The sequence below is a fragment of the Podarcis raffonei genome, chromosome Z (assembly GCF_027172205.1).
Source record: "Podarcis raffonei isolate rPodRaf1 chromosome Z, rPodRaf1.pri, whole genome shotgun sequence".
In the NCBI taxonomy this organism is placed as follows: domain Eukaryota; kingdom Metazoa; phylum Chordata; class Lepidosauria; order Squamata; family Lacertidae; genus Podarcis; species Podarcis raffonei.
In genome coordinates this window covers 18716996-18784392 of record NC_070621.1, presented here as the reverse complement: position 1 = coordinate 18784392, position 67397 = coordinate 18716996, and the positions used below count along the sequence as shown (strand labels likewise).

Sequence of the window (67397 nt, the reverse complement as noted above, 5' to 3'; positions counted from 1 at the left end):
GAAGGTGAGAGTTTTGGGTGGGAAGCTCGTTGGGTTGCATTTTAGCTGAGATTTGGCCCCCACTGACAGAACCTGGTGGTGTTTGCTTTGATTTATTGCCCCTGGTGGAAATATTGTCTAAGGCAGCTTATAAAGAGAAAGTGGGGGGGGGGGAGCATCAAGTTTTTGTTTTCTTCCTTTCTGTAGAATGCAATCTGCAAAGGAAAAAAGGGTAGGTCTGTGTGGGAATTCTCCATGTTCTGCACTGAGTCTATGTTGCTTTTCAAAATTAGCCCTTGTTCATAGCCTGCCAGTATAAACACCAATTCAGAAAATGCAGTACCTCTGTTGTACCGGAGCAGCTGCTTTAAATGCAGAAGGCCTCAGGTTCAATCCCTTTATTCAGAACCTTGAAGACTGGAATCTATTAATTTTTAGCAGATAGATCAGTGGTATAGCACCTGCTCTTCATGCAGAAGGTCGCAGGTTCAATTCCCACTGCATCTCCACATAGGGTTGGTAAAGAGCCCCCTGCTTAAAAGCCAGAACAGCTGCTGCCAGTCAGGGCAGGCAATATTAATCAAGATGGACTAGGGATCTGACCTGATGTCAGGCTATGGGCTCTGTGGCCAGCAGAAATGGCATGACCCAGAACGTTTCCAGAAAACACACACCTGTGATCCTTCTCCCTGACCCTTGATGTAAATGAGACTCTCAGTGGTTTCTTGGCAGGGAGGGAAATGCAGTCTGCACCTGGCTCAGGAGCACTGTTGTCTCTTCTTGCTTCACATTCCAGAGCCCAGATTTCACCCGGTAATAAGCTGATCTTAAAGAGGCTCTGCCCACCACAGGGTGCCTTCTGCTTCCCTGTACTTAAACCACCAGCAGAAACACTTTCTGGTTTCAACACAAAATTTCCCCAGCTGGGTGAAGGGTTGACAAAATCAAAAAACAAGAGCAGGGTGTGTTGGGAAAGGCAGCCAGCCAAGTTCTTTGTCTTCTGATAAAGTCAGGGGCCGGTTCTTATGCAATTATAATCATCTACAGGACAAACTTGTTATTAAAATGAGAACAATCACATAAAAGCAACCATAAAACTATGTTTTCTTGACTCCAGGGATGTCCCCCTGTAAAGATGCAAAGAGATACCTGGCTTGTGGGCTTCCTGGAGCTTCCTGGGTTCCTGTAGAGAAGAGGATTCTGGGTTTGGTGGGGTTGCCCATCTTGGCCTGATCTAGCAGGGCGACTCTTAAATAAAAAGATAAGAAGAGCCCTCATGGATCAGGCCAATGGCCCACCTAGTCCAGCATCCTATTATCACCAGTAGCCAGCGAGATGCTCCAAACAGAAACCTCCAAGCTGACCCTGAGCACAGGAGCCCTCTCCTCTCCTGCTGCTTCCATCTGCAGAGCAAGAGCATAGCCATTGTGCCTACCAGCAAGATGCTGTGCTGATAGTAGGGACAACCCCAGGGAGTGGGGAGGCCAACCAGTTGCTGAGCTTGCAAGGCTGGTCAGTGGATTTCCCCCCACGCCACTGCTCTCCAAACACCTAGTCCATGCATTTATTTAGTCATTCATTCATTCCAGTTATGGCTGCTTTTCAGGGCCAAAAACCTTTGCAAAGTCACTGAAGGATCAGACATAAGAAGTTGCATGGCACAGAGTTATAGAGCATCAGTCCACCTAGCTCAGCATAGTCTATTCTGACTGGCAGTGACGCCCCAGAGTCACAGGCAGAAAGCAGGTGGTCTACCACAGAGCTATGGCCCTCCCCCTAAAAATTAAGCAAGATTCTAGTCTTCATAGTTCTGAGTTAAATAGGAACATAGGAAGCTGCCTTCTACTGAGACCCTTGGTCCATCTACCCAGTAATGTTCACACCTGACTGGTTGTGACTTTCTAGGGTTTCAGATGGAGGACCTCTACCTGGAGAAACTAGAAGTTGAAACTGGGATCCTCCGCATGCCAAGCAGGTGCTCTGTCATTCAGCTACAGCCCTTTCCCAACTCAGCTCTCATTCAGAGTTGTTACAAAAGCTGAATGCCTCTCCGTCTCTCTGCTAAGCAGTAGCAAGAGGCCAGGGAGTTCCCAGCACTCACCCAGGGTTTGTGTTCCTTTGAAGAATTGAGACACAACGGAGACTGTCATAGTTTTAAGAAATATAGTTTATTCACCTATTTACACCTTCATTCTGCAGGGAGGGAGTCCAGATCTTACAGCATGGTCATTTCAAGAGGGGCTTGTCCACCACAGCAGAGCAGCCCTGGAATCCAAGGCATCTCTCCCAGCCAGCCCTCAGCCAGCCTGCCCAACATGGATCCCAGTCTTTCCCGCCTCCTCCTCTTTCGCAGAACACCTTGCTAAAAGCTCACTTTTCCTGTCACTTCAAACACACACACCCCATCACCTTGGCAACATCTGTCTACCCAGACCAAAGGATTCCTCTCAGATGGCTCATTTGTCATGTTAACAGATTTGCTCTTCACTAGGCCAGCCAGTGAAGAGAAAAATTGTTAGTTTATTGGGTTTAGCCCCCCCCCCCATCTATAACAAGAGTGAAAGTAGGATTGCACATTTTTGCAGGTTCAGCCAGGAACTGCTTGTGGTCAGCACCAGACTGAGCAAACCAACAGAGACCTCTGCAAAGGCATCACACTAAGTTTAGCTGGAATAGAAAAATCCTCCACCCCCCCCCCAAGCAATTGGAACAAGCCCTCTCCTCTATCTTGGGCAGAAATTCTTTCACGTAATGTTGCCGAGGCCAGCCAGCTCAGAAACAAAAATACAGAAATCTGGATCAGCTGCCTCTTCCCAATCTATCACAAGGTTTAAAGGTCTTGCCTCAGCAAAATGTGGAAACCCGTGCTTTACGGGGGGGGGGGAGGAGCCTGACTCAGCTACCATCAGGCACCCAGTTCCCTGGAGAACCAAACTCAAGCCCCTGGCAACTGCAGCAGGCTGAGGAAGGGAACAATGGCAAGACAGGTGTTCTAGGCTAATAAGAGCTGAGTTGCTAGGGCTCTAGAACTGGGGCACCCTGCTTTATCTCAAGTGACTCCTGAAAGTTTGGGACCTTTTGGTTTAGAGCTGTGGTTCCTAACGTGGGGCACATGCCCCACAGGGGGGCAATTTGATTTTTAGGGGGGGGGCAATTCGAGAACGTTTAGATCAAGTTAATGGCCTTTTAGGCTTCCTCCATGTGAATAGGAGTTCACTTTTTGAATAATAAGAATTATATATAATGGGGGGGGTCAGGATTTTAGAGATGCTTAGGTGGGGTGTGGCGAAAAAAAGGTTGGGAACCACTGGTTTAGAGGAAAGTAAAGTAAAAGAGAGTTCATAAAATTATGCATGTCATGGAGAGTGAATAGAAAGAAGTCCTTCATCCTCTTTTGTGGGCATCCAGTGGAGCTGAATGTTGAAAGATTCAGGACAGATAAAAAGAAGTCCTTCTTCACGCAGCATGTAGTTTAACTATGGAACTCACTCCCACAGGAGGAAGTGATGGCAACCAACACAGATGGCTTTTAAAGAGCCTTAGACAAATTCATGGAGGAGGAGAGGGCTATCAGTGGCTACTACATGGTGGTTATGCTCTGCCTCCACCATAGGAAGCAGTAGAACTTCTGAATACCAGTTTCTGGAAACCGCACAAAGGGAGAGGGCTCTTGTGCTCAGGTGTTGATTGTGGGTTTCCTGTTAGCCACTGTGAGAACAGGGTGCTGGACTAGATGGACCACTGGCCTGATCCAGCAAGCAGGCTCTTCTTAAGGAGGTCTATTGTGTTTGCAGAACCTCCATGCCCAGGGGCAGTCTGCATTTGAATACCCAGATAATGGAGAATAACAATGGGAGAGTTGCTGTTGCTTGCGGGCTTCCCATGGGAGCACCTGATTAGCTATTGTGAGAGCAGGCTGGACTAGGTGGGCCCCCGCTGGCCTGATCCAGCAGCCTCTTCTTATGTCATAGAGCAGGGATGTCCAACTGTTCAATCGTGATGAACTGGTCGATTGCGGGGTGTTCCTGGTCGATCCTGATCGATCACTTGATCCTGATTGATCGACCAAAAAACCAAACCAAACCAAAAAAGCTCAACAACTTTGGTCAATCGAATGGGTAGATCACTGCTAGTGTTTTTGTAGTGGGAGTAGATCGCAGTCTCTTGGAAGTTGGACATCCCTGTCATAGAGGATGAGGCTATTCATGGAGAATAAGGCTATGCTCTACCTCCACAATCAGAGGCAGTAATGCTTCTGAATCCTGGTTCCTGGGAGCCAAAGAATGGCAGAATGCTCTTGTGCTTGGGTCATTCCCTTAGGAAGGTCAGTGGCAGAACACTCACTTTGCATGCAGAAGGTCTCATGCTCAACCCCTCACATCTCCAAGTGAGATTGGGAATGTCCCCTGCCTGAAACCCTCCAAGAAACCACTTTCCCCATTGACTGGCTATGCACATATCAAGGATGCCTCCTTTGGAAGAGAGAGGGGATGTTGGAAGTGGTCCAAAACCTGCATCCATGGGGTCAGACTAGTTCCTGAGAGCTCAGGGGCTTTTCCTCCAATGGATTGTGGAGCCAGGACTTTGGCGGTGGCATCATTTTGTTCCAACCCCCTGCAATGCAGGAATCTCAACTAAAGCATCCATGACATATGGCCATCTAACCTCTGCTTAAAAACCTCAAAGGAAGTGAGAGTCTACCACCTTCTGAGGGAATCTGTTCCACAGCACTGTTGAACTGCTCTTGCCATCAGAAAGTTCTTCCTCATGTAGACTCTATGACAGGCATAGGCAAACTTGGCCCTCCAGATGTTTTGGGACTACAATTCCCACCATCCCTGACCACTGGTCCTGTTAGCTAGGGATGATGGGAGTTGTCGTCTCGAAACATCTGGAGGGCCGAGTTTGCCTATGCCTGCTGTATGATCTTTGGGGCACAGAACTGTTGGTGACCGTAGGCTGTTCTGAATGTTACACTGATAAAGATCACAATAAGGTGACTTTTAATAAACAGAATCTCAGGGGCAAAGGGAGGCTGTTTTAGATCATGTCAGACCCTTGGTCCACCTGGTTCAGCACTGCACACACTGACTGGCAGTGCCTCTCTAGGGTTTAGGGCAGGGAACATTCCCTGCCCCACCTGGAGATGCGATTGGTGAAAGTTGGGGCTGACTGCAACCAAAGCAGATGATCTGCAGTGGCTGCTGGGAGCTGGAGTCTGTCAGAAGTTCCACCAATGTTCCCCTTCTTTCCTATTAACTTTGCTTTTATTAGAGATTTTATACTTCTAAGGCATAACCATCAGAAGAAGAAACAGAAAAACATAACAACTACCAATTTTTACTCACATCTAATGCTCACCTTTTCTGGCCAAATTACATTGTGGAAATTAAGGTGCACTTTAGATTCGATGACACATTAGACTTGAGTAAATACGTTATTTCCTTTTAACTCCAAACTATCTGCAGGTGGAGACTTTATTTTTCTTCAGTTCAACATGCCACCTACTGGCTATGTCAGGTGTGCCAACCCCTCTGTGGGAGATGCGCTCCAACACAGCTGTTCTCTTGAAGGGTGGGTGGTGTTTTTGACCTGTGCACCATTTCCTGGGAGCTCCTTCAGTTTGTGGTGTGCAGAGATGAGACGCTTAAGAGGGCAAATATATTGCAAAGGAAAAGAAAACATCAGACTGAGGATTAGCTGAGGTCTTATTCCAGAGGCAACTGAGTCTACTCAGAATCCATTCTGCTCTGGATCCATCTTATTCCAGAGGCTGGGGGAGAAAGACCACTGCCTGAAACCCTGGAGAGAGCCACTGCTGCAAGCCAGTGTATACAGTACTGAGCTAGATGGACCAACGGTCTGACTCGATAGAAGGCAGATCCCCACATTCCTGTTCAATTGAACTACAAGGACTAGAATCGTATTTTATGTTGAAGGGGTAGAGTATGGTATCTCCTTTGCACATGGAAGGCTCATTCCCCAGGTTCAGTCCCCAGAGACATCTGCACACAGTACTGGCGAAAGACCCTTTGCCAAAAAGCTCTGGAAAAATCAGCCCTTCACTAAGAATCATGAGGTCTGGAATCTCAAGTTTATTTTTAGGGGAAGGGCTGTAGATACAGATACAGAGCACCTGTCCTGCATACAGAAGGTCCAAGCTTCAATCTCTGCTGGCATCTCCAGGCAAGGCTAGGAAAGAAACCCTGGCAGAAACTTTGGAGAGCCACTGCTCATCAGTGTATACAGTTTTGAGCTAGATGGACCTAGTGGCCTGACTTAGTTTAAGCCAGCTTCCTCCATTTCTACACAAGTGGGTTAGACTGAGCATCCTGTCTTAAGAGCATCCTGCAGTGGAAGTCCTGTTGCACACACACAAAACCTAACCATCAGGGCTAGTAGCTATCAGTAGCCTCCTCCTCCAATTGGTCTCACCCTCTTTCAAGCTTTGAAGATTTCTGATGCAGAAAGATTGGAAATCTAAAATATAAGCAATTGTATGGACTTCTTTTAATTTTTATTAGATGTTATTTTTATTTAATGCTTTTTTTGCTATAGTACCTCCTGTAACTATAAGTTTTGGAAAACTGTTTTTTAATGTTAAATAGTTAAACTGTGGAACTCACTCCTACAGGAGGCAGTGAAAGTCACCAAGCAAGATGACATCAAAAGAGGATTAGACAGTTTCATGGAGGCGGAGAGCGCTATCCATAGCCACTAACCACAATGGCTCTGGCCTACCTCCCCAGCTGCAGGCAGCAATGCTTCTGGAAACCATATTAGGGGAGAATGTTGCACTTGTGCTTGGGTCCTGCCTGCAGGTTTCTCACTGGGTTGGTCACTGAGAAGAAGATGCTGCTCTAGGTGGGCCACTGTCTTGATACAGAAACGCTCTTATTTTTTCCTTTTTTAAAAAATTATATTTTAAATGGTTGTAACGTGCCCTCGGACCTTAGGGTGAAGGGCGAGTAATAAGATCATCACTGCCCAGGTGGTTGGTCCTCCTAGCCTCTTGCAGGAGCGAGTTTTAAGGTTGAAGGATGCCAAGTGTGTTATGCAGAAGGTACCAACGCCACTTCATCCATTTCCAAATGTGGCAAGCCAGCTGCCCTTCCTGGGGTTGGGAGACCCCCATCTCTCCTCCAGGGATGTTTTTTGGGGGGCCTGGGCTCCCCTTCTTCCCCCAAAAACCTCCTGCCTTCTGCCTGAAGATGCCACAAAGACATAAGCGGAAGCTGGAGACCCGATTGTGGAGAAGGGGAGGGGGGAAGCTCCCCCTCGGGTCTCTTTTTTCCATCGGCGGGCAGAAATGTGCCTGGACAGACGTCCCCTTTAAGGAGCGTCTCCGCAGCATCATCCAGAGGAGGAGGAGGAAGAAGGAGGAAGATGCGGCAGAAACGGGGAGGCAGCAGGGGCCCCCACCTCGGCCAGCCTGGAAGACCCACTGCCTTGGACCCACCGAGCCCCCCAGTTCCTGCCCTGTCCAGTCTGGCGTGAGCGCAGCGCCTCCCCCTTCTTTCTAGGGGGGGCTTGGAACAAAAGAGACACCCCCCAGTGCACTGCCGGAGCCCAGCATGAGAAGGGTTGTGCAGCTGGTACTTTTTTGCCCCCTCTCCATGGGGCTGCAGGTGAGAGCGAAGGCGGGCGCGGATGGAGAGAGAGACGATGGAAGGGGAGGGCTGTGTCTCTCTGGCCTCCGAGCTGAAGCTCAGTGCCGTTTGCAGGTACTGCGTGGGGGCGGGGGCGGAGAATTGATCTCTCAAGATGGGATGAGGCTTCGGAGCAAAAAATAACGATAAAAAGGCCGCCCTTCTTGCTGGAGATTGTATACAGGGGCGCCGCGCCCCTTTGCCTCTTGCAAGTGACAAGCTTGTCAATGTCAAAGGCAGCTTCTTTCCCACCACTGGACCATTTACCGCTTAAGCGCCAAAGGGGTACTTGGGCGTTACCTGATGCAGCAGGTAAGAAAAAGGAGGAGGAACCTCCTGGGGGCGAAAGAGGACCCCCCTCTGGTTGGCCCCACAAGCAGGTGGAGAACTCCTGCACCAGTTCATCTGCTTTTCTAGTACACCCCCCTCCTTTTCTGGTTTTTGGGTTTTAGTTTCTACAAGCAGAAGCCCCTGCAAGAAGTGTGTTCACTGTCGAAGCACGTGTATTTATTATTTTTAATGCACCTGGGGGACTGGTTTGTGGGGGCGGGGAGAGATATTGAGGAAAGGCCAGAGACAGTGTGGGATGCCTCTGAGCGCTGGAGAATAATATCTGGCTCATTTGGAGGCAGCCATGCAAATCATCCAGGCCAGCTGGCAATTGCAAAAGGCCAAGAGTTTGGGGGAATTCTACACTGCAACATCTCTGGTGCCCAAATGCCAGGCAAATGCTGCAGCAGGGAAACACAAAGTGCCCTTCAAATCAAGCAAGGGTGTGTGTGTGTGTGAAGAATGAAAACTGGCTTGGAAATGGCAGTGAGATGTCTCTTGAATCCTGCCATTCTCAGGAGAGGGGCAGTAGTGTCCAGATATCCAAAGTAGTGCAAAGGAAAGAGACTTCCTGCCAGAATGGGTGGAGAGGTGCTGCCAGTCAGTGTTGAAAATATTTCCAGAGGATTTCTACTCAGTGGCAGAACAGCTGCTGGGCATGCAGAAGGTCCCAGGTTCGATCCCTAATGGCATCTCCAGGTTGGGCTGGGGAAAGATAACCTGCCTGAAGTGTGGGGAAGTGTGAATGCCAGTCAGTGTGCACAATACCGAAGCAGATGGACCAAGGGTCTGGCCCTGCAGAAGGCAGCTTCCAGTGTTCCCAACATCCATTGCAGACGGTGGTAAGAAATAGTGCATGGCTGTGGCTAGGCTGCTCTGCTCCCAGCGGGTCTGTGCATGTGTTAGAATAGGGGGCATCTCTTTCCCAAGTGCAAAGGCCAATGGACCTATGGGGGGGACACCAGTTTTGGAATAATGTGTACAGTTCTGGCCTGGGAGCTGGAAAAGGTTCAGAAAAGGGCAACTGAAAGTGGACATGGAGCAACTCTCCTAGACGAAAGGTTGGGGCTTTTTAGTTCAAGATTCAACATGATAGAAGTTTATAAAATTATGCATAGCATAATTCCTCTCTCTCTCATAGCACTAAAACTTGTGGGCATGCAACAAAGCTGGATGCTGGAAGGTTCAGGGTAGGAAAAAGAAAATCCTTCATCCAGTGCATTTAGGCTGCGGAACTCACTCCCACAGAAAGGAAGGTGACCAACTTAAATTGCTTTAAAAGAGAATTAGACAAATTAATGGAGGAAAGGGCTATCAATTATTATTATTAGGGGCAGTAATGATTCTTCGGAATATTGGTTGCTGGAATCCACAGGAGGGGAAGAGGTGCTCTTATGGTCAAATCCTGCTTGCAGGTTTCCCAGAGGAGGCATCTGGTTGCCCATTGTGAGAACCGGAGGCTGGACTAGATGCACATTGGACGATTAGCTCCATTGAATTCAAGGGGTTTTACATTTGACTAAACAAATATAGGGTTGCATTGTAAGGGACATTTTTTAAAAACTGTTTTGCAACTTTCCCCCCCACCCCCCTCACTAAATCGAGATAATCTGTCAATCAAGCGTGTTGGATTTTTTTTTAAGCTGATGAAACCGTGACAAGGCAGATGAATTAAGCTTCACATGGGGTCACGAAGAGTCAGACACGACTAAACGACTAAACAACAACAACATATTTTGCCTATTGTGAAAACCTCAAGAGTGGCTACCTTCTTGAGATGCTTTAGGAACTGCATCTGAAGAGGTACAGGTCATGGTTAAAGAGAAAGGCCAAAATCTTTTATTATACTTACCTGGGAGTAACACCCACTAAACTTGGTGGGATTCCTTTCCATTCTTCAATTAGCCAAATGGCAACATACTTTCTTTCTCACCTGAAAAGGTTAGGCTAGGGTGCCCTTTAACTCTCAGGTCGAAAGGAGAGAGGTACTTATTGAGTAAGGAAAGAAATGTTCACAGCCCCAGAGCCAAATCAGACTTATCAGTTTGCATTGGGAGCATCTCAGTAGAATATTTTGCCAGTTTAATTTCTTTGATGCCTTTTTCAGGAAAGGAATCAAGTAATCTCTGTCATTGAAATACACAAAATTTTAAAATGATACAGACAGTTAAAACCAAAGCAGCCCTCCTATTCGCTAAACACATCAGGAATAATTGTCAACACAATGCCAAGATTAAAAAACTATCCCACCAAATGTCTGGGAATAGAGGACTCCCAACCTGCTGCTGAAAATATTATAATTCGCCTTTGCTTTGCAAGACAGAGATGGCCTTTATCAGTGAGAGAGGCATGAATTTCCATCCAGTAAGCCCCCAAAGAGGCAAAATATGCATTACATAACTGCAAAGTCCACAATCCAGAGTGCTGACTCTCCACTGGGGGAGGAACCAACCAGTTCTTCCATCAGAATTTATACATCTAAGCTCAACCTTTGCCTGCCAGATGTTTGTGTGTTTCTGGCTGGTGCTGATGGGGGTTGTAGTCCAAAACAGCAGGATGGCTCCAGGTTGGTGAAGGTTGAGATAGCTTGACAACTTCCCCTGCCATCGCCAGTCCCAAAACTCACATGAAGAAATCAGCACAGTCAAGTTCCTACCTAAGAGTCACAAAGTAAAATAAAGGTAATCTGTAAAAATAAATCCAAAATCTGTATTAGGCTAACCAGAAACTTCACAACATAGTGTGCAAGCTTTCCTGATTTCAAAATGTAAATATGGTTACCTTTCCTAGGGGTGGAGATGTTAAGAGTTGTTGTTATTATTACTGAAGTTGGAGAGTTTATAAGAAAAACAGCCATTGCGTCCCTAATCTGTCTGGAAACTCAAACCTCTAGTCTCTCAGACCTTTGTTTAATTCAACACTTTGTTTAGAACCACAAGGACTAATTGTGCTACAGTCCTCTAACACAAGAACATAGGAAGCTATGGCCCTCCCTCCCTCAATCATGGCAAAATTCTCCTCCTTAAAATTCTGAAGGGAGGTGAATTGAATAAGGCTGCTGCCTTAAACCGACTCAGACCATTGGTCTATCTAGTTCAGTATCGACTACACTGACAGGCAGCAGTGGATTCCCAGGGTTTCAAGGAGTCTTCTCAAGCATGGCCTAGAGATGCCATTGGAAATTGAACATGGGACCTTCTGCAGGCAAAGCCGGTGCTCTACCACTGAGCCTTTTACCTAAAAAATAAGGCTCTAGTCCTCATGTTCTAAATAATAAGCCAATTTAAATCAGACACTGCCCTCTTATCAAGCTGGGCTCATTGTTCTATCTAACTCAGTACTGTCTACACTGACTGGCAGAAGCTCTCCAATGTTTCAGACAGGGAACCTCTTTCTCATTTGAACCCTGGTCTCTCCCAGGTACTAGCAGTCTGACACTCTAACCAATATGCCACGCTGACTGGCATACTGGCATGCGCAGGTGCCGATCCAGGCAGACTTTGAAAGAGGAAAAGCAAAAATGAAACTCTGGGTTTACTCCTGAGCTGTTGTGGTGCCAGCAGGGTTTTTTTCCTGGGCCCGGGACATTGTATGTGGGTTGGGACCTTCACCTTGCCTGTAACCCGTGGACAGATGTGGGTTTTGTGTATATATAGATGTTTCCTTCCATACCTGTTTTGGCTTTCCTTAAATTTCTTTTGCTCTCTCTTTCCAACCCTGCAGAGCCGTCTTCCTGGCATCAAGGTCAAGTACCTATTTTTTGCCTGGCTGGGCATTTTTGTGGGCAGCTGGGTGGTCTACATGCATTACTCGTCCTATTCAGAACTCTGCAGAGGACACGTCTGCCAGATGATCATTGTGAGTGTCCCCCATCCACATCTGCAAAATTATTTATTATTACTATGGTTACTATGATTAATATTACATCGGAAGGCAGTGGGGTCTCCTTTGCTGGAGGCTAGATGACCCTTGGGGTTCCTTCCAACTCTACAATTCTAGGACTGCATGAATATCAGTTGCTAGGAATTGCAGGTCCTAGGCATTCAGGTCCTACTTTTGGGCTTCCTTTCGGGACAACTGGTCAGCCCCTGTGAGAGCAGGATGGTGGGCTAGATGTGCCATCAGCCTGATGGAGCTGTAGCCAGGCTTCTCTTAAGGTCTATTGTGATAGCATTTCCATTGGAAAAAGTTCCCTGTCTGCTGGGGTGCTGCATGGACTTGGACCTATAATGGATCTGAAGCCAAGAGAGCAGAAGAGAAGCCTGGAACTCTTGGCTGCTGGATAAAGCACCTCCAGAGGAACTTTGATGGCCAGATGGCTGCTCTTTGCCATCTGCCACTTGCCCAGAGTGGTGCCTTCTAATGAAGAGTTCTCTGCGCTCTGATTTAATGATGGTTCAATGAGGAATGGTCCCCAACTGCTGGGGAAGGAGCAGGAGGGGCTTTTGGCCACAGTGAAGAAATGTGAGATTCTCCTTCCCCTGACAAATATAGCATCCTCTTTCCTGCCTGGTTCAGGAGGGAAGGAAGTAACGTGGGAACGCATTGCTTTGCTGAAGAAACTGAGCTGTATAATCATAGAACTGTAGTGTTTGAGGGGACACCAACCCCAGGGCATGAAGCTTACTGGTTGACCTTGGACCAGCCACTGTCTCTCAGCCCTACCCCAGGGTTGTTGGGAGGGTAAACAGGGGAAGCAGAGCCACAAAAACCACCTCACACTCCTTTGAGGAAAGGTGGGATATGGTAGCTAACAGTTATTGATTCCTTTGTTTTCTCCCCCTCCTCCTTTCCAGTGTGACCAATATAATAAAGGAATAATTTCCGGGTCGACGTGTAAAGACCTTTGCAAGGATCACACACTGGTTTTCCAGCACTGCCTCTCGTCCTCTCCCACCCAGCAGGTAGGTTGACCTTCCATCGTTGGCTAGAGCTATGGAAAGACTTTGAAGTTGGCACGAGTTGTTGGCAGGGAGCAGGGATGAGGTGGAGACATCACAGTGCTGGGCAGGCTGCTTAAGTCTTGCTGTCTGCTGGTGGGAAGGTGGTCATTTAAATTGGTGAATTTGTCCAATCCTCTTTTTAAAACCATGCATGTTTCTGGCTGCAACTGCCTCCTGTGGAAACAAGTTCCAAAGCTTAATTGTGTGCTGCACGAAGGACTTTTTGTCTGTCCTCAATCCTCCCAACATTCAGCGTCACTGAATGTCTGTAAGTCCATGAGGGAAGGAGAAAACCCGTTCCTCTTTCCATGCTATGTATAATTTTGTATTTTTTTTTATCTTATTGCCTATCTTTTTCTCAAAATTTAAAAGTCCTTTCCTCAGAGGGGAGTCGCTCCATCATCAACTCGATCATTTTGCTTGCCATTTTCTAAACCTTTTCCAACTCTACAATATCCTTTTTTGCAAAGTCCCTACCAGAGAAGAATGGCAAACCAAGCTGATGGACTATTCTGAGATGGCAAAACTGATTGGAAAACTCAGAAACCGAGAGGACAAAAACTTTATTAAAGAATGGGGAAAATTTATAAGTTATTTAGGAGACCACTGCAAGCAGATGGAAACAAAGGCAGGATTTTGATTTCACTTTTAGTGTAAAAATTATGATGGATAATATGATTTGATATAAAAAATAGATGTATTGATGAATATGCAGTAGTCAATATTTAAAATGAGACCCCATGGAGGGGACAAGGGGAAGTCTTGAGATTCAGAGAATCTCTTTATATAGATATACTTTTTTATTCTCTGTTTATTTGTACAGTGGTACCTCAGGTTAAGTACTTAATTCGTTCCGGAGGTCCGTTCTTAACCTGAAACTGTTCTTAACCTGAAGCACCACTTTAGCTAATGGGGCCTCCCACTGCTGCTGTGCTGCTGGAGCACGATTTCTGTTCTCATCCTGAAGCAAAGTTCTTAACCTGAGGTAATATTTCTGGGTTAGCGGAGTCTGTAACCTGAAGCATATGTAACCTGAAGCGTATGTAACCTGAGGTACCACTGTATTTTGTATTTGTAAAGCCAATAAATTTTTTTTAAAAAATGATGATATACAATATCCCTTTTTAGGCGAGGCAACCAGAATGGCACACAATATTCCAAACGCAGTTGCAACTTAGATCTGTTTAACAGCACAATGACACTGGCAGTTTATTTCCAGTTCCTTCCATGATGATCCCTAGGCCTAGTTTGTGTTTTTCATGACCACCAAACTGGTCCAACACCTTCATTAAGCTCTCTGCTATGGCACCAAGTTCTTGCTCATGGTCTGCCACTTCCAATTTAGACCCCAGGAGCGTGTGTGTTGAATAAAGATTTTTTTTTGCCCCAGCATGCATCACTTTACACATTGAGTTGCATCCACCTGATCATTCAGGTCGCCCTTTTCAGAACCTTTCTTCTGATATTGACAGGCACATCCTTCAGCTGGTCAACATAGCTGTGAAACCAGCAATGCAAGGAATTGGACTAAGTGACCCTTTGTGTGTGGGTGGGGTGGGGTGGGGTGGGGTGTCTTCCCTTCCAATGCTACATTCTGTGAACTTTGGGCACCTGTCAAATAAATCTGTGTCCTGCAGATCCAGTTTGTCTCTCTAAGTTACATTCCTCTCCTTCGGTGCAGGTATACAGCGGCCTCTGGAAAGAGAAGGAGGTGATCATCAAATGTGGCATTGAAGAGGCCCTCAAGGCCGATGGCAACCCTGACTCAGCCCCCAGGAGAGATGTGGTCCTTTTCAGCAAGCCGACACGGGGGACATCGATGGATGAGTTCAAGGAGATGCTCCTGAATTTCTTAAAAGTGAGTTTGTCACTACACCAGCGGGGTATGGGGGAAGGGTTTCTTGTTTTCAGGGTGTTGAGGATCCAGAACAACAGAGCTATCTGTTGGAAGTCCTGGAAGGAGGGCAAAGGGGTGGGGCTGTCGCAGGGGTGGGGGTAGCGGCGGGAAACCAGCGAGCTCATAACAGTATTATTTACTGTTTTTCTGCCTTGGATATGGAATGATGTAATACCCTGCTACTGCAATTTTAGGATTGTTAATAATGGTAATAAAGGCTAGAAGCAAAAGCGGGGGAAAGGATAGAAAAAAGGAATGAAGTACAGTGGTACCTCTGGTTGTGAATGGGATCCGTTCCGGAGGCCCGTTCGCAACATGAGCAGAACGCAACCCACGTCTGCGTGCGCGCATGACATTATTTTGCTCGTCTGCGCATGCGCGAGCGGCAAAACCCAGAAGTAACCCTTTCCGGTACTTCCGGGTCGTCGCGGGATGCAACCTGAAAACGCTCGACCTGAAGCAAACGCAACACAAGGTATGACTGTAAAATGAAATGAAAAACTATCTGTCTTTTGCAGTCCAATCTAGGCGACCAGGTCTCCTTCACCAATTTAGTGAACAAGATAATGGCCATGGCGGATGTCAGTCGAGATGGGAAACTGTCGCTGGCAGAGGCGAAATCCATCTGGGCGCTGCTGCAGCTGAACGACTTCTTGCTGACGCTCTCCCTGCATGAGAAGGAGCACACCTCCCAACTGCTGGGGCACTGTGGGGACCTGTACGTCACCGAGAAGATCCGCCACACCTCCCTCTATACTGTGGAGGTCCCTCGCTTCCTGCAGCCACTGCTGCCCGCGGCCATCCACAGGGTCCTCCATCGGTGGTTCTCCCCAGCCTGGCCGCAGAGAGCGAAGATTGCCATTGGCCTCTTGGAGTTTGTGGAGGAGATCTTCCACGGGATGTACGGCAACTTCTACATCTGCGAGGCGGGCTTCAAGAACATGGGCTACAACGACAGGCATGACTTCAAGATGGTGGACCTCCGTAAGGTGGCAACAGAGATGACCATCCGGGGCTTCCTCAAAGGGCGCCACTGTGAGCAGAACGTGGACTGTACCTACGGGAGGGACTGCGTGGCCCCCTGCGACAAGCTCATGAAGCAGTGCAAGAGTGACGTGGTCCAGCCCAACCTGGCCAAGGTGTGTGGGCTTCTGCAGGAGTACTTGCTCCATGGGGCGCCCTCCGATCTGAAAGATGAGCTTCAGAAGCAGCTCAAGACCTGCACAACCCTCAGCGGCTTGGCCAGCCAGATGGAGGTCCACCACTCACTGGTGCTCAGCAGCCTCAAGACACTCTTGTGGAAGAAAATCTCAAATACCAAATATTCATAGGTGTGGGATGCCGAAAACCACTGCACACAGAGGATCACAGAATAGGAAGAGGGCCAGGGAGCACTCTGCTCTCCCCCCCGCCCCCAAAAGTACGCAAGCAGGAAGATTTAGCACCGGGGGGAAAGGACAAGTGGAATAACCAATGTGTCCTCCTCCCTTTTGGATGGACAGACTGTCAGTGAAGCAAGGGAAATTGTTTTGGATGAACAGCTTCTGATGTAAATAAATAGTGCTCTCTCTATCTCTGTGGCCTCATCCTTAGGTTTATATGCCCCACCTCTCCTTCAAGAAACTCAAGGTAGTGAGTGTATTTTATCTCAACAACCAACCTACAAGGTAGGATAGGCTAAGAAGCAAGCGACTGCCCAAGGTCAGTCAGTGAGCTTCATGGCTGAGTAGGGGATTTGAATCCTGGTCTCCTTATGCAGAGTCACACCCTTGGGTTCATCTAGCTTAGTGTTGTCCAGAAGGGCTGGAAGCAGCTCCCTAGCAATTCAGACAGGGGACATTCCCAGTCTCACCTGGAGATGCTCCAAGGGATTGACCCTGGGGCCACTTATCTACCACCCATCCCCAGCTTCCAAGCAACTTGCTGGCAATACCAGGGTTTGAATCTGGGTCTTCATAACCTCCAAGAGAGCCACAAACCTCATGGCCTCTGGACAGGGTGCAGAGATCTTTTGCAAAATGCTATTCTAGCATGCTTCACTCCTAGAAACTAGAGTTTGCTAGTTTGGGCAATTCCCCAATCTTACCAGTCTTGTCACATCTTACAACATCAACACATTTTTTTCTTTTTTAATTTTACCTGGGGGTTGGGGAGCTTTGACAATCAGATCCATGCCGCACATGACACATAAACACCACCGCTGCACTCTCAAATCTTTGGGTGGCGACAACACCTCATCCTGCAAGAGAAACCCAAAAAGGGATGGCTGGCAACTGATGCAAGCAGAACAACACTGGGGGTGGTGGGTGGGAATTCTTTTGCTAGAGTCCCAGTACAAAAAACAGGGAGAAGCCAGGTCTTGGGCTAACCTATCTGAGCTCTTCTTGTCTGCTTGTGCATATGACCATATTCATACCAGACATTTAAAATGCAATGATACACTTTAAATTGTTACAGCTTCCATTAAAGAATTCTGGAAGCTGTAGTTTGTTCAGGATGCTGGGAGTTAAGAGAGTCTGCTATTCTACTCCCGAAGCTACATTTCCCAAAGTACTGTGGGATGTGGGATTGCTATACCACCCTGGGAATTGTAGCTTGGGGAGGGGAGGGAATAGGGTTCTTCTTAACAACTCTGGACAAACTCCAGCTCCCAGGACTCTTTGGGGGCTCCTAGAATTTTATGACTGCACTGGATACCACTTTTAACAGTCTTGGCTTTCACCAAAGAATCATACTTATAGTTTAAGAGTATGGGAGTACGCCCCTATTCCACACACTCTGGGAAATGCAGGTCTGTGAGGGAGACAGGTGTTCTTCTAACATCTCTCAGCACCCTTAACTATAGCTCCCAGGATTCTTTGGGTGAAGCTATGACTGTTTAAAGTGGTATCATAGCATACTAAAGTATGGTGTGAAGGTGGCCTCTGGTCTCCCCCAGAGCAACAATGGCTTTCTGGGATAAAATGATTGCTTATGCAACCCCATCCCCACCCCCCTTTTAGTAATTTTATTGTGTGCTTTTAATAGTTTACAAAAGCATCACAATTCAAAATGCTGCAAGCTGCCCACCACAATATAGGGCATGTCATTTTAAGGACTGAAAGTTAATTTTTCCAAATTTCTTCAGTGAGGGGTCTTAAAAATATGTTTTTGGGTCTGGGGAATTAAAATCTGCTATTATTTTTGTGATTGGACAACATTTAGCTTGATCAATCCACATTTCATTAAAAAGCACATAAACTGCTCTCAGAAAACCAAAGAATTTTAAGTTTAACTTCTGAAAGTGCCTGGTAATCCTATAAAACTTTTAGTTTCTCTACATAAAACATATCCTACTAAACATACAACATTACTTTCTAATGTTTTCTAATTACAAGGTAATGACATCAGCTAATAAGAAACTTAAACAAGTTTAATCAAGTCTTGCATTGGTTCATCTATCAGTTCCAACAGGGACAAAACACTTGGGCTTTGTGAAAGATATATTCCTGAGATTTACAGAAAGATCTCCCAGAGTGTCATGATCTCCACCCCTCAAGTCAATCATCTTTCGGACACCAGCCATCTTCTCACTGTCATCTGAGCACAAGAGTGTCTGAATTACCATCTTCCTGAATGCATACCATGCTGAGCGTTGGATGGGTGGCAAAACAGCACCCACTATAACCTTTTTTTGCAGCCTAACTCACTGCACCTGGAACAAGATGTGGGCATTCCATCCCAAGAGTATTTTATTTTGATGTTGAACCAGCATTGGTAGTACACACAAAAGATGTATTCCTCTATCAGTCTTAAGTTACGGAGGGTTTTGCCTTTAAGGTCATGCTTTGAAACCCATGTGCGACCAAGCCTGTTTGCTGTTCCTAACCACTTTGAATGACTCACTGGAGCAAGTTCAAGAAGGACCAAATCTGTGGGAAGTTTTCCTGTCCTTATGTGTCATCTGATACACATCAGTAGACAGATCTTTTCAAGACATTGTCACTCAGTGAACTAACAGGCTCTCCAGTTGAGAGTTTGGTGAATGAAGTTATCTTTTCAAGTTATATTTGCTGGCTTTTCATACACTGGTCACATAGCATTGATGCATGCACTCCAATGAGTTGAACTCGCTGAATGCAGTGATGTGTTGAGGACTTGCTTCAGTATTTTTCAAAGTGGTGGACTGCAAGTGAATGTATTTTGCACATAGTTGAAAAAACTTTGTTTGGATACTGGTCTGTGCATCATGACATACTGAAAAATTAAGTGCATTACAGAATTTGAAAAGAAAGCTTTGGGCACTTTCTGAACAATTTGTGCTTGAATGCCTTTATGAGCTTCAAAACATGGTTGCAACAATATCTGGCCCAGGCATGCCATCTGGAAAAGTCCATGCCCTGGACTAGCAATAGCTTCAGCAGTCTTATTGCTTCAGTCTTCCATGCACAGAAAACACTTGACAACTTCTCACTGCTCCTTGATCTTCACCACAAAATGAACCTAAAACACATGCTTCTCCTTGTGACCGCAATCAGGTATACCATCAACTATGACGCTATAGTAGTAGTAGAAATCTCCGAATCCTTTTGCAATATGCTCACCACCTTTTCCACATATGCTGCAATCAACTCATTTTGAATTCTATTTGACATATAGCTGAAAACAATAATTGTATTCTTGGTTCCTGCTGACTGCGGTCTGCAAGAAAATGCATATCTTGAAGAATACAGGTGAGAATCTCTCCAAATCGCTTTCATCGACGCACCCAAAATTACCAGAATCAGGTCTCTCAAATGGCTCCGGTTATTCAGTAGACTCTTCATGATTAGTCCCTTGTTGTGGATTGTTGTTGGGTGCAGTTGTTGAAGTTGTCCTGGTCACACTGGTCTTGCCCATGAGCACGAATCCACTGTGAGAGCAACTGACTTGCTCTCTGTGCATTTGCTTCTTTTCCCTCCTTTGCACCCCTGATGGATGTACCTGTTTTATTGTTCCAGCTGAGCTAAAATTTAAATAGAGAAAAAATGGAAGTTCAGAAACTTTGTACATTCTACACTGATTTAACAAGTATTGTGCACTTCTCAACCATGCTTGAAAACTAACTCTACACGCCTCATTCTCACCCAAGCCCTGCTGGCACAAGATGAATTAGACACATGGCTCCAACAAACATATTGCAGCACTGTTGGCTAATCTGATCTGATGCTACATGTTAGTACTGTATACAGTAATGCAGGTCCAGATTTTACTGTCGAAGCCTTGTAGTGCATACAGACAGGCAGGCATGGTGTTTTGCCCATGGCTGTTTTGCCTAGTAAGTCCCCGGTTGCCTGGGTGGCATAGGGCATTCTTGGCATGACATCATAAGTCTGGCAGGCCCCTAGTGATGCCCTCAGCCAACTTAGCCCTCCAAGGCCTGGGGCAAATGTACCTGGCTGCTTCCACTCTGCATGTATCTGGGTCACTATAAAAAAACACACACCCTAAAACCCTAAAGCAAACCCTGGTATTTTTTTAATCTTACAAGTGCAAACTCTACAAAGCTGCTGCTTGGCAGCAAAGTTCTTCAATCTGTGTCTGGAGAACCTGTTGCCAGGCTTACCTTGTGCATTAAAATATCTGCTGCAGAAATCCAGCACCACCTCTCCTTTGAATGGAAGAAAATAGGATATTAAAAAAACTAATCCACAGACCCTGAAATTATATGCTGAAATTGAAGGCTGCTGAAGGCTTGTGCTGCATTAAGCACAAGAAATCTGCATCCCCCTTCCAAATCATATGTGGTTATTTATTTGACCTGGAGCAAGCCAGATATTCCTGCTTTAGTTTGTAGTTATACAGAATGAAGCTCAAATATCCCTGGAGGATGGACTTTTAACAACTTTGGTGCCTGGGTGAAAGCAAGCTAGATCTGCAGCCTTACATTATAAAAGGTCCTTGTTGTCTGCTCATCTTATCTACTGGAACACAGTTTATAAAAACACTATTTTCTCCTCACTAACCCAGAAACTTCCCAGGTTAAACCCAACAACATGCATTTTACAAGCGTGAAGAGAGGTGAACTTGCAACTTTGTCAGGCTTTGAAAGTTGCTCTACTGGGTGGGGAAATTGCGGGAGGCACTGCCTGGAGCTCAGTGGTGGACCATCTCATTTGTGTGCAGGTGTCTGTCTCAGGTTCAATCCCTGACCACTCCAGAAAAGGCTGGGATAGACTCCCTGCCTGAAACTCTGGACAGCCCCTGCCAATCACAGCAGACAGTACTAAGCTAGGTGGACTGCAGAGGGCTGACTCAGTAGAATGCAGTTTATTGTGTTCCTATTTAATTCAGCCCTTTATTCAGAACCATGAAGACTAGAAACTTGCTAAGACCCCCTCAATTTTGGACAGACAGAACATTATTTTTGCAGGAACCTTAACATCACATTTGAGGAAGTTGGGGACACCTGTCAGGCTACTAATCATTCTGAATGCTCACCGGTTGCAGAACACTGAGCGTATACATACCGGTAGTCTGTTCCTTTCTGCCACCTACTGACACAACTGTGGCACATCAGCCACAGCTGCAACGCCTGTTGGGGCATGTGTGTCAGGAGATTCTCTCACAACTCAGGGAACGTGAGCTTATTAGCCTGGAATGCTGACCTATGCTGTTATTTCCCATCCTGCAAAGAGAAACCAGGAAAGGCGTTTTAATCAGGTCACCTCTGGCAAGGAAGGATCACCTTTGAGAAACCAGTGAGAGTAACTTTGGAACATATAATTAACTTAAGGCGTGTTATTTGTGATTGTATTTGTGTGGCTGGTTTTTGATGCACAATCAGCTCTGCTCAGCTTACCAGTTATGCATCTTACATCTGAATGAACTTTAGGCATGATAAAAGATGTGGGGATAGCACAGCTTTATCCTGATGAAGAGCGCTGAGTTGTGGATCAAAATGGGGACCCCTGAGAGCTGCGAGAGCCCAATTTTAATTCCAAGGAGTGAATCTATGTATGACAGGGGAGCAGGACAACACAACTCCCTCAAACAAAAGTTTATACGTAGGATAGGAATTCAATGGATCCCTAGCCAGATGATAAAAAATACTGCTCAGAGAGGCCACTTGTTTTTTTGAGGGTGCTGACATTAAACTCCTAATTTCTCCCTTCCTGAAGAAACTAAGGAAAACCATGAATGTTGCGAGGGAGAGGCTACTCCCCAAACTGTGAACAAGGAGACAGGTAAGGCTTCCAGGACATGCTGCAAATACGATTGGCTGATGCCATTCTAGAATCCAGCAAGGGATCAAGGGCCAGCCCTGAAAAGCCTAGTAGGATGAACCAGATCTTTTCAGCCTCCAAGTTACCAGCTGGGAAAAATCTGGCCTATCATGGAAGCCAGTTCTCCCCACCCCCCGAATTTTACAAATTTTATTTATACTTTTCAAGTTTATACATTTCACTAGTTTTATACATTTCACTAATTTTACAATCATTTTAACATTTAAAAGCTTGACTTCCTTCCCCCTCTTTCTGCGGTTCCTTAAATTTATTTTTAACATCCTCTGCATATCCAAATTAACTTAATTTGCTCATTTATTCATCTGCTTTAAATATATACTCATATAAAACTGCAGGTTATTACAATAATCCTATCTGTTATCTTATCCTGCCAATGATCTTATCTGTAAATATTCAATTTCCATTCTTTTATAAAAAGTTTGTTATCTTGATTTCTTATTCTTCCGGTAAGTTTCGCCATTTCTTGCTAACCTGCATGGACAGTTACCTGAGGGTAAGCCCCACTGAACTCAAAAGTGTTGCACTATTATTTTTACATATGTGTATATCCCTTATAAGCACTTTCACCAGCAGGAAAGAGATAAGGCAGAGAGCAGATGAAGGGATGGCCAGGTACAGTTAATGGCTCACTATCACAGGCTTTCATCCTTTTGTTAAGCAAAACATCAGAGTGGGAAGCAAACTGGATAACCAGTTTTAGCCATTTTTTCACTAGGATGGACAAAGGTGAGAAATGGGCAGGAACTGTTCATTTCAAAGCCCCTCACTTCCCTACTAGGAGGCATTAGTTCAATATTACAGTGGTACCTTGGGTTACATACACTTCAGGTTATAGACTCCGCTAACCCAGAAATATTACCTCGGGTTAAGAACTTTGCATCAGGATGAGAACAGAAATCATGCTCCGGCAGTGCGGTAGCAGCAGCAGGCCCCATTAGCTAAAGTGGTGCTTCAAGTTAAGAACGGTTACAGGTTAAGAATGGACCTCCGGAACGAATTAAGTACTTAACCCGAGGTACCATTGTATTTTAAACCCCCAATTCCCAAGTAGTCAGTTTGCTAGCTTCAACAGAACTTATGCAAGGCTCTCAAGATCAGCATACACGTGCTTAAGAACAGGTACAGTGTTCGCTTTCCATTTCTGCTTTGCTATTTAGTGTGGGTTTCAGCGGCAAAATTGCCAAGCTCACTTTTCTACAGGCTTTTTGAAAATAGGTATTTCTGTTACTCTTTAGATCAAGGTGTGTGTGTATTTATTGTGAGATGTTGCCTCACAAATTGTATATTTAGCCGCCTGAAGCAGCATTTATATACATTCTGTCACTTCTATTTCATATAACAAACCAAGCTTTTTATTCCTTTAGTGTGAAAGCTTAATTTTTGGCATAAGGTTAAAGGTAAACACATATTCATAGCAAGTGCATGTCCTAACTGACAGGATCCTAAACCTTTTGGCAGTGTGTGTATGAACACACGAGTGCTTGGACATGCAGGTGGGTTCAGACACCTACTGTAACAGGTAAAAAGGCAAAGGACCCCTGGACGGTTAAGTCCAGTCAAAGGCGATTATGGGGTTGTGGAGCTCATCTCGCTTTCAGGCCAAGGGGGCTGGCATTTGTCCACAGACAGCTTTCTGGGTCATGTGGCCAGCATGACTAAACCGCTTCTGGCACAACAGAACATTGTGACGGAAACCAGAGCGCATGGAATACTGTAACAATATCTAAATGACTCCCACCTGGAAGACAGAGCAAGCCTATTTTCTGCTGCTCCAGAGGGAAGGGCCTGAACAAACTGATCCAAATTGCAAGAATGGAGATTCCAACCAACTAAACCTTAGGAGTAACTTTCTGGTGCTAAGAGCCATTTGACACTGGAGTAGATAAACAGAAGGCAGAGTCGGAAAACAGAAAGAGGAGCACAGCAGGTACCTGGTCAGCAGGTATAAAATGAGAGAAGGAACTCCAGGTAATACACAATGTTGGAAACAAGACTGGCACATCTCCCCTGCTTGCTAAGTTCAACGCTGCCTTGAGAAAGGACAGAGTATTTAAAAAAAAAACCCCACACAAACTAATTAGATTAATTATTCCAGTTAAAACTGTGGAACTTGCTCTCGCAGGAGGCATTGATAACCAACTTGGATAGCTTTAAAACAGGACTGAACAAATTCAGGGAGGAGATGGCTGTCAGTGGCTACTAGCCATGGTAGCCATCCTTTGGCCTCCATGGTTGGAGGCAGTGATGATTCTGAATATCAGTCACTGGAAACTGCAGGAAGGGAGAGGCTGCTCTTGGGCTTGGATCCTGCTTGGGGGCTCCCCATAATAAGCATCTAAGTGGCAGCTGGGAGAACAGGATGCTGGAGTAGATGGGCCCCTTTGGCTGGATTCAGCAGCAGGGCTCTTTTTATGTTGTTAATTAAATACATAAATGCTTCTGTTTGCAAACATATCTTTATTTTTTATAAGGGAAAACATACATGAGGTTTAAAATAGGGTGCAAGAGAGAAAACTTCCTATGCAGAAGCAAAGGCATTTGACCCAGTCTACCACTGCTCTCTACCCATACTTTGGGACAGTCTGGGCTGTGTCTGGGGAAATCTGTGGCCCTCCAGATGTTGCTGGACTCTAGCTTGCAGCAGCCCCAGCCAGTGGCCAGTGGTCAGCGATGATGCAAGCTGTAGTTCAGAAGCACCTGCATGGCCCCAGATGTTTCCCACTCCTGCTGTCTTAGGAAATGCTGTAAGCTATCCTTTTCCCACAATTAACTTTTTCAGATACACGTCCTACTTCAGAGCTGTTGTTGCTTTAAAACTGATGATGCGACAGTCAAGACCAGGCTTCCTCAACGTCGGCCCTCCAGATGTTTTTGGCTTACAACTCCCATGATCCCTAGCTAGCAGGACCAGTGGTCAGGGATGATGGGAATTGTACTCTCAAAAAATCTGGAGGGCCGAGGTTGAGGAAGCCTGGTCAAGACATACAGCAAAGGCGAGGCGGAATGGCACATCTTGTGGGGTTGAAGGAAAGTTATTGCACTCTAGGTGGAAGTTTCCTGGGAAAATAGCCTCAGAGTTATACGTGGTATACATCTGTTTGCTTTCTTGCAAGCATGCTTTGAACAACCTGAGGCCATGCTTAAAACACACAATTAAAGCAATCTCTTACCACTCTGAACATTCATGGCTTCCCCCAAAAGAATCCTGAAAGCTATAGTGTGTTAAGGGTGCTGAGAGCTGTTAGCAGACACCCTCCACCCTATTCAGAACTACAATACCCAGAGTGATTTAACAATAAATCCTTGTTCACAGGGAAAGCTTGAGAATTATAGTTCTGGGAGGGGGAACAGCATGGTCTCTTTTTAACTCACAGCAATCTGAACACACTACAGTTCTCAGGATTCTTTGGGGGAAGTCGCAGCTGTTTGAAGTGGTGTGAAGAATGCTTTGAAATGTATGGACAGGACCTAACACAAGCCACATTCACACCAGATGTCTGAAGTGTTGTGATACCCCTTCAAACAGTCATGGATTTACTCAGAGCATCCTGGGAACTTTAGCTTGTTCAGGGTGCTGAGAGTTAGGAGACCCCTCTTCCCTCCCACAGAGCTATAATTTCCAGACCTCCCTGGGAAGAGGGATTGACTGTTAAACCACTCTGCAAATTGTAGCTCTGGGAGGGGAATAGGGAGCCTCCTAGCAACTCTCAGCAGTCTTAACAAACCACAGTTCCTAGGATTCTTTTGAGAAACCATGGCTCTAAAATGGTACCGTGGTGTTTTAAACACATGCTGTGAATGTGGCTCAGTTGCCTGTAGCCAAGACAGTCTGACAGATTTTGCACCTGGGACCAACTAGTGAATTTTTCAGGAGTAGGGGGAGGATGGTTTCCCACCAAGCCGCTCCGGCCTCCTTAGCAAGGCTTGTCCTGCCCTCTGCACAAGACCTCCATCTGCCTCCGCTTGTCCTTCGCTCTCATGATGGTCATCTTGAAGAGCCGGAGGTAGAGCTCGACAGCCGAGGGGGTGTCGTCATTACCCGGAATGGGGTAGGTGATCAGGGTTGGGTTGCAGTTCGTGTCTACCACGCCCACCGTGGGGATGTTCATCTTAGCTGCGTCCCGGATGGCCATGTGGGGCTCGAAGACATTGGTGAGGGTGTTGGTGAGGATGATGAGATCAGGCAGGCGGACACCCAGCCCATACTGGACATCGGCATTGGTCATCAGGCCACCCTGCCAGTAGCGAGTGTGAGCATATTCGCCGCATTCCTTGGCGGTGGCTTCTATCCGGTGGGAAAACTGACGGTTCCGGCTGATGAAGAGGATTATGCCTTTGCGGTAGGCGACGTGAGCCATGAAGTTGAGAGCCTGCTGGAGGTGTACCATCGTCTGCTCCAGGTTGATGATGTCCTGATCGAGGCGGCACCCAAAAATGTATGGCTCCATGAATCTGTAGGAGACAGAGGCCAAACATGAGCAGTGGTGGGGATTGGTTTTTGGTCTTCGTAAAGCCATGGGAGACTTGACACATCTCAAAATCTCTCTCTCTCTCGTGTATGTGTATCATCTATCTATCATCTATCTATCTATCTATCATCTATCTATCTATCTATCTATATCTATCTATCATCTATCTAGCTATCTATCTATCTATATCTATCTATCATCTATCTATCTATCTATCATCTATCTATATCTATCTATCATCTATCTATCTATCTATCATCTATCTATCTATCTATCTATCTATCTATCTATCTATCTATCTATCATCTATCTATCTATCTATCTATCTATCTATCTATCATATCTATCTATCTATCTATCTATCTATCTATCTATCTATCTATCTATCATCTTCTATCTATCTATCTATCTATCTATCTATCTATCTATCTATCTATCATCTATCTAAACATAAAGCCCTTCACAACTTGGGACCAGTCAACCTGCAGGGTGTCTTAATGCATGAGAACCAGTGTGGTGTAGTGGTTAGAGTGTAGGACAAGGGCCGCCCCCCCCCCCGTACTTGGCCATCAGGTGATCTTGGGCCAGTCACTCGCTCTCAGCCTAACCTACCTCACAGGGTTCTCGTGAGGATGAAATGCGGAGGAGCTGTTTGAGCCCATTCATTTCAGTGGTTCTAGGATGAGAAAAACTGCCACAGGCTGCAATCCATTAACTCAGTCTTTTATTGAGAATGATAAGAATCTTATTTAGTGTCTAAGAAAAAGACCATGGCTCAGTGCCATGGCATCTGCTTTGCATGCAGGAGGCCCCAGGTTCAGTCTCCAATGGCATCTTCGGGTAGGGAAGGGAATGTTCCATCTGAAAACCTGGCAAGTTACAGCTGCCAGATAGTGTAAACAATACTTAGCTAGATGGGCAACTGGCTTGCCTCGGTACAACGCAGTTCTTATATCCCTATTTCATCCAACTTTTTCTTCAGAATGATGAGGACTAGAGTTTTATTTTCTTATTAGGGGAAGGGCCACTTTTCAGCCAAGAATGTCCCCTGTCTGAAACCCTGGAGAGCTGCTGCCAGTCAGTGTAGGCAGTGTACCGTGTTGATAGTACTAAGCCAGATGGACCTTTGCTTCTGTTTGATTCAGCCCTTTCTTCAGAACCATGAGGACTAGAATCTTATTTTATTTTTGGGAGACAAGCCATAGCTATGGATCAAGGGTCTGACATGCTATTAAACCACTGTTTACAAGAAAACTGGTAGAATCACTGACCTGTGACGGCAACCCTTCTTGTGGCCCAGGTGGACTCTGGCATCAAAGAGGTCCCTTAAGGAGAAGAGCTCTCGCACGTTGAAGAAATCAGGGTTTTTCAGGGGCTCCCCTAGGAGCCTGTCATAATCAACTGAAAGAGGGGGGGGGAGCACAGGAGCAGAGGAAATCTTTGGGAATTGCATCAAAACCTTGCACAAAAACATCACAGCTCCTCTTGATTTGCCAGCTGTTTGCCCCACACCCTTTAGGGCTACCTTTCCGTGGCTTTGAAATTCATAGAAATGGCTACTAACCATTATGGCTATGCGGCTTCTGAATCCCAGTTGCTGGAAACCACAGCAGGGGAGAGGGCTCTTGTGCTTGGGTCCTGCCCATGGGCTTCCTGTTGGGGCATCTGGTTGGCCACAGAGATGCCGGGCTAGACAGGCCCCCTTGGGCCTGATTCAGCAAGACCAGTTCTCATAGGGTCACTCACCCCATTTTCCTTTCGTCAACACCTCCCCCTCCCCGCCCTTTTCTGAATGGAAGAGAGGATTGAAATGGCCTAGGATCCCTCCCCCGCCCCAATCCAGCCACAACTTGTGACTGGAGTGGCTTTGAATCTCAGGGCCAAATCCAGCACTCCCACCCTCCTCTTTCCCCAGCGATGCTCACCAGTGGGAGCTTCTTCTGGACTTGTTGCTGGAAGAGTCGTATAAATCCTCTGAAGGGTGGGAGGAGTCTTGGTCCAAGCGCCCAAGCTGCAAAGTCTGGGGAGGACTGATCCAAGCAGAGAGTAGAAAGAAACCGGGGTGGGGGGACACCACAATTTTGTAGAAGGTAAGTCACAACAAACTTCTGAAATAGGCGGGCATGGTAACTAAGTCTGTTGGAAGATTCAGGACAGATAAAAGTACTTCTTGGCGCAGCACAGAATTTATGCAGGAATCTCAACTAAAATATACATGACAGATGGTCATCCAACCTCTGCTTAAAAACCTCCAAGGAGAACCCACCACCTCTTGAGGGAGTCTGTTCCACTGTCGAACAGTTCTTACAGTCATAATGCTCTTTCTGATGTTTAGTCTTTCTTCTAAGCAAGAGAAAACAAGCTTGCTCCACCTTCCATGTGACAGCCCTTTAGATAACTAAAGATGGCTATCATATGTCCTCTCTGTCTCCTCTTTTCCAGGCTAAATATACCCAATTCCCTCAACTGTTCACCATAAGGCTTGGTTTCCAGACCCTTCATCATCCTGGTCACCCTCCTCTGTGCACACTGTCAATATCCTTCTTAAATGGTATTGCCCAGAACTGGACACAGTACACCAAGTGTGGTCTGACCAAGGCAGAATAATGCAGGACTATTACTTTCTACAGTCGGCACACTATACTTTCGTTGATGCAGCCTAGAATAGCATTAGTGCTTTTTGCTGCTGCATCACACTGTTGACTCATGTTCAGCTTGTAGTCTTATTAGTCTCCAAGATCCTTTTTGCAAATACTACTGGCAAGGCAGGTGTCCTCTATCTTATATTTGTCCAGGTCCAGAGGGAGTCTATCTAGATCCCTAGGTTTTTAGGGATGTTTGGCCACTGCCTGAAAAGGATGCTGGACTAGATGGGCCCCCCTTGGCCTAATCCAGCAGCCAGGCACTTCTTAAGTCCTCAATTCTGCATTATGGTTTGTAGCCCCGTCTCCAATTTCCTTCCCTACAGAAGAGTATGAGAACCCCCTAACCCCGATTCAGCAGTTCTGGAGCATGTACAACGTGCTTTTTTCCTTTCCGTACACGCGTGCACGCGGGGCTTGGGTTCTAAATCGCGCTTGGAGGCAGGCTATTTTGCACCTCCTCCTCCTCCTGCGTTGCAGGCGTAAAAACTGCTTTGCGCGGGGCGCCCAGCGGGGGGGAACCTTTGCCCGCCGCGTTCGCCCTTCCTTTTTCTTACCTGCCGCTGCTCCTCGGAGGAGCCTGGGCGCCGCCATCATGCCTCTCCGCAGGAAGGAAGGAAGGTCGGAGGGAGGGATGGAGGGACAGGCCGCCTGTCCCTGCGCGTAGCAGCTCCACCTGCTGTTGCAAAAGCGCAAAGCGGACTCGAACGCAATTCCCTCCCCGCCAATGCAGCTTTACAGAACTAAGTGAATCGTGCGCGGTAAATGCGGATCTCCAAGGCCTTTTTTTTTTGTCACGCCTGGCTCAGAAACCTAACTTACAAAAACAAGCATTCAAAACAACCTGAAAGGGTCATCGAATAATACATCTTATTGATAGGAACAGGGCAAGCTGCCTTATACTCAATCAAGACTTTGCTCCATCTTGTTTTGTGTTGACAACTGACTGACAGCTGCTCCCCTGGGTTTCAGGGAGAGGTTCTTCCAGCGCTACCTGGAGATGCCATTGGGGACTGAACCTGGGACCTTTTGTACTCAAAGCAGATTATCTACCACCAAACTAGAACTCTTGCCCAAATTTAATATATATATTATTAAGCAGATCTAATTCAACCCTGCCCCACTAAAAGATCAGCAGCAACCGGATATACGGCGGTATATAAATAAGTCTCTGTCAGTCAGTGCTGACAATACTAATCTAGATGGACAAATGTCCTGATTGGTTTAATGCAGCTTCCCATGCTCTTATTTAATTCAGCCTTTTATTCAGAACCATGAGGACTAGAATCTTACTTCATTTTCAGGGGAGAAGCTATACTTTAGTGGTTGAGCATCTGCTTTGCATGCAGAAGGTCTCAGGTTCAATGCCCACTGAAACATTTCCAGGTAGGGTTGGGGGATGCCTTATGTCTGAAGCCCTGAGAAGCTGCTGCCACTCAGTGCAGACAGCACCCAGCTATATGGACCCATGCTCCTGTTCTAATGCAGGCTTTTTTCAGGGCTAGGAGCTCTAGAATTTTACTTTATTTTCAGGGGAAGGGCTATAGCTCAGTGGTAGAGCACCTGCTTTGCATTCAGAAGGTCCCAGGTTCAATCCCCACTGGCATCTCAAGATAGGGCTAAGAACGTCCCATCTGAAACCTTGGAGAGCTGCTGCCAGTCAGTGTCTGCAATATGGAGCTAGATGAACCAGTGGTTTGACCCACTATCAATCCAGAGGTGGAGGTGGGTGGGACTTGGTGGTCCTGTCCTATGTATTATGAATTTGATTTACAGCTCATCTTTCTTCCAAGGAGCTCAAGGTGGTGTGCAAGAGCCCTGTGAGGTAGATTGGGCTAAGAGTCGGTGACAGGCCCAAGGTCACTGAATGAGCTTCCTGGCTGAGTGGGGATTTGAACCTTGCTCTAACTACCACACAACACTGCCTAGTATTACTGGGTGTCAAATCCATACTGATATTCTTGGAGAGGTGTCCAAATCGGACGCTGGTCCCTTTAAGAGCTGTTCCTGCTTGGTACGGTCTCCTAGCAACCCTGTGGCTTTGTTTCTACACAGAACCAACCACCATCTTTGAGGTCTGGGTTCTTTCCTGCCACTCCCCCCGCCCTCACTGCTGGCTTTCAGAAAGAGAGTTACAACCCCCCCCACACACTCTCTGCAATGTCCCAGGAACAGCATTGCCCAGACGCAACAGTCTCCCTTGAGAAAAAGGATGGGGAGGTGGGCCAGAGAACCTCTGATTACTACAGAGTGGAGCCAACCTTGCCTCGTAGATTCAACAACCCTGGATGGTTCCGGGGCTACAGGTGAGAGGGATGGATGGTGGGCACCTGCTTTGCAAACAGATGTGCCCTCCCCTCAAGGAATCACCAGGTTGGGTGGGGGGGGGAGAAGAACCTTGCCTCAAACTCTGGAGAGCAGCTGCCAGTCAGTGCCTGCTTTTTTATTTTGGTAAATATGATTAAATATCATTTTATCATGTCTATAAAACAAAGAGAACTGTTATAACAGATGCAAATTAAAACATGAAAAATGGAACTACAAAGTAGGCACATAACAAATCCAGTTGCACAGGAGTTAAAATAACGAAACTGCTAGTAAAGACTACTTCCACATTTGCCAGGCTTGTCCTGAAAATGATGGTTCTGCTGTTTAAGTCATAAAGGAATGCCAAATCATATAAAAAGTGTCTGGAAGTTCTAGTCCCTGTTGGAATCTCAAATCATATGTAATTTTCTCCATTTTAGCTCTGTTCCAGAGTGAGTGGCACCGAGTGTCCAACGCCAGTTTTGGGGGTTCCCCACCCCCACTGAATTGCAATTACTGTCCGAGCTGCCAAGATCATATATATGACCAATTCTTCTGCCAACATTGGTTGTCCTAATAGTATTAAGAAACGTGTGCTTACCTACATTCAACTGGAATCCTGTCTTTCAGATTTAAAGAGCCCAACCCACTGTTCAGGACCACCAACATGGACTACGGTGGGAAACCCCCCACGGTGCATGAAATGCCGGTATGAGCCGTTTTGCTGAATTGTTAAGTTGTGCCCCAGACAGGTTCACGGTCCTTGTGTTAATCCAGAGGCCTAGAAATCATGAGGCCAAAGTACACCTTAAGAACCACTTGATCTCTTATGCTCTACCTCAATCACTGAGGTTATGTATTTTATTTATATCCCACTTTTTTTCTTCAAGGAGCTGAAGGTGGCATACTTAGTTCTGCCTCTGCTCATTCTCCACAACAACCCTGCAATGTAGGTTTGGGTGATAGGCAGGGCCTGGCCCAATGTCATCCCAGTGTGCTTCATGGTGAGTGGGGAACTGAACCCTGGTCCTAGTCCGACAACTTTAACCACAACATTGCACTGCACTGTACATGTCCACGGTTTCTCCTCCTAACATCCCTTTGAGGTAGGCTGGCTCAAGATCACACCCAGTGCTTTTCATGACAAGTAGGGATTCAAACCCAGGCCTCCCAGGTCCTACTCCAGCACACTAACCACTACACCACACTGGTTCATTCAGCCTTTTATTAGGGAGGACCTGCCCTGTGTAACTCCCTGCCAGTAGAGGTTTGGTAGGAATCATTTTTTCCTTTTTTTAGATGTCTCCTTAAAATGGTATTATCCAGACAGGCCTTTAGAGCATGGCTTTAAAACCCCCCAATAAGTATGTATTGATGTTTTTACAAGAAGATAAGCAGAAACACCAGCAATTTTGTATTGCTTCATTTTTAATGGAAATGTGGCCTACACATATTATAATAATGAATAAAATATCATGAGTTGCTCCATGAGAAGAGCACTCAAAATGCAGCTGGAACTTTACTTCTAATTGTCCCCAAGAAAGAGGGAAATTGCCCCTTAGAAAAGGACCCGTTCTTTGAGAGAAGTTATTCTCATTATGATAGCCCTCTAGGGTGCCATAATTTTGGGTGACATGGGCAAATTTAGGGACATGGACAACTGAGTGTGCATGAAGAGGGCTATTGATAGCTACTAGCCAAGGTGGCTACGCTCTGTCTCCATAAGCTAAGAGGCAATAATGCTTCTGAATGTCTGTTGCTGGAAACCGCAGGATGGGAGTGCTGCTCATGTGCTCTGGTCCTGCTTGGGAACTTCTGATAGTGAGCATCTGCATGTGATGATAGGAAGCTGGACTAGATATGCCTTTGGCCTAATCAAGCAGAGCTCTTTTTTAGATCCTTAGGTCCTACATGCTAACTCTAGTGCTGGAGTCAGTATGCCTCTGAATACATTGCTGGGAATTGCCAACTGGCAGAAGACTTTTCCACTAGGAATTCTGCTTGTGAATTTCCCATAGTGGGCCTCTGGTAGGACACTGTGAGAACGGGAAACTGGACTGGGTGGCCCCCCTTTGTTCTGATCCAGCAGGGTCTCCTTATGTTCTTATATAGACTGCAGGGTGACCTCCCTGCCTTCTAGGCAGGAGTCAGTGTCCTTAGTGCACAGGTTCCTAAACAAAACTTTCATTTCGTTTGCCTAGAGGGGGTTGCCTGTGGTCTGAGCTACTCAAGTTAACTCACTAGCCTCAGGGTTCCAGATAATCATTCACATCCCACTTTCTTCCCAACAGACCAGCTTCCATGTTTCCCCACATGCCTTCTCAAACCACCTTGTGAAGTTTGGCCCATACCGGAATACCGGGATCAACACCAACACAGAGAAGAGCTATGTGACTGGTGCAGAAAACTTCATCACCTGCTTTGACACACTGAATTTCCACCCCAGTTACAGGACTGGGGGGCCATCCTTTTGCAAGTAGGGGACACCTGGAAGCCAAGTTGCTGCCCATTTAAGCTTTCACTCCTTCATCCTAAGGAACGACACCAAGGAATGATTATGGAAACTGACTATTTTGAAGCTCCTGAAAAAACAACTTTTTTCCTCTGGCTCCCATCCCTAGTTTCAGTGAACAATTTCTGCTTACATGCTCCTCTCTATCTGGAAAACTCTTGTAGGCTTCAACAAGTGGGGTTAAATGGCTTTGGATTGCATCCACGGCAAAGAGCTTGCAGAGAATATCATTGTTAGGTTTAATTAAGGTTACCATGTAACAATAGTATTGTGTCCCTCATTAAAATGTTGGGAATCTGCAGCAATCTGCATGTATTGTCTGCCTTCACAATTGGGGAAGGGCTGTAGCTCATTGGTGGAACATGTCGAAGGTCCCGGGTTCAATCCCTGCTGGCATCTCCAGCTAGGGCTGGGAATGCTCTGCCTGAAACCCTGGAAAGGCTTTGGAAACTGTGGGAAAACCAGTCATTGTAGACAATACTGAGCTAGGTAGGCCAACAGTCAGAGCTGGAATATGGCCACTTACGTTCCTATTTGATTCAGAACAATGAAGTCCAGAAACTTGGAATAAGTTTACCTGTGAGATTACCTTACTCCATAAATGCTCACACAACCGCATCAACCTGTGAAACTGGCACTGTTACAGGTGCCACATAATACTCATTCCCCATTTGTAAGAAATCCATCTTTTAGTATGGCAGCACCTACACTCTGGAACACCTTGGCTATTGATACCAGGCAGGTGCCTTTCCAGCAGGTTTTTCTTTTGTTCTTCCTCTGCTGTTGGGAGCTAGAATGCCTCTGAATACCAGTTGCTGGGAATCATTAGCGGAGAGAGTTGCTCTCTTGCTCTGGTCTTGCTTGTGGGCTTCTTCCCATTGGGGGTTTTGGTTGGCCACTGTAAGAACAGGATGCTGGACTAGATGGGACCCCTCTGGCCTGATCTAGTAGGCTCCATTATTGACTGGGGTACAGAATACAACTGTTCCTTTCCGCTCACACCTTAAGGGTGTGGACAAAGCCCCTTTAGAAACAGCCTGAGTAAGATAAACGACAGAGGACCAAGTGGTGGCTGTGGACCTAAATCTCTCTGAAACATCCGAGACATTAAAAAAGAAAACTTTTGGTTTCATGGTTCAAACTCTGAACCCAGTTTATTAAATCTTATAAATGTATGAATGTACACCATTTCTTATATACAAAACAAGTTCAAAAGTGCTTCTTCAGTCAGACAGAATCGAAACCACAAGCTACAAAGTACTGCAATTTGACTGATGAATACAGATGCACCCTCTCTCCCCGCCCCCCGCCCCAAGGGTCCCCATAAACTGATCTGGGGGTTTAAAGAGCAATAGAAGAATGTATAGTAAAGGTTTATAGTGAGAAGAGGCAGATTGCCATGAGGTTTCAATGTAAAATGAGATGTGAAAGCAGCATTTTTTTTTAAAAAAAATATACAGACTAGTTGGAGGGGGGGAATGCAAATTCTGAGATGCAACCACTTTCTGCTATCACGTTTACCTTCTATGAAGGAAGGCAAGAAGTAACTTCAATATACCTACTCTTGGAAAGAAACACTTGACTCTGTGGAAGCGTCTAAGACAGCCCTTGCCAACCAGGTGCCTTCCAGAAGTTCTGGAATACAACTCCCATCAGCTCCAGGAATGTCTTACTCCAGCAACATCTGGAGACCCCACAAGTTTTCCAATCCTGATGTAGTACAATGAACATGAACTACAGTTCTCTGCAGTTAGGGGTGCTCTATACACTGTTACAAAAAGACTCACTTAAAGCACTTTTAAAATAACTTAGAACAGTCTTTAAAAAGGGGGGGAGGGGAATCAAGTCCATGTAATAGGTGACAGATTCCTTCAATGGAAAGATAGACTGTCTGCATTTGTCCCAAATTCTCTTTCCATTTTGAATTCTTTGAAGACTACGACACTCTGGGCTGCTTAATAAAGATTACATTTTCTTTATCTGATAAGGATAAATCTCTTGGTCGGGGGGGGGGCATAAGTTTTCCACTGTGGATGAATCTTGAGGTGCTGAGTAGGTAAGGGGGGTGGGCTAGATGACCCTTTGGATTCCTTCAAACTCTACAATTATAAGATTCTGTTCTTGTAACTCAAGGATGATGCAGGGGAGGGTGAGGAAAAGAACATTCACCCCAGTCTTCATAATGTTGCAACAAAATCCTCACCTCTTCCAGCATGGAGATTAACCAAGATGTCAGAAAACCTAACTGTAATGCAGGCTTTTACCTTAAAAAAAAACCCACACCCGGATGCTGTAAAAATTAAAGCCCTTACAAACTGAAGTCTTTGCTTTTCACCAGCGTGCATACTCCATTGGGGTTACACCTACAAATTCTGCACAGCCTTCCTCTAAATCTTTCTGGGCTTGCTTCTCTGCTATCCTATCCTGCCCAATCAAGGATTCTCCATCTGTCGCAAGCTATAACAGCTGCTGGGAACTTTACTACACTCCTCCCAACTGGTGTGAAGCTCCTGGGTGTTCCCTTCTTCTACCCCATCAGGGAACTCAGCACGCAGGGACACTGTGCTAACTCTGACCCCTTGCTCATTAGCTGTGCTGGGTACGTGCAAAGGAAGACCATGGCTGGAGTCCCCCCTGCAGCAAGGCTCCAAAGGTTTAATATCTGCTAGGTTGACTGCTTCATTGCATAAATAAGCTTCCTCTGTTTCCCCTTGCCTCTCAGTCAAAAAGGGACAAGGCCATCTTGAAGATACATCTGCCTCTTTAAATCTTGCCTGACACCTGGATCTTAGAACTCCCTCTCTCTGCAGTCTCACCACCTGCCTCTTACCAAGCAAATCTGATACTGGGACACCTCCCTGCATCTTGAATGACAGCTCTTCACCCTGCCCTTTCCCCACAAGCACAGGTTTTTTTTTATTCTGAGTGCTTTTGAGGCCTGCTATAAACTTGCTGGAAACTTTGAACTCATACGGGCTTTTCCTTTTGAAAGAAGACAATGGCTTAAAGTAATTTTGTGATTTAAAGTTCTCAGATTTGCCCTTCCCAGGTTGAATGTTTATTTGGTCAAGCTTGCTATCATAGCCAACCTTTCTTCGAACCACTGCCTGTTTTGCAGGTAAACCGGATCGTTTTGTCTGCACAGTACCTTGACTGCACAGATCCCACTCAGATGAGACCACCTGCATGTCACAAAGAGAAGCATTTTGCATTGTCTCTTCTTCAGCCTTCAGAGAACCTCTCAGCACAACCATAAGTGGACCTGCCTTCTTTGCTTTTTTACTCCATTCCAGCAAGGCATTGCCTCCGTCTCTAAACAGCTGGTGCTTGGCTTTAGATATGGCTGTTTGGGGTTTATCAATTTGCAAGTTCTCAACAATCCCATCGGCTCTGGGTACTTCTGTGGAATCTTTAGCCTTTTCTGCCAAAAACCTCTGGATTTCTTGCTCGATGCTGTCATCACTATCCATGGAACTGCTGTTGTCTGTCAGGGATGTGGCAGCCCAAAGACACTGATTGCTTTTTGCTCCATCCCGAGTTTTGGGCCCTGCCACTGACTTAATGTGGCATTCTTTTTTAAATTCCAACACACACTGTGTGGCTTTTGGACTTTTGGACTTCATGATGCTTCGGGGCCCTTTCTTTGCAACCTCTTCCCCAAAGTTTATTCCAGGGCTCATGAGGCAACTCTTCAGCAAGGTGGGAGCTTTGGGTTTGCAGTCTGTTTCTTTATCCTCCAAAATCTGCATCTCTGTCTCACTAAACCGGACTCTCTTCTTGCACGGGATTCTTTGGTCTTTGGGTTTTTTCTTTAACTTTCGCTTGGACCTCAAGAGGTCCTTGATAGCTGTGTCCAAGTCCTCATCACTGTCCAAAGAACTGCTCTTATCCTCTATGATGTACTTCTGTTGACCCCATGCCATGCTTTTAAAAAGTTCTCTAGCACCAAGCTGTCCTTGTGACAAAGGGTTTCCAAAATCTATTAAACTGGCAATGGTTACAGCATCTTGTTGGCAGCTAGCCACTGCCCCTCCAACCTTACTGTTTTTCAGTATGCTCAGACCACCTTCCCCTTGGGGCGTATTTGACAGCATTGGTTGTGTGCTTTGGTCTCGCTTGCTTCCCGCCTTGGGTTTCCTTTTTTGACTTGGTGACAGTTTTAATGGTTGCCCAGAGAAGGGAGGAATTTGGGCAAAGTGTGAGACCCCTTCATTTTTTGCTACCAGGCCTCCTGCTTGTGCTTTGACCGCCAAAAAAGTTCTTATTTCTTGCTCAATGCTGTCATCACTGTTCACGCTGTGGCTGTCACTTTCAATTTGAAAAGGCGGCACACTCTGGGAGCAGAATGAAGGATCACTTGTGGCGAACGACTTGCTGTTGCTGCTTCCTGTAGGGAGAGGTAAAATGGTCTTGGAGATGTCCAGGATGGCTTCTGCACACATCAGCTCAGCAGCAGTGTCTGTCCTGCAAGAGGCCTGGAAGGTGAGTGCACACTTGCCAAAGTCATCTTCCAGAGTAGGGCCAACATTGCCTTTCTCTGCTGTCTTGCTGCAAATGGCATCCAACTTATTTAATTCTGCTGCTTTAGAGCAGCTTTGCCTCCCCTTCCTGCTCAAAGCTTTCCTGGGGATCTCTGGCAATGCACCTTTTACTGAACGGATCATCAACCTGGCGGATATATCTTTTATCCTGATGGCCCCAAACTCTTCCTTTGGAAAAGGAGCGTGGCCTGCTTTGGAGTCTGCTGCCTTCCTGGTTTTCTCCAGCTGGTACAGCTGGATAGCTTCTTCAATGCCATCGTCACTACTTGAATCAGAGATGTCTATGCTTTGAAAGGTTTGCTCTTCCCTGGCTTTCCAAAGTGCCTGCCTTTTCTTGCCTGTTCTGCTTTGCTCCAGGATGCAGGAATGACCAGCCAAAGGTGTTTTCAAGGTTGTTTGGCCTGTTGTACTGAAGTCACCAAGCTCCTCTCCATTGGTTTTTGACTCCTGTTTAGAAGGAGCATTGGCACTTCCGAGTTCCAGGTGGTGACTTAAGAAGAGTGCCTTGCCCTGCTCTCGCTTCAGATACCTTTGCCGACTTTCTCTCCGGTTCCTAACTGCCAACTTCTCTTGGGTCTCTTTCTGGTGAAGTTTCCTACTCCCCAGTGTTATATCCTTTTTCCTTGATTGCTGTTTCTTCTCATTTAAGAATTGCTCTATCTCAGCTTTGATGCTCTGTTCAAAAGAGTCGTTGCTGCTCGCACTGCACGGGGAGGGAGCAATATCTCCCTCAAAGTAATTGGGGGAACAGGGGCACTGAACCTCATTCAACTTCACATCTATAGGGAACAAACTACAATCTGTATTGTCTACACTGTGCAAACTCTTGGCCTCGCTTGGCAGTGGTGAAATGCACTGGCCTTTGTTTTTTAGATACTCTTGGATGGCCTCTTCTATTTCTCGGTCAACGGAATCATCACTGTCAGAATTCAGTGAGAGAGGGCCAAATTCTGAGCTCTCTTCCACCTCCATGCCATCAGAGTCGGCAGGACAGTGACTCTGGGTGTATTCAATGTGTTTCTGCAGCGTCCTGCCGCTGGCCCTTAGCTTGGGGCTCCTGACCTTGGTTCCCTTCTGCTTTTTCTGCATAAGGCAGCCATATTCACTGCAGCTGGCATCCAAGGATGCCTCTTCACTCTGGAGGTTGTTAATGATCATCTGGACTTTGGCACTGACAGCTGTCCTAGCAATATCATCTTCGGATTCTGAGAAGCAGATTGGGTACCTGCAGTTCCTCGATGGGACAAAGGGCTCCCATGTCCTCTGGAGGGCCACCAAAGGGGGGGTGTCCATGAGAAACATCCTAATTGGTAGCAAGGAGGCCCACTCAGGTACTGTTCTCAGGCAAGTTGTTACACCATCCTAACACAAAAAGAAAGAAAAGATGCATATTAACACAATGCCACAGTTATGCAGAAAGCCAATGCACTGAAGTTTCCCAATCAAATTCTACATACGACATGTTCTATATTAACTAATACCCTTTCAATAGCAGATGAAGGGCTGGTAAGTCCTATCTGGAGATGCCATTGAGAATTGAACCTCCTGCATGCAAAGCAAATGCACCACCACTGACAAAGTCACAATCACAATTTCTAAACTTGTACCTGTACATGTAAATTAGGATATGCAAATTTAGGGAAGGGCCACAGCTCAGTAGTAGAGCACATGCTTTGCTTAGCTCCAGGTTCAATCCCCTATGGCAGTGGTGTCCAAGCTTTTTTTCAAAGAGGGCCAGATTTGATGAAGCGAAGGGCCGTGAGGGCCAACCAAAGTTGCTGACTTTTTAAAGGATTGAAATTATTGGGCTTTTAAAAATTATTTTACCTCAAAGCTGTTGAGCTTTTTTTTTAGGATTGAAGTCTGTTGAGGGGTTTTTTAGGATTTTACCCCAGGAAATAAACTGCCACAGAGGCCAGATTAAACCAACCGGTGGGCCGGATTAGGCCCCCAAAACGGACTTTAAACATGCCTGCCCTATGGCATCTCCAGGTAGGGCTGGGAAAGACCGTCTGGATTCTGCCAATAAGTGTGGGCAATACTGAGCTAGATGGAACAGTTGCTCTGGATCTGTAGAAGGTAGCTTCCTGTGCACCTGCCTTGCATGCTGAGTCCCATGCTGAGTCCCAACCCCTGGCATCCTCAGGCAGGGCTGAACCCTGGAGATCCGCTGCTGCTGCCAGTCAGTGTAGACAGTACTGAGCTGGACGGAACCCAGTTGCCTAACTCAGCCCAAGGCGAAATCCTGTGTCCTTAAATACACGCTAAATATCCGCTTTAAATAAAGAGCCTCTGCAGGTGGATCCTCGCCCTGAAGGGTACGGAGCATGAGGTGTTTTGACGAACGGATTCGCCACACCTCGCTTCAACGTGTATTTCGTTTTCGTTTTTTTTGTAAATCGCTTCGAGTTGACATAGCAAAAAAAGCGGCAAATAAACTTAATACATTATTATTATTAGTGGGGGAAACGCTCCCTCTCCCCGCCCTGCCCCTGGCGTTGGGCTCCCTTCCCGCGCCAAACCAGCACTCTAAAACCGCAACAGCCATTGCCTGTTTCGCTCGCCCCGCTCCCGTCCCCTGCCAGGCCCTCCTCCCCCTAAGGCCTCGTTGCCAAGGCAAACTCCCGGGCCTACCGCCACCGCCAGCAGCCTCCTGCGCAGTGCCAACCGGACCCCGGGCCAGCCGCCTCCATTTCCCGCCCTCCGCTGCTCGTTCCCCAGCCTCACATGCTCGGAGGGAACACAGCTCCTCCACCTTCTCCGCAGTAGGCACCGGGAGGGACGGTCGGGACCGCCTCCCAGACTTATCCCGGGGTCCCTTCTGCCGCCTTTCCACCTTCTTTTTCTTCTGCTGCTGCTGCCGCCGCCTCCGCTGGTTCAAACCGGCCCGGCTGTTCCCTCCGCCCGCCCGTCCGCCCGCCTTCCTCCCTCCGCCCGCGAGAAGAGAAGGAGCAGGGAGGCGGCGGCGAAGACGGCGAGACCCGGGCTGTGCCTGTGGCGGGGAGAGGGCGGCAAGTAGAAGAAAGGGTTAATGAAGGCAACCCTCTCCCACCACAGGGAGATATTTGGGGTGGGGTCTTCTCCCCCCCGTCTGCTTTCTGTCTCCCTGTGCCTCAGTTACCCCCAGATGCCTTCTCAACCTTTGCTTCCTTTTTCAAAACCATCCTTCACTTTTTCCCACTCTGCTTCAGTTTTACCTCAAACTCCTCTTCCTAACGTTTATTTTCTCTTTCTCCACTTTTTTACTATTTCCACTCCTGACTTTCTCTCTGCCTTAGTCAACCACAAAATGCTCCCTCTTCCTTTGCTTTCCTTCCTAAATTTCCTTCTTTCCTTCCTTTTTTTCTAAACCTTTGCTTTAGTATTCCATTCTGCCTCAGTTTCTCCTCAGAATGCCTCTTCTTCCTTTTCTTTATTTCCTAACATTTATTTCCTTCCTTACTGCAAAATCTTTTCCTTTTCTTTCCTTCCTAAACTTATTCACCTCCTTTCTTCCTGTATTTCTTCTGCACTGCCTTAGTTTCTTTCAGGCTGCTTCCTTTCTTCTCCTTTTCTAACATTTCCTCCCTCCCTTCCTAAATCTATTCATTTATTGTTTCCTCATACCTGCCTCCCACCATAGTTTCCTGTTCTTCCTTTTCTTTCCCTAATGTGCATTTATTTACTAATTTATTTATTTCATTTCAGCTCATTTTCTCTCAAAAACTCTTTCTGTTTGTGCAAATTTACTAAATTAAAAATTTATGGGGATCTGCCCCCCCCCCCACAATTTCATAACAATATTTTTTCTTTGGGTGACACTCAAAGACCACCAAGGAAATTGTGCTAAAGAGAATGTGCCAAGGGCAAGATAGCTTGGACCACTCTCTGATTCATACCCCCAGCCCCAGGTGAGTCACATCAGAGGGCTAACTTTGGAATAGGCTATCTGAAAACAGTTGAATATATTCACTATTTGTCATTTCTAATAATAATAATAATAATAATAATAATAATAATAATAATAATAATACTATTGCTAGTATATGGTAGAATTTAGCATTTGGAGTATTGGGAAGGTGCCAGGCACAGTGTAAAAATATAGGCTGAGTCGGTTCTCTTGTTCAGAAGATTGGCTGACAGAGGTGCCATCAAAGAACAAAGACAGGTGATGGCAGGGTCATTACCCTGACAATAGGTGAGAGACAAAAAGTGTCAGGAAAAAAGGGGCTGGAATTCATCCCCAAGCTATATGTTAGCAAAAGACAATAGCAAAGCTGGAAGAGGACGTTGCCAGGGTTACAGGGGCATGATGTCGCCATAGGAAAAAAGATGCCCTTTTTACACGAGGCTTGAGTACTGTTAGAATAATGGTTTTTGGGAAGAAGAAGGGAGGGGCAGAACTCCATGTGCGCTGGCTGGGAGATGCTGCACCAAAAGACCGGGGAACATGGCTGGCTTTGCTCTGGGCCCAAGCTTGCTGAACTTAGGAGGACAGCAACAAGAGACATTGTTGTTGTTGTTGTTTAGTCGTTTAGTTGTGTCTGACTCTTTGTGACCCCATGGGCCAGAGCATGCCAGGCACTCCTGTCTTCCACTGCCTCCCGCAGTTTGGTCAAACTCATGCTGGTAGCTTCGAGAACACTATCCAACCATCTCGTCCTCTGTTGTCCCCTTCTCCTTGTGCCCTCCATCTTTCCAAACATCAGGGTCTTTTCTAGGGAGTCTTCTTTTCTCATGAGGTGGCCAAAGTATTGGAGTCTCAGCTTCACAATCTGTCCTTCCAGTGAGCACTCAGGGCTGATTTCCTTAAGAATGGAGAGGTTTGATCTTGCAGTCCATGGGACTCTCAAGAGTCTCCTCCAGCACCATAATTCAAAAGCATCAATTCTTTGGCGATCAGCCTTCTTTATGGTCCAGCTCTCACTTCCATACATCACTACTGGGAAAACCATAGCTTTAACTATACGGACCTTTGTTGGCAAGGTGATGTCTCTGCTTTTTAAGATGCTGTCTAGGTTTGTCATTGCTTTTCTCCCAAGAAGCAGGCGTCTTTTAATTTTGTGGCTGCTGTCGCCATCTGCAGTGATCATGGAACCCAAGAAAGTAAAATCTCTCACTGCCTCCATTTCTTCCCCTTCTATTTTCCAGGAGGTGATGGGCCCAGTGGCCATGATCTTTGTTTTTTTGATGTTGAGCTTCAGACCATATTTTGCACTCTCCTCTTTCACCCTCATTAAAAGGTTCTTTAATTCCTCCTCACTTTCTGCCATCAATGTTGTGTCATCTGCATATCTGAGGTTGTTGATATTTCTTCCGGCAATCTTAATTCCGGCTAGGGATTCATCCAGCCCAGCCTTTCGTATGATGAATTCTGCATACAGTACTGGGATGTAATGTTCTGCACCTCCTCCACCTAAACCTAGGTGTAAATATGTGTGGCTAAACCATATTTCTTAAAAACACTAAAGTACAGAAATACTACAGGAGTTCTTAAAAACACTACAGTGTCCAAAGGAACACAAACCCTGGTTAAGTGCCAAGAGCCCTAGAATTTTGCTACTGCTTGGCAGAGATTGAGGTGGCCTGTAGCAATATGCTAGCTGTCTCGGCATCAGATTCTGGTACCCATCAACTTCATGATCCACAGAAAAACTCAATTGCTACAGCTATAGAACTACATCACCTAGCTGGATTGTTGACCCTCAAATTGAAACACAATATGAGGAACCAGTGCCTCCATCTCAAATTGCTTTCCCGGAGTTATAATTGCTCGTGGGAGGAATTGTTTCCTGTCTATTCAGAAGCCGCCAGTTGTTTTTCCCTCCTAATGTGAGGTCACTTCTTCACACACAAAACACATAAAGGAGCAGAGATCTCGTGATATAAATTAACTTCAGAATTAAAGGTGCTGGCTTATCATAGAATCATAGAGTTGGAAGAGACCACAAGGGCCATCGAGTTCAACCCCCTGCCAAGCAGGAAACACCACCAGAGCACTCCTGACATATGGTTGTCAAGCCTCTGCTTAAAGACCTCCAAAGAAGGAGACTCCACCACACTCCTTGGCAGCAAATTCCACTGTCGAACAGCTCTTACTGTCAGGAAGTTCTTCCTAATGTTTAGGTGGAATCTTCTTTCTTGTAGTTTGGATCCATTGCTCCGTGTCCGCTTCTCTGGAGCAGCAGAAAACAACCTTTCTCCCTCCTCTATGTGACATCCTTTTATATATTTGAACATGGCTATCATATCACCCCTTAACCTCCTCTTCTCCAGGCTAAACATGCCCAGCTCCCTTAGCCGTTCCTCATAAGGCATCGTTTCCAGGCCTTTGACCATTTTGGTTGCCCTCCTCTGGACACGTTCCAGTTTGTCAGTGTCCTTCTTGAACTGTGGTGCCCAGAACTGGACACAGTACTCCAGGTGAGGTCTGACCAGAGCAGAATACAGTGGCACTATTACTTCCCTTGATCTAGATGCTATACTCCTATTGATGCAGACCAGAATTGCATTGGCTTTTTTAGCTGCCACGTCACACTGTTGGCTCATGTCAAGTTTGTGGTCAACCAAGACTCCTAGATCCTTTTCACATGTAGTGCTCTCAAGCCAGGTGTCACCCGTCTTGTATTTGTGCCTCTCATTTTTTTTGCCCAAGTGCAATACTTTACATTTCTCCCTGTTAAAATTCATCTTGTTTGTTTTGGCCCAGTTCTCTAATCTGTCAAGGTCGTTTTGAAGTCTGATCTTGTCCTCTGGGGTGTTAGCCACCCCTCCCAGTTTGGTGTCATCTGCAAATTTGATCAGGATGCCCTTGAGTCCATCATCCAAGTCGTTGATAAAGATGTTGAATAAGACCGGGCCCAAGACAGAACCCTGTGGCACCCCACTAGTCACTCTTCTCCAGGATGAAGAGGAACCATTGATGAGCACCCTTTGGGTTCGGTCAGTCAGCCAGTTACAAATCCACTGAGTGGTAGCAACTTTGTTGTCTCTCCACCACCCCCCACCCGACACTAAGAACACAAGAAGAGCTTGTTGAATCGGACCAAAAGTGGTCCATCTAGTTCAGCATCCTGTTCTCACAGTGGCTAAGCAGATTCTCATTACAGGAAGTCCTCAAGCAGGTTCTGAGCAAAACAGCAACCTTTGCCTCCTCCAGTTTCCAGCAACTGGTATTCAAAAGCAATACTGCCTCCAACCATGAAGGCAGAGCATAGTCATTGTAGCTAGTAGCCAATAATAGCCTCCTCCACGAATTTGTCCAATCCTCTACAGCTTTGTTGGTTACAATTTACTTTCCAGGTTAAATTGAAGAAGCGGCACCCCATGCAACAAAGGTGCAAATGTGTTGCTCTCTGGATGTCATGGACCACAGCTCCTATCAGTCCCAGGCAGCAAGCGATGAACTTATAGTCCACAGTATCTTTGGGGAGCAACATGCTGGTTACCCCTGCTATATACAATTTGGGATATTTGAGAGGGAGTATTATTGAATCTGTATGCACAGTGTAGTTTAAGACCAGAAGATCACTTCTTCAAGTGATGCCTCCTTGGCACATAGCAGGTGGAGGGCACTGTGTATGTGAGGTGTGTGTGTGGGGAGGGTGTCCCTCATCCAGAAGAGAAATATCAGAAACTGGGGAAGGGGTCGTAGCTCAGTGGCAGAGCAGATGCTTTGCATGCAGAAGGTCCCTGGTTCAAATCCCAGTAGCATTTCCAGGTGGGACTGGGAGAAATCTTGGAAATATGCTGCCAGTCAGTATAGACAATACTTATTTATTTATTTATTTAAAAATTAATACAACGCCTGATCGTAAAACATCTAAAAGCTGTTTACAACATCTGAGTTAGACAGACCAGTGGTCTGATTTGGTAGAACACAGCTTCATATGTACCTAAGGGATTTCGACTCTTTTAAGCCCTATAATTTAGGGGATCCTGAAAAACAACAACATTTATTTCACCAGGGCTTCATACTTTAGAGCCTGGACTCAAAAGCTGTTAAGTAGATTTTACTTCCAATGTTTATTGATCTTAGTTGCTGATGTTTTATGGATCTGGTTTAACAGTTTTACTCTATTCTATTGCCTTGGTTGTGAGCCAACATGAAGGTTTATTATTATTATTAATTTTTATTTGGTTGAAGGTATAAGTTTATAAACAAATATGCATGTACACACATCTGTGATATCCATACTTTATATGTTTGCTGTGGGAAATGGGTTTAATTTTTTTCCTGTAGCAAATGTTTAAGAGTTGGGGCAGGCAGGAGATTCCGACAGGCAGGTTTCAATGACCTGGCTGTCATTAATGATATCCCATCAGATATTTGAAAGGAAGCAATTCAGGCAACGGAGTCATTCCAACATGCTGCCCATCATATTCTGTTGCCTTTGGCACTGGGAAGCAGATGGTCAGCTGTTTTGACAGGGAGCTGGTTCCAGAAAAGATCAGTCTGGATTAAGCAAGCCTGATCTGCTCCTAAGGCTGGGAAACAAGCGTGGTATAATCAGCAGATCCTGACAGGTAGCGATTTCTGCCAAAAATGTTGCCTAGCTGATTTTTTACTACCCCCAGGCCACAATTTTTCTTTTTTTTTTAACAAACTACCATTCTTGACCATTTCTCCAGAGCAAACCCATTTTAGATAATTGATTCTTGCCCCAAGCAAAAGATGTTATAATGGTCCAGGGAGCAAATTATGTCAGGTATCAGTTTCAAGCTAAAACGATACCTGTCCAATTCTGCTGGACAAGCAGGAAGCCAGAATATTGTGGGCTTCCTGAACCATTTTTTTTTTGATGGGCGACTGTGGGAAATAGGATACCTGGTGCTATGACTCTACCTTGGCTTCTCCTTGTGAGAGCCAGTGTGGTGTAGTGGTGTCAGACTAGGATCTTGGAGGACAAGGATCAAATCCCTACTTGGCCATGAATTCCACAGGGTGACCTTGGACCAGTCACTGCCTCTCAGACTAATCTACCTCACAAGTTGTTGTGGGGATTAAATGTGGAGGAGAATCACGTATAACACTTTGAGCTCCTTGGAGGAAATAAGGTGGAATATAAATTTAGAAGAAGAAGAGTTTGGATTTGATATCCCGCCTTTCAGTCCCCTTCAGGAGTCTCAAAGCGGCTAACATTCTCCTTTCCCTTCCTCCCCCACAACAAACACTCTGTGAGGTGAGTGGGGCTGAGAGACTTCAAAGAAGTGTGACTGGCCCAAGGTCACCCAGCAGCTGCATGTGGAGGAGCGGGGAAGCGAACCCGGTTCCCCAGATTACGAGACTACTGCTCTTAACCACTACACCACATTTAATAAGTAATAAAACTACAGGCTTAATTGCCAGGGCATTTTGTACCTTTCTACACCCCTCAAGGGGACGCGGGTGGCGCTGTGGTCAAAACCACACAGCCTAAGGCTTGCTGATCAGAAGGTCGGTGGTTTGAATCCCCGCAACGGGGTGAGCTCCCGTTGCTTGGTCCCAGCTCCTGCCAACCTAGCAGTTCAAATGCACGTCAAAGTGCAATTAGATAAATAGGTACCACTCTGCCAGGAAGGTAAACGCCGTTTCCGTGCGCTGCTCTGGTTCACCAGAAGCGGCTTAGTCATGCTGGCCACATGACCTGGAAGCTGTACGCCGGCTCCTCGGCCAGTAAAGCGAGATGAGCACCACAACCCCAGAGTCGTCCGCGACTGGACCTAACAGTCAGGGGTCCCTTTACCTTTACCTTACACCCCTCAAGGGCAATGGTCTGTGAAACTCCCTTCTCCCAATTTTGCACATCTCATACTATCGGTCTATTCTGCTCTAGCCAGAACCCACCTGGGGTTCTGGGTCCAGTTTTGGGCACAATAGTTTAAGAAAGATACTGATTAGCAGGAGGGTGTCTGATATGATGAAGGGTCTGGCAAACAAGCCTTATGAGAAATGGCTGAGGGATTTGAGGATGTTTAGCCTGGAGAAGAGGAGATTGAGAGGAGATAGGAGAGCCATTTTCAAGTATCTAAAGGAGTGGTTTTACAACCAGTGTGCTGTGGCACCCTGGGGTGACTTAAATGATGGTCAGGGATGCTGTGAGCAACACTGGCCACCATCCGGCCTTCCTTTTCTCCCTCTTCTGATGGGGAAAACCCTCAAGCTTCCAATGCAAAGCCGGAAACACCCTACTCAGACAGACAAACAAGATGCACCTCTCTACTTTTTCATCTGTCTTTGTGCTATGTGATGCTGGTTGCCATTGAAAGATTGCTGCCTGAGTGTGCACCTCTCTAGCCCATCTCTATGATCCCAGCTGCTGTGGGGAGGCCTGAGCACTAAGTCACTGCCAGTTGGGACTGTTAGGAATCCTGTTTCAGTTTTTAAAATTGGGTTCCATCTTACAAAAACAGCATTGAGCAGGGTGATGAATGACTCATAATTTTTTAAAAGCCATTTCAAAGCTGCAGTGCAAGGGGTTGGGCTAGATGACCCTTGGGCTCCCTTCCAACTCTACCATTCTGCCATTCTACGAATTCAATTATAGATTTTTTGGAAATGCTTTGCTGGTCAAGAACAGCCTCTATTAAAATTTATTGTGCACATTTAAATAACTTCTCAAATCTTTGTGGTCTATTCATCAAACCAGTACAGTATAGTAGAATTTTGCTTCAAAGGAATAGCAAAGAAAACAACAACCCTGAGCGAGGCATTCTGCCCTAGCTGCCAAATCCCAGGCTTGCTTTTTTGGCAGGCTTGCTGTCCTGTGGCGTCTCTTAGATGGTAATGGCTTGGACATTCATCCATCACAGCGCCTGAGCAAAAATAAAAGCTCAACACTTCACGTTAAGGTAATTCCCCTCCCCAACCCCACAGATAATCTCAGCACAGCTCCATGGTGGACTGGTAATAAAACCAGCTTCCATTGTAGCTGGAATCCTTGTTAAAAAGAAATTGCACATTGCTTCCAAATGAGCCGTTTCACAGAATCGTAGAACTGTAGAGTTGGAAGGGACCCCAAGAGTGGGAAGGCCCCAATCCACCACAGCTTTGACTACTCTTAAATTTTGGTGGGAATATCACTTATGTCCACATGATGTCAGGCTTCTAACATCAGAAACCCACATGGCTTATGAAAATCTTAGAGCTACCGATCAGTGTGGAAAAAAGGGGCGGTGGCTCATTATCCAGTCCTATTAGGATCATTGTGAGCGGCTGCCAAGAATGTTACAACTTGTCAAGAAGATGAGGGACAGACTGCATGGACAAGGATGTTTTGTTTTCCGTACAGAAACATTATGGATGTCAGCTGTGCACATTTAAAGCACCTTCACCCCTGAATCCTGTGAACTGTAGTTTGTTTAGGGTGTTGGGAATTATAGCCCTGTGTGAGATAAACTACAGTTCCCAGGAATCTTCAGGGAGGGGCGGTGAATGTGCTCAGTGTATGCAGCTGCTGCCTCTGGTACAGTATCCATAAAAGTGAGCTGTCATGCTGTGGCCCCACAATAAAAGGTAAGGGGACCCCTGACCACTAGGTTCAGTTGTGACCGACTCTGGGGTTGTGGCGCTCATCTTGCTTTATTGGCTGAGGGAGCCAGCGTACAGCTTCCGGGTCATGTGGCCAGCATGGCGAAGCTGCTTCTGACGGACTAGAGCAGCGCACGGAAACGCCGTTTACCTTCCCGCTGGAGTGGTACCTATTTATCTACTTGCACTTTGATGTGCTTTCGAACTGCTAGGTTGGCAGGAGCAGGGACCGAACAATGGGAGCTCACCCCGTTGCGGGGATTCGAACCGCCAACCTTCTGATCGGCAAGTCCTAGGTTCTGTGGTTTAACCCACAGTGCCACCCGCATCCCTTTGTGGCCCCACAATACCACTTTGCAAACCTGTTTTTCTTGGTTGTTTCAGATTTGCAGCAGCCTAAGGAAGTCTTTGTACTTTAAGGGTGATCACCCCTTTCCATTAATCTGCTGAATCATAGGAAAACTTGTTTATTTGGAACACAGAGGATTGGCAATAGGGACCTCTTCTTTTGCTCAGCTCCTGCTTGTAGGTTTACCATTGGGGTATCTGGGATGCCACTGTGAGAACAGGACGCTTGACTGGATGGGCTGCCTTTGGCCTGATCCAGCAGCCTCTACTGATGTCCATATGCTATTAAAATGGGAGGTCGTGGAAAGTGATGTCGGTGCACACAGGCATTTGGAGAAATTCTTGGTAAAACGCTAGTGAATTTCCACAAGGTCTTTAAATTAATCACAAACTGATGTCAAAATGTGGAGGATTAAACTTCAGATTAGGAAAAAATGAGAAACTGAAATTGATTGATTTCCGCTTCCCTAGCTGTGAAGGGAGGTGGCGGTGATGACAAGATGTTCCAACACAGCCCTCTTTGGAAACACAGAGAGTTCCAAAGTTTTTCTCCCATATCCATTCCATAGACAGCAGCATTGCTCTCAGAAACGGAGGCAGAAACAGCAGGCCTAGTGTTTTGTGGACCTCGTGATAAAAATCTGTCTCCCATGCTATTTCTGGAGAATCTGTTCTTGGCACAGAGTGTCCTGCCAGGATGTTCCTGAGAAAGACACTTGTCATTTCACAAACAGAATGCTCTCCCCCCAGTCAACCCCCGCTATTCCCAAAGAGTACCAAATTCTCAGAATAAAAGACAATGGGTTGTGTGTGTCTGATGTTAGCAACACTCAGTTTTTGAGCCAGTGAAATGTTAATGACCTTGCTAACTTTGGGAAGGGGTTGTAGCTCAGTGGCGGAGCACTTACTCGCTTTGCATGTAGAAGGTCCCAGCTTCAACCCCAGTGGCATCTCCATGCAGGGCTAGGAAAGGCTCCTGTGTGAAACCCTGGAGAGCTGTTGCCAGTCAGTGTAGACAATACTGAGCTAGGTGGACCAGTTGTCTGACTCAGCAGAAGACAGTTTAATAGGTTCCTATTTAACCCAACCCTTTCTCCAGGTCTTTGTCAGCTGGAATCTTAATTTATCTATTTTGGGGCAGGGCCTTGGTTCAGCACAAGGATCCCTGTACACAGGCTCATAGACCAAAAGACACTACACACAGAAAAGGGATGGGGAGGGATGAGGATAAAGATAAACCCAGGAACTAATTTGGTGCTTTTTTCCTGTAGCAGTAGCAATGGAACTGTCAGAAGTCCTAGTTGTGGGGGAGTGGGGCAAATCAGTAACGTTTCCCCAGGATAGATCTTTGAGGAAGCCCATCACTTGCCAATGGACTGCAGATTGCTAGAGAATCATAGAATTGTAGAGTTAGAAGCCACTCCAAGGTTATCTAGCTGAACTTTCTGCAACACAGGAATCACAGCTAAAGGGACCGAGTCCCAGTATTGATTAAAGGTAAAGGTAAAGGGACCCCTGACCGTTAGGTCCAGTCGTGGCCAACTCTGGGGTTGCAGCGCTCATCTCGCTTTATTGGCCGAGGGAGCTGGCGTACAGCTTCTGGTCATGTGGCCAGCATGACTAAGCTGCTTCTGGCGAACCAGAGCAACGCACGGAAACGCCGTTTACCTTCCCGCTGGAGCGGTACCTATTTATCTACTTGCACTTTGATGTGCTTTTGAACTGCTAGGTTGGCAGGAGCAGGGACTGAGCAACGGGAGCTTACCCCGTCATGGGGATTTGAACAGCCAACTTTCTGATCGGAAAGTCCTAGCCTCTGTGGTTTAACCCACAGCGCCACCCGCATCCCTAGTATTGATTAAGGCAGAGGCTATTACCAGGCTAGTAGTTATTGCCTAGAAGCTGCATTTTCCTCCTGATTTTTTGGGGGCCACTGAGAGCCACAGAAACAGTGCCCTGCCCCCAGCTGTCAGTGACACTTCATCTGAATTCTTGTCCGCATCGCTTGACCCTCTACTGGGACAGAACATTTCTGCAGTCAACACCACCTTACATGCTCTGAAAGCATTCCAATAGTTATGACAGGAGAGGGACTAATTTAAGCTTTAATTATGCAAATGCGTCTTGACGGGAATCTCAGCAGAGGTGATTTTCTTCCTTGCACCTTCCCCTCTCTCCTTCCTCACTGCGGTGGCTGCCCCACTCTGCATCTCAAAATAACATCTGCCAGAACTAATTTGATGGATTCTGTATGCCAAACACACACCTGGAAGTTAGAAGACACCTGCAGGTGCTGTCTCGTGATGACTTAACACCCTGCCACCTTCTCTGCTGTGTTGACGGGTGGCCAGTGCAATGTGGGAATGTGAGGGTTTGGGTGTGCACAGATTCATTAGTCAATGTTTGGCTATGTAGAGATAATGCATAACATGCTGCTTATAAGTTCATAATTTATTTATTTATTTCATTTTTATCCCACCTTTTTCTGAGACATTTGGGTCTGAAGATTGGGGAAATATTGCTTAGCAAAAAGTAGAACAGCTGGATGTCATCCTAGAGTGAATGTTTTAAATAATTTCTTTTATGTAATTGGCAGATGGAAAATTGGAAGACTTCTCTCTCTCTCTCTCTTTCTCTCTCTCTCTCTCTCTCTCTCTCTCTCTCCTCTCTCTCACAAACTCAGTCACTCTTTTTTATCTTCTTCCTGTTCTCTCTTTTCTTATGTTTTCCTGGGTGTCCTTTGCTCTGGGCCATTATTGGAATCCAAGGATTACACACACATGAAGGTGATAGCTGGTTGGTGAAAAACTCTGTGTGAGAGGCAGGCAAGGGAAGATCTCCCAAGGTGAGAGACTGGGAGAAGAAAGGGAAGGTCTCAGGTGAGCGCTGGGAGGGTCCACCTCTGTCTTTGTGAGACAAGGGTTAAGAGCTACCTTTGCAAGAGGACTCTGCATTTCCTTTCCTTCCCCCCTTTTGTTTCTATTTAGATTAGTTTCTTTCATTGTATTATATTATGAAAAAGCTTTAATAAAACCAAATGGGGAAAGAAACCTCACAGGACATTTTTTTGCTTTCTTGTGATGAGGACATTTGGTTCCCCAACACCCAGCAAATGTCTCTCCCAGTGGGAGGGTGCCGGACTGGTGGTGGGAGGCAGGCCAGGAAGACATCACATTTTCTCTTGTCACATCCTACTCTCGCTTGAGGCAGGTGTCGCAAAAGCCAGCCGGTTGCATCTCTCCTCACTTCCCACCACAACCATATTAAGCAACAGGCTGCAGAAAGTAACAAGTAGAGGCGGGGGTGGGGTGGGTGGGAGGAAGTTCAAGTCAGTCTGCATTTAAATGTGACCTTAACCTGATTTGCAGGTTCTGAAACAATGCAGGAACCAGAAACACAGCCATCCTTCAAAATCCCACAGGCTTCTTTGAAATTTGCAACGTTCTCCAGCCGAAATTTGCTTACAAAAAAATAGCATGTGCTATGGAAAAGTGTATACAAAAATGCATACATTAGTGAAAATAACACTAAAAAATGTATTATATTAGGGAAAATAGTTGTGCTAAGATGGGTTTACTTTAGGGAGACTTGCATGTAAAAATGTGCATAGGAGCAGAAATTCACACGTATGAATTTTCCTGAGATTTTTTTTTTTTTAAATATGCAGATCTGGGAATGTGAAGAATGAAGCTTAAGAATGGCAAAAAGGAGAAACTGAAATGAGCAGATCCACCTATCCCTATGAATAAGGCAAGTGACCTTTAGGTTCATTTTTATTTTATTTTAATTTTAATAATGAGGGACGCGGGTGGCGCTGTGGGTTAAACCACAGAGCCTAGGACTTGCCGATCAGAAGGTCGGTGGTTCGAATCCCTGCGACGGGGTGAGCTCCCATTGCTCGGTCCCAGCTCCTGCCCACCTAGCAGTTCGAAAGCATGTCAAAGTACAAGTAGACAAATAGGTACCGCTCTGGCGGGAAGGTAAATGGCGTTTCCGTGTGTTGCTCTGGTTTTGCCAGAAGTGGCTTAGTCATGCTGGCCACATGACCTGGAAGCTGTACGCCGGCTCCCTCGGCCAATAAAGCGAGATGAGCGCTGCAACCCCAGAGTCGGTCACGACTGGACCTAATGTTCAGGGGTCCCTTTAATTCTAATAATGTTTAATTGTTTTTGAATTATTGCTTCCCCCAACTGTTTTTACCTGTTTCAGTTTTAGCTGTAAGCCACTAAACCCTTGCTGCATTGCAAGGGGTTGAACTAGATGACCGTAAGGGTCCCTTCCAACTCTGCAATTCTATGAGTAGACTAAAAACAGATTAAAACTGGCACCAGCTTTCTAAACATCTGGCTTGCCTAAACAAAGACTGATGTTAAGAGGCAGGGACTTCCAAAGTGTAGGTGCTGCCACACTAAGAGATTGAGTACTTATAAATGCAGAATAGGAATTATGTGGTGGCTGTAGTAATACCAGTTCTGATCATTGAAGTGTTTGAGTTGGCGCATCTGGTGTAAGACAATCTCATAGGTAAACTGGTCCCTTGTTGTTAAGGCCTTTATATACTAATAGCAACACCTTGAACTTGTCCCATTAGCAAATTGGCAACCAGTGCAGATCTGTGAGCACAGCTGTTGTATGACAAGACCTCATTCCTGTCAGCAATCATGCTGCAGCATTCTGCACTCACTGCAGCCTCTGGATCAAGCACAAGGGAAGCCTCACAGAGAGCACAGAAGTTACCAATGCATGAACTACACCTCTAGATGTAAATTTGCTGGTCCTTTTTGATATGCGGTCCTGCCTTTTGCTTGCTGCTTTCAAGGATGACTGACCTGTGGTCACTGAGCAAACGGCTGGCTAGCTGCGTTTGCTTCCTAGTTTGCTGTACACTCCATTTCCTATGACGGAAAATGGTGAGGTTAGTAATGTGATCCATGTCTTTTGCCTCTGTTTCCTTGAGCAGAGAAGTGACAGAGGGGAAAGAGAAGAGCTGGTCTCTCTGGTGAAGCTTGAATAAAGATATTTGGGATGCAGCGTGTGAGAATGAAATGATGCTCAATGCTGGGAGGAGATTCAGAGCACCAAGGAGATGCTTCTGATGGCTGTTGTGTCCTTAAAGACAAAACAGAGGCAAGCCATGAGCAAAGAGGTGATGTCCCATTCTATTTCTGGAACGGCTCCTGTGCCTTTCAGTTTGAACATAAGAAGACCAAAATAGGGCCCACCTAGTCTAGCAACTGGTTCTCACAGGGACCAATCTATGCCCATTTTGGGGAGCCCACAAGCAGCACTTGAGTCTCTGCTCCTGTGGTTTCCAGCAACTGGCATTCAGAAGCATTGCTGCCTCCAACTGTGGAGGTATAGCTATTGTGGCTAGTAGCCATCAATAGCCCTCTTTTCCATGAATTTGAATCCTTTTTTGGAACCTTTTCTGCCTCTACAATGTCCTTTTGGAGGTGAGGCAACCAGAGAGACCCATGTCCAGCATTTGGAGGACAATGCAGAGCTGGGCATTCTCCCGTTGCTCTCTGGACCTCCTTCCTCTCACTGAGGTGTCATTTCGGAAGATTCCTGCTTGCATGGGTGGCAGAGGTGTGATTTGCCGTGCCCCCTAAATCTCCTGGTGCTGACTGCCTCCTGCTCATTAGGGCTTTCGGGCGTGGAGAGGGAAGAGCTGGAGGCCTCTTGATCAGAGCTGGGGATTCAAAGTGGTTCATGAGTGGAGTCGGATTTCTAATTATCCCTCTTTAATGAGCACCCAGCCTGCTTCAAGGGGCTCCTTTGGGGCTAAGCACAGATCCAGGCAGCTTTAATCACCTCTTTCCTCCTTCCATCTGCATTAATCCCCATCTCCATCTCCCACCCAGCTCCTGCCTGACTTTTTTCTTTTCATGTTTGGTGTGTGTGGTTATTATTATCAGGAATGGAATCATTTCCTCTCATATTTATAATTTGCATTCTGATCACATCTTGGGGAAAGTTAAGAAAGCAGAAGTGTAAATGAGGACCTGCGTTGGTTGCGGATTTATTTTCTCAACGTGGGAGATGGGTTGCTGTGAAAAGCTTCAGGTGCTTGAGACTTAATTCAATTTGGGAATGGACCTCTTTCCTGCATTACTGAGGGCTCTTCCACAGCCCTGAAGATTGCTATATGTGGTGAAGTGGATAGAATGTCAGACTAGGACCTGGGAGACCAGGGTTCAAATCCCCGCTCAGCCATGGAGCTCATTGGGTGACCTTGGGCCAGTCACTGACTCACAGGGTTGTTGTGGGGATTAATTGAGGAGAGGGAGAAAAGGTGGGATATAAATGCAACCAATAAATAAATAAATAAATAACCCTTGGACTGAGGGCAGTCTCCCTAGTAGAAAGATTTGTCGCTCCCTCTCTCATAATACTATCCACAAGGCAGCAATGCTTCTAAGTACCAGTTGCTGGGAATCACAGAAAGGGAGAGAGCTCTTGCATTTGGGTGCTGCTTGGATATTTCCTGTAGGGGCATCCAGCAGGCTCTTCTTATGTGAATTCTCTCAGGCGAATTTCCTTTCAACAATGCTGCCAGGGAATCCAAAGGCAGCTTCTTCTGTGTTCAATATACATGAAGTAAAACCAGGAGGTGGTCAAGCCTGGGGTGGGGGAGTGTTTGTGATTGCTTTTGTAGACATGCTAACCAGAGTTGCTTTTGTTCCGTATTAGAGCATGCTTGATCAAATTTTAGCTGATGCTCACCACAGCAGCACTCTCCTCAATGGGGAATCCCATCTGCAGAACTTCGGTTTCTCTTGGTTTTTCTTTTTTCTTTTCTAGTCGTTAGGTTCATCTTGCTGCATTTCCTCATTAGTTTGTGATTATTATTTTTTTGAAAAGCGGTAAGTGCCGTTTGTGTGAATCAGATTGGAATAAAGAGTTAGTTTCTGAAGTTCAAAGGCTTTATTCATGCAACACCTATTTATAGTATGAGTGGAGATGAGAGAGAAAATAGCAGACATCTTTTCTGGAGAGAAGATAAACAGAACGATAGAGAGGCTACAAGCTGGGGGTGGCTCAGTAATTAGACAAACAGTGTCCTTGTGTGGTTTAAAGTAACACACACATTTAGTTTGTAAATAGAAGGAAATGTATTTGCTTTTCTCGAACAATTAAGATCGTAAGAACTTTGAAACTCCTTACCTATTGACATTAGGCAGATGATATCATTTTAGATGCCTAAAGTATTCTGCTGGATCCAGTCAAAGGGGGCCCATCTAATCCAACATCCTGTTCTCACAGTGGCCAAGCAGTTGCCTGTGCCAGCAGGATCCAAGCACAAGAGCACCTTCCGCTCCTGTGGTTTCCAGCAACTGGTATTCAGCAGCATTGCTGCCTCTGAGCATGGAGGAAGAACAGAGCCATTGTGGCTGGTTACAATTCTCCTCCATGCATTTGTCCAATGCTTTTTAAAAGTAATTCAAGTAGTATAGCACTAGAACTAAGAGAAGGAGGAAAAAATATCTCTAACCACTTTCCCCATCAGCTATCCACTTGCTTAGCAATGTCTACACTGACTGGCAGCAGCTCTCCAGGGTTTCAGATAGGGAGTCTCTCCCAGCTGTACTTGGAGAAGCCATTGGGGATTGAACTTGAGACCTTTTGCATGCAAAGCAAATGCTCTGCTACTGAGCTGTGGTCCTTCACTTAAAAATAAAGTAAGACCCTAGTCCTCATGGTTCTGGATAAATAGGAAGCAGGGGTCTTCTGCATGCAAAGCAGATGCTCTCTCACTATGCTGTGGCCCTTCTCAAATAAAGTCCTTGCCTCAAACAGTTCCCCCCCTCCTGCACTACACCTTCTGATCTCATCTACCTAGCCAGCACTCAGCACTATCCTTGACTGAGCTGAATCTTCCCTAGAACAGACGGTCCTCGCATTGCTGACCAAAAACGCGTTGCTGTTTTCTCACCAAGACCATTTCCCTAAGACGAATGTGACCCCCATTCATTCTCTCAAAATGAGAGTGAGATTGTGCTGCTCCTGGGCTCTGAGCGGCCTTCGCAGCTGCCTCCAGAAGATCAGCAGTGAGGAAAGTGATAATTAGTTCAGTAATAGGTCTGCCAGCAAATTCAGGCATCACTGAGGAATTCGTGTGGCACGAAGCACATCAAAACACATACCGTGCCCCGCTCTCCCTTACAGAGGAATAAGCTTGTGCACACCAGATGTTGCTGGACATCATTAAAAGAGCCCTGAAGCTGGATCAGGCCAATGGCCAATCTAGTCCAGCACCCAGTTCTTACAGTGGCCAACCAGATGCCCCAGTGGGAAACCTTCAAGCAGGACTTGAGTGCAATAGCCACTCACCCCACTTTTGATTCTCAGCAACCAGCATTCAGTGCTAGATTGCCCCTGGGCATGGAGGTTCTTCTCTCAAACTGGACCTCCATATGGGAGAGTCCTGCTGGATTGGACCAAAGATCCATCTTCTGTCAGAGTGGTCACCCAGATGTCCCAATGGTCCCACAAGCAGGACCCAAGTGCAGCAGCTGCTGGTATTCAGAAGCCTTGCTGCTTCCAGCTGTGGAAATTACCTGCAGAAGGGCAACTCAAGGCAGGAGGGATGGAACGATTTCCCTATGAAGAAGGGTTACAACATTTGGGCTTTTTAGTTTAGAAAAAAGTTATGTAAGAGGTGACATGATAGAAGTTTATAAAATTAGGCACGGCATGGAGAAAGCAGAGAGAGAGAAGTTTGTCTCCTTCTCTCGTAACACTAGAACTTGTGGGCACCCAGTGAGGCCGAATGTTGGAAGATTCAGGACAGCTGAAAGAAAGTCCTCCCCGCAGTGCATAGTTAAAACTATGGAACTTGCTCTCATCAGAGGCAGTGATGACCACCAATGTGGGCAACTTTAAAAGAAGATTAGACAAAGTCATGGAAGAGAGGGCTGTCAGTGGCTGTGCTCCACCTCCATGGTCAGAGGCAGTAATGCTGCTGAGCACTGGCTGCTGAAAGCCAGAGGAGGGGAGAGTGCGTATGTGCTTGAATCCTGCTGGTGGGTTTCTCAAAAGAGGCATCTGGTGGGCTACTGTGAGAAGAAAATGCTGGACTAGATGAGTCATTGACCTGATCTGGCAGGCTCTTCTTACGTTCTTAGATTTAAAATCACCTAGCAGGAAAATTTTCCCAGCTGCCTTTTGCTCAGCCCATGAACATTTGGAAGCAGACCCTCCCCTCCTGGAGGCCTCCCCTGCCTTCTCTGGGCAGGGTTTTCTCATCTTATAGAAGCACAGAGAGGTCTGGAGGGTTCTCCTGTATTATGATTTGTGTGTTAGCAAGAACAAACAGCTTATTAATGCCTTCCCTGCTTTTTGTGGGAATCTTTCATCACCGGCCCCCAGAAGAGCCTCTGCTGGGTAGCACCAATTTGATTTTGTAATGTGCCATTACGTAACCTGACAGGAGCCTTTTTGCTGTACGGGTGCAGCAGAGGGCCTGAAAGATTGATGCAGGTGACCCTGAGGATTACTTTGGGGCTTGCAGTGGCTCAGCTCTGCTCTTTTTCAATGGTGGAAGAGTTGCTGCTAGGATGCATTGTTCCAGACACATTGCACTAATGCTGCCCCAGTTGCCCCAGATGCCAGTGCCTTTGTGAGCTCAGTCCAAAGTGTCAGACTTTTCTACCGGGCAACACAGTGTCTGTTTTGCGTTTCATAGAGTTGGAAATGACCCCATGGGTAATCTAGTCCAACCTCCTGCAATGCAGAAATCACAGTGAAAGGATCCCTGACAAATGGCAATCTAACCTCTATTTAAAAATCTCCAACCTTCCTAATGTTTAGTCGGAATGTCCTTTCTTATAATTTGAATCCATTGGTTCAGGTCCTATCCTCTAAATGAATGGATTCAAATTTGTAAGGAATCATTCATTCACTGTGGCAACACTTGCACTTTGGAACTCTCCACCTAGTGATATTAGGCAGGTGCTGTCATTAAACCTAAGAACGTGCCCAAAAGTGGGACCCGAGTGCATTAGCAACTCTGCCTATCTGTGATTCCCAGCAGGCAGTATCCACAGATATACTATCTATGACAGGGGAGGTGTAACATCAGACGAACATGGCCACTGGATCAGCCCTAAAGGGGGAATCTAGTCCTGCATCTTGTTCTCAGGATGGTCAACCTGAGCTTCTGCTCTCACAGTGGACCTCCATATGGAGAGCTCTGCTGTTTTGTACCAGAAACCCATCTTGTCCAGCATCCTGTTCTTACAGTGGCCAGCCAGATGCCTCAACGGGAAACCCCACAGCAGGGCCTGAATGCAGCAGCAACTCTTCCCACGTCTGATTCTCGACAACTGGCATCCAGAGCCACATGGACTCTAACAGGGGAGGTAGAAAACAGCCATCAGGGTTGGTAGCTACTGCTTTGATGCTTCAAAAGCCACCCAGAGAAAAATGTGATTGGTATCCATGCAGCAAGCAATCAATGTGTAAAACCTACAAGGAGATTCTGGCAGGCGCCACTGAGAGGCAGCACTGCCTGTTTGTTGCGGTTTGTCATTGAGGAGCAGAACACAATGTGGAGGTAAGGACTGTTGCAGCAGAGAAGATGTAATGGGGGGGGGGAATGTAGAATGCAGGAGGTTTGCCCTTGGCATTCACTTGCTCCTGGCAGATTGCAAAGAATCCAACAGTTTAAGGACCCAGCTCAATGTATATATATTTAAAAAAAGACTTAATAGAAACGTAGTAATTTATTTTAGTTGGCATCCTTGAATTTAAAAATAGACAAGGACACCAGAGAAAGTCATGACAAAGTCAAAGGAACATCCTCTTGCAAGGAGAGATGTGCTCTAAAGCGTATGTGCTTCAATCATAGAAACATAGAATTGTATAATTAGTTGGAAGAGATCTTGAGGGTCATCTAGTCCAACCCCCTGCAATGATTAATCACAGCTAAAGAATCCTTGACAGGTAACCATCCAACCTCTACTTAAAAACCTCCAATGAAGGAGAGTCCACCACCTTCCGAGGGAGTCCGTTCTTCTTACCGTCAGCTCTTACCATCAGAAAGTTATTCCTAGCTGGAATCTCGTTTCTTGTTATTTGAATCCATTGGTTAGGATGCAAACTTCTGAAGCAGCAGAAAACAAGCTTGCTCCATCTTCCACGTGATGGAAGATGGCCTTCAGATATCATCAGAAGATGGCTCTCATATCACCTCTCAGTCTCCTCTTCTGCAAGCTAAATGTACCCAACTCCCTCAACTATTCTTCATAACTCAGTTTCTAGACCCTTTATCATCTTGGTTGCCCTCCTCAGCCCACGTTCTAGCTTGCCCAGGAAGCTTTGGAACAAGGCTTCAGAATCTCAGACATAGCTCTCTGGCTCTCTCTGCCTAGCCCTCAAACCCTCCCTAGGTTCCTCCTTGAGTGTCTTTGAACCGTGATGGTGCCTCTTGCTCAACCTGGGTGAAGGACGGAGAGATGTGTAGTGTGTGTGTGTGTGTGTAGAAACATCTGGATTTTGCATGACTTTGAGATACAACCTACCATACATGTATTGCTCTGCCTTCTTTTGCCGCTGGCCCTACCCACAACTGGTATGTGGACCCTGGAGGTTGTCAGCTACCAGGAGAATATTAATTAAAATATTGGCCATGCTGTACCTCCCTAGTTGCTTCTGAATGCCAGTTGCTGGAAACTTCAAGAGAGCAGAGTTGCTGGGGCACTCATATACTGCTTCTGGGCTTCCCATAAGAGGCACCTGGTTGGCCACTGTAAGAACAGGATGCTGGACTAAGTGGGTCCTCTTTGGCCTCATCCAGCAGCCAGGCTCTCCTTACATTCCAGCTCCACTGCCAGAGGCAGTATGACTCTGAATACTAGTTGCTGGAAATAAAAAGTGAGGGAGAGCGTTGCTGCTGTGATGCTCAGGTCCTGCTTGCGCGCTTCCCATGGGGGCATCAGGTCAGCCACCAGGGGCGCCATCTTGCCCTCAGGGTTGTAGGTGACTGCCACCGCACGCGGATGTGCAACATCACACACACACGCACCTGCACGTAGTGTGTGTGACGTCATATAGCCAGCAGCCAGCAAGGCACCCTTTTCCACTCAGACTCAGACACCTGAGCCCCACCACCCAGAAAAAGATGCTTCGCTGGCTGGCTGCGGAGGACAGAGCTGAACTGCTTCTGTCCTTGCCGGCTTTTTTATTGACTTTTTGGATCCCTGGCCCCCACAATTATATTATTGTGGGTGCCCAAGCACCTTCACCCCCTGGAGTTGGCTTCTAGGTCGGCCACTTTGAGAAAAGGATGCTAGAACAGTTGGACCTCTGGCCGGATCCAGCAGTACTCGTCTTATGTTTTAAGTTCCAATAACAATTTCCCCTATGCCTGAGCCACCCTCTTGCCAGTGCTTCCAAATGCTCAGCCTCATGGAACTCATCTGCGACGGATGTTTTGAGCCCCATCCCATCCATGGAGCCGTTAACTCAATTTAAAGAATCATAATGCAGTTTGTGACCAGAAAGAGACGGCTATTTGCAGAGGACAAATAACGGGCAGCTGGGAGTACCTTGCTCCAGAATCCAATACCTAGATGCATGATGCCGGGCCTTAATAGCTGCAAAAGCAAAGCTTTTTTTATTTTTATTCACAGACCTTTCCTTGCCAACATTCTTAGTAAATCTCCAAAGAGCTTTTCTCTCACTGCTGACATAAAGCACCAGGAGGGCATTGCAAGATTAACAGCTCTAGTGTCCGTGGCAATGGCACCCAATGGGGTGCTTGGGGAGGTCTCTCGGAGAGAGATGCCCTCCTAATAACCTGCGTTGCTGCAGCGCAGTTGCCCCATGGGGATCACCAACATACACGGCCACAGGGGACTCTCTCTCTCTCTCTCTCTCCCCCCACCTCCTTTTCTTTATATGGAAATCTGAACTCTCTGGATGGATTTGCCAGATGGATTTCTCCCCAAGTATTTACAAGTTTTTACTAGAGGTGAACATGTATATATAATCATAAAATTGTAGAGCTGGAAGGGGCCACAAGAGTCATCCGGTCCAATCCCCTGCAGTGCTTCTCTTCCCGTCTCCCACCCCCTTTTCTGCCATCATTTACCCCTGCCATTGAGATCAATGTGCTTCAATTTCTCTGCAATATTTTTTTTTTAAAACCACCTTTCTCAGGAGCCAAGGCATTGTGTTGTGGGGGAGGCCTCTTACAACTGCCCTGGCTTAAAATGACACCATGTTCCTGCTGCCTGGGGCACGCCAAACATAGCTTTGTGATCACCAGGCTGCTTTCTCAAACTGCGCCATTGGCATTGATTTCCCTGTTTGGAAAAGGCTTTATTGATCCAGGGCTTCGTTTTGAGCAGCACCCCACACTGAGAAACCTTGGCAGTGGAGCAAGGAGGAGGGTCCACAGGGGTCATACTTTGTGCCGGCTTGCTATCAACAGCACTTCTTTATAGACATATTGTTATGTACTGAGTTGAATAGGATCCAAACTGCAGCAGTCTGATTGGTCCTAGAACAATAGGATCCAAAAGGCAGCAGTCTGATTGGTCCTAGAACAATAGGTTCAGAATGCAGCAGTCTGATTGGTCCTAGAACAATGCAGCAGTATGATTGGTTGGCAGGAACTACCCAATCATGCTCCAGATAGAAGTGAATCCACAACCTGATTGGCTTACAGTAGAATTCCGGAATTAGCCAATCATGTGCAGCCCATTGTGTAAATAATGTATATAAAGCAGATACTTTGAGGGGACATTCATTCATTCCTCCTCACCACTATGAGCTGAATAAAGAGCATGAAATCACTTTGCAACTCCGAGTATATTTCACATATAAAAACACTTGTAGGGTTTTTCTTTAACCCCTCCATTCAATCCACAGTGTACTGTCTAGCTCTTATAACCAAGCTTTGGAATTTGATCATTTGTAGCTTTGACTCGTGAAAAAAACCCCACATTCTCTTTCTGTCGAATGATGCCTGTCATGCTGCTGCCAGCAATAATATGGGACACAGCCAAGTCTCTGTCATTATTTAATTTTGATCAGGTGCCTGGTTGTCAATTTTATTTGATTTTCTCAAAGCATCCTAGGAGGACACAGGAGAAGAGAGACCACTGTGGCTCAACTCCACATCCCACCAGAAGAGACTGTGTGAAAAGGGGTGGGGAGTTTGGTTCTGGTTTTTATCCTGGCCTCTCTGAATTTGCACTTCCTGGAAACAGTACGCAAACTGGAAGGCAGCTCTTTTCTTTATAATTCACTCCAGCAGGGAATGGATTCAAATGACAAGAAAGCAGATTACAGCTAAACATTAGGGATAACTTTCTGACAGTAAGAGCTGCCTGACAGTGGAATGGACTCCCTTGGACGGTAGTGGACTCTCCTACAATGAAGGTTTTAAAGCAAAGGTTAGATGGCCATCTGTCATGGATGCTTCAGATGAGATTCCTTCATTTCAGGGGGTTGGGCTAGATGATACTTGGGAATCCCTTCCAACTCTACAAATCCATGATGAATTTTTGTGAGGACTCTTAAATTCCTTTTGCAAACAATGCAGACATTTGGCAATCTGGACTGAAGGCTGGAAAAATGACAAGCTGAGAAGAATGAAAAATATTGACAGATTCATCCATTTGTTCTCTCCCTACTAGGGGTGATAATTGCTGTACACCCAGAGACTTACTGGGTGTTTCTCTTTCCTGCACATTGTTTACTGACTCCCCTGTGCTGCAAGAGCAGTGTGTTTTCTTTGCAACATGTCTGCACTCAAGAATAGCTCACAAAATTAAACCTTAAAAAAAAAATCAATAGCCAATAATCAATTAAGTAGCAATAAAAAACACAGTCAAGCAATTAAAGCATTAAAACACAGTAACACATAAACTGTCGACTGAGATTTTAAATGGCCTGGAACTGTTTTAATTCCACTAGTAGCGGATGGCACAAAAAAACATGGTATCAGCAGCTATAAGAAAACAGCGGAAAGAAAATAGTAATTACTACCTCCACCCCCTGAATGGAACAGAAGCTGAGGAATTAAGAGGCAATTTATTACTTCTTTACCCAGGAAACAATAAATGGGACAGAATCAGCAAGGTGGAAGCTTTTAATTAAAAGCACAGGAGCTCTTAACAGCACTTTGCTGCCCCCAACAGCCGAGCCCCGCAATTGCACTTTGATCACACAAAGCCAATCTGAAATAACAAGAAAGCACTAGATTGCAGGGATCTGCCAATGACTTTGTCTATACAGAGTTTAGGGTAGTGTAGGCTCCTCAATTGTTCCATGGGCCTTATGTCACCTGCTATCAGTAGCTTCATGTAGCTGCTGTCTGATGAGCCACCTCCGTCAGTTCAGTGTTAAGCTTGGTAGAGGGGGTCCCGTTGGTTGCTCTGCTGCCCTCAGAAATTTGGCAGGTCAGGGAAAAGGGCCTTCTCTGTGGCAGACCCTAAGCTGTGGAATTCCCTCCCTGTAGAGATGTGCCTGTTACCTTCATTGCATAGCTTTCACCTTGTGCTGGAAGCACACCTCTTTACCCTGCCCTCTGACACCATCTCTCCCCCCCCCCACCTGATAGTTTAAAAGAGGATTTGACAAATATGCGGAGGAGAAAGCTATGAAAGCCCAATAGTCAATTATATTTGGTTACAATTATACACTTTTCTTTTAAAGGACAGGGCAGCAGGAAAGTGCCGTGTTTTTCATGAAAATGTTACTAGTGATGGAAAATTGCATAGGAGGATTTTGCTGGCATCCATCCCATCCTAAATAGTAGGCATTAGCTGCCTGACATGGAGGCCTACATTAATAGAGGTGCCTGGTTTTTTCGCAGACTTGACCTTTCCTACCTCCATATGCTCCTCCATTATCCCAGTTCACATACTGAGTCAAATCTCACTGCAGTTACCTTACACTTTCCTGGCCCTCCAAACTCTCCCTATCCCAGGTTGGGTGATCACAGTAACATCGGAACCTGCATTACACTGGATGAGACCCTTGGTCCATAAAGACTCGGTGTTGTTCAAGAAGTTGATTGTCCCAGCCCTATCTGGAGATGCTATGGGGGAAATGTACCAGGAACTTTCCATTCTACCACTGTGCTATGACCCTTCCTTTGAAAACAAAGTAAGATTCTGGTCCTCATGGTTCTGAATAAAGACTTGATTTAAATAGCAACAAAAGAAACTATGTTATCCTGAGTCAGACCATTGGTCCAGCTAAGTCAGTAGGGCCTACTCTGACTGGCAGTGGCTCTCCAGGGTTTTGGGTGCAGCAGATGGTCCACTGCTGAGCTACATCCCCTCCCCTAAACATTAAGATTCTAGTCCTGATGATTCTGAATAGGCTTGATTTAAATAGCAACCTTCTTTTGAATCAGACCCATTGGTCCATCTAGCTCAGAGTTGTCAACACGGACTGGCAGCAGCTCTCCAGGGTTTCAGGCATGGGACGTTCCCAAGCTTGCCTGGAGATACCATTGGGAACTGAACCTGGGATTTTCTGCATGCAACCCAGAGGCACAGTCCTTTCCCCCAAAGAAATTGGGAAATAGTGATATGTACAGCTTGAAAAAGGCGCTTGACATACAAAACTGAAAGCATCCCAAATGCTGTGCATTCCAGCAACCTCCTAGAAAAGCCCAATAAAAAGGTATAAATAAACAATTTGCCTCTCATGCAAATGCCTGATTTTAATGAATATTTCATAGGCTCGGGGAAGGGGAAAAAAGTCATTGACATTTTGCTGGATTGCTTCAATTAGCACCTAAGACTTGTGCTCCTACCAGCAACATGATTGCTTATCATAATGCTTTATTAAGCCATTGCCAGGGTGCGAATTTACCCAGGCATCACTGCGCGGACCTCCTGCGGCAGCCTTTATTGGATATAAATGACTTAGTAATTGCGATTGATCATTAACAGAGAACAATATTATTTTGAAATTAGGCAGCGGAGAATCTCAGGAAAAGGGCACAGGGCTTGTTCTCCTCGCGTCAGAGCCATCACAGAAGTGTTTTGTATTCAGAGATG

At 46.1% G+C, this 67397-nt stretch overlaps 4 protein-coding genes, 2 long non-coding RNA genes and 1 other non-coding gene across 8 annotated transcripts; 3 read left to right on the top strand and 4 right to left on the bottom strand.

Annotated features, from left to right (window-relative positions):
* Positions 1 to 7273: 7273 nt before the first annotated feature.
* Positions 7274 to 16370, top strand: DIPK1B (divergent protein kinase domain 1B). Its single transcript, XM_053374063.1, has 5 exons — positions 7274 to 7607; positions 11682 to 11816; positions 12755 to 12862; positions 14583 to 14759; positions 15317 to 16370. The coding sequence occupies exons 1-5, from the start codon at positions 7554 to 7556 to the stop codon at positions 16127 to 16129; spliced, it is 1287 nt and encodes a 428-aa protein (XP_053230038.1). The 5' UTR covers positions 7274 to 7553; the 3' UTR covers positions 16130 to 16370.
* A 1822-nt stretch (positions 16371 to 18192) lies between these two features.
* LOC128406438 (uncharacterized) lies at positions 18193 to 19894 on the bottom strand. Its single transcript, XR_008328496.1, has 2 exons — positions 19556 to 19894; positions 18193 to 18963 (listed from the first exon to the last, which is right to left on the bottom strand). It is a non-coding gene; the product is annotated as an uncharacterized LOC128406438 (long non-coding RNA).
* Positions 19895 to 21224: 1330 nt separating this feature from the next.
* Positions 21225 to 21364, bottom strand: LOC128407059 (small nucleolar RNA SNORA17). Its single transcript, XR_008328707.1, has one exon. It is a non-coding gene; the product is annotated as a small nucleolar RNA SNORA17 (small nucleolar RNA).
* Positions 21365 to 24750: 3386 nt separating this feature from the next.
* On the bottom strand, positions 24751 to 29826 carry MRPS2 (mitochondrial ribosomal protein S2). Its single transcript, XM_053373917.1, has 4 exons — positions 29732 to 29826; positions 28458 to 28562; positions 27804 to 27933; positions 24751 to 26515 (listed from the first exon to the last, which is right to left on the bottom strand). Exons 1-4 carry the CDS (start codon positions 29769 to 29771, stop codon positions 25978 to 25980), a joined length of 813 nt encoding a protein of 270 aa, XP_053229892.1. The 5' UTR covers positions 29772 to 29826; the 3' UTR covers positions 24751 to 25977.
* Positions 29827 to 31203: 1377 nt separating this feature from the next.
* PIERCE1 (piercer of microtubule wall 1) lies at positions 31204 to 34302 on the top strand. Its single transcript, XM_053374165.1, has 3 exons — positions 31204 to 31480; positions 32112 to 32190; positions 33773 to 34302. The coding sequence occupies exons 1-3, from the start codon at positions 31335 to 31337 to the stop codon at positions 33959 to 33961; spliced, it is 414 nt and encodes a 137-aa protein (XP_053230140.1). The 5' UTR covers positions 31204 to 31334; the 3' UTR covers positions 33962 to 34302.
* A 1890-nt stretch (positions 34303 to 36192) lies between these two features.
* On the bottom strand, positions 36193 to 41432 carry PPP1R26 (protein phosphatase 1 regulatory subunit 26). 2 transcript variants are annotated; one of them, XM_053373745.1, is made up of 2 exons: positions 41290 to 41432; positions 36193 to 39896 (listed from the first exon to the last, which is right to left on the bottom strand). In XM_053373745.1, exon 2 carries the CDS (start codon positions 39834 to 39836, stop codon positions 36426 to 36428), a length of 3411 nt encoding a protein of 1136 aa, XP_053229720.1. In that variant the 5' UTR covers positions 39837 to 39896; positions 41290 to 41432; the 3' UTR covers positions 36193 to 36425. The 2 variants fall into 2 exon arrangements, with proteins under 2 accessions (XP_053229720.1, XP_053229721.1); XM_053373746.1 differs by having other exon boundaries at positions 41169 to 41391.
* Positions 41433 to 41570: 138 nt separating this feature from the next.
* Positions 41571 to 54112, top strand: LOC128406394 (uncharacterized). The gene is made up of 3 exons (XR_008328485.1): positions 41571 to 42424; positions 53139 to 53249; positions 54038 to 54112. It is a non-coding gene; the product is annotated as an uncharacterized LOC128406394 (long non-coding RNA).
* The last annotated feature ends 13285 nt before the right edge of the window (positions 54113 to 67397 follow it).

Coding starts and splice junctions, on each gene's coding strand:
- DIPK1B (XM_053374063.1), top strand. CDS start 7,554: ATGAGAAGGGTTGTGCAGCTGGTACTTTTTTGCCCCCTCTCCATGGGG. Junction 12,863..14,582: donor CGTCCTCTCCCACCCAGCAG/GTAGGTTGACCT, acceptor CCTTCGGTGCAG/GTATACAGCGGCCTCTGGAA. Junction 14,760..15,316: donor TGCTCCTGAATTTCTTAAAA/GTGAGTTTGTCA, acceptor TGTCTTTTGCAG/TCCAATCTAGGCGACCAGGT.
- MRPS2 (XM_053373917.1), bottom strand. CDS start 29,771: ATGATGGCGGCGCCCAGGCTCCTCCGAGGAGCAGCGGCAG. Junction 27,934..28,457: donor TCCAGAAGAAGCTCCCACTG/GTGAGCATCGCT, acceptor CCCCTCTTTCAG/TTGATTATGACAGGCTCCTA. Junction 26,516..27,803: donor AAGAAGGGTTGCCGTCACAG/GTCAGTGATTCT, acceptor TGTCTCCTACAG/ATTCATGGAGCCATACATTT.
- PIERCE1 (XM_053374165.1), top strand. CDS start 31,335: ATGTCCCAGGAACAGCATTGCCCAGACGCAACAGTCTCCCTTGAGAAA. Junction 31,481..32,111: donor GGATGGTTCCGGGGCTACAG/GTGAGAGGGATG, acceptor CCTGTCTTTCAG/ATTTAAAGAGCCCAACCCAC. Junction 32,191..33,772: donor CCACGGTGCATGAAATGCCG/GTATGAGCCGTT, acceptor TCTTCCCAACAG/ACCAGCTTCCATGTTTCCCC.
- PPP1R26 (XM_053373745.1), bottom strand. CDS start 39,836: ATGTTTCTCATGGACACCCCCCCTTTGGTGGCCCTCCAGAGGACATGG.